Below are 72,089 nucleotides of genomic sequence, written 5' to 3' on the forward strand. Positions count from 1 at the left end.
AAGATCGACAGCACGCAGAGGGGGACCCGACCAATCCCCGGCTTGCGCATCCCGCCCCTCTGGCCGGCTGAGCACCCTCACACTCGTTTCGTGGGTTGACTTAAGCATACGGAGTTCATTCCCAATCTAAGCATATGGAGCTTATTCCCAGTCTAAGATCGGACTGGACCAAGGGTTGTGACAGCACATGCTGGGCTCGGGCATGTGCTGCTGCCACATTTTTCTTCGCTGGGGCACCATTGCCAGAGCATCGCCAGAGAACCTGACCGACGGCATTAGGGTTCCGGCGATCGGAGGGGCCGGGGGGTGTGCACACATGATGTGCGATGGGTGCTGGTACTTGGCCCTTATATTGTCCCCCTATCCCTCATCAAACCTCGAGAACTCACACCCCCTTAAAGAGCATTTGGGATTTTACAGGTTTGCTGCGAGTAGCCATTAAAGTGTCTGAATTAGGGACACTTTTTTCAAATGGTCACAAAATCTTGTACACTTTGAGTTTTTAGCTGAATTTTTTTGTGCATGCCAACAAAAATACAAGGATCACGTCTACAAAGTTTTGGGCCAAAACTCCTTCTGAAAAAATTTAAAAAAATCTTGAACCGAAAAAAGTTTCTAAAACCATGAAAAATAGAAAACGAGTCGTCTTGCCATGAAACTTCACGGGAAGGCTTAAGGGACCATTGTATGAATTTACAAGCCATAAAAATGGCATTGGCATGCAGAAATATGAAGATGTGCCTAAACCCACTTACCACCCTATCAATCCACAACTTGCGCATCCCGTCTCTCTGGCCGGCGTAGTGCCTGCCCGCTCGTTTCGTCGGTTGGCTAAGGCATATGGAGTTCATTCCCAGTCTAAGACCAGACTGGGCCGAGAGTTGTGGCAGCAGAATCGGCAGCACGCAGAGGGAGACCCGACCGATCCCCGGCTTGCGCATCCCGTCCCTCTGGCAGGCTGAGCGCCCGGACGCTCATTTCGTGGGTTGACTTAGGCATACGGAGTTCATTCCCAGTCTAAGATCAGACCGAACCGAGGGTTGTGGTAGTACATGCTGGGCTCGAGCATGTGTTGGTGCCGCATTTTTCTTCATCGGGGCACCATTGCAGAAGCATCGCCGGAGAACTTGACCGATGGCATTGGGGTTCCGACGATCGGGGGGGCCGGGGAGGTGTGCGCACATGATGCACGATGGGTTCTGGTACGTGGCCCTTATATTGGCTCCCTATCCCTCAGAAACCTCAAGAGCTCACACCCCCTTAAAGAGCATTTGAGATTTTACAGGTTTGCTGCCAGTAGCCATTAAAGTGTCTGAAATGGGGACATTTTTTTCAAATGGTCACAAAATCTTGTACCTTTCAAGTTTTTAGCTGAATTTTTTTGGGCATGCCAGCAAAAATACAGGGATCACGTCTACCAAGTTTGGGGCCAAAACCCCTTTCGAAAAAATCTTAAAAAATCTTGAACCGCAAAAAGTTTTGAAAATCATGAAAAATAGAAAACGAGTCGTCTTGCCATGAAACTTCACGTGAAGGCTTAAGGGACCATTGTATGAATTTACAAGCCATAAAAATGGCATTGGCATGCATAAATTTGAAGATGTGCCTAAACCCACCTACCACCCTATCGATCCACGGCTTGCACATCCCGTCTCTCTGGCCGGCGTAGTGCCCGCCCGCTCATTTCATCGGTTGGCTTAGGTATACGGAGTTCATTCCAAGTTTAAGATCAGACTAAACCGAGAGTTACGGTAGCAAGATCGGTAGCACGCAGAGGGGGACCCGATCGATCCTCAGCTTGCGCATCCCGCCCCTCTGGTCGACTGAGCACCCGTACACTCGTTTCGTGGGTTGACCTAGGCGTACGGAGTTCATTCCCAGTCTAAGATCGGACCAGACAGAGGGTTGCGGCAGCACATGCTGGGCTCGGGCATGTGCTGGTGCCGCATTTTTCTTCGTCGGGGCACCATCGTTGGAGCATCGCCGGAGAACCTGACTGGCAGCATTGGGTTCCGACGATCGGGGGGGCTGGGGGGGTGTGCACGCATGATGTGCGATGGGTGCTGGTTCTTGGCCCTTATATTGGCCCCCTATCCCTCATCAAACCTCGAGAACTCACACCCTCTTAAAGAGCATTTGCGATTTTACAGGTTTGCTGCCAGTAGCCATTAAAGTGTCTAAAATGGGGACACTTTTTTCAAATGGTCACAAAATGTTGTACACTTCGAGTTTTGAGCTGAATTTTTTTGTGCATGCCAAGAAAAATACAAGGATCATGTCTACCAATTTTGGGGCCAAAAAGCCTTCCTAAAAAATTTTAAAAAATCCCGAACCGTAAAAGGTTTTCAAAAATCATGAAAAATAGAAAATGAGTCGTCTTGCCATGAAACTTCACGTGAAGGCTTAAGGGACCATTGTATGAATTTACAAGCCATAAAAATGGCATTGGCAGGTAGAAATATGAAGATGTACCTAAACCCACCTAGCACCCTATCGATCCACGGCTTGCGCATCTTGTCTCTCTAGCCGACGTAGTGCCCGCCCACTTGTTTCGTCGGTTGGCTTAGGCATACAGAGTTCATTCCCAGTCTAAGATTGGACAAAACTGAGGGTTGCGGTAGTAGGATCGGCAGCACGTAGAGGGGGACCCGATCGATCCCCAGCTTACGCTTTCTGCCCCTCTGGTCGACTGAGTGCCTGCACGCTCGTTTCGTGGCTTGACTTAGGCATACGGAGTTCATTCCCGATCTAAGATCGGACCGGACCGAGGGTTGCAGTAGCACATGCTAAGCTTGGGCATGTGTTGGTGCCGCATTTTTCTTCGTCGGGGCACCATCGCCGGAGCATCGTCGGAGAACTTGACCGGCGGCATTGGGGTTCCAGCGATCAGGGGGGCCGAATGGGGGTGTGCGCACATGATGTGCGATGGGTGCTAGTACTTGGCCCTTATATTGGCCCCCTATCCCTCATCAAACCTCGAGAACTCACACCCCCTTAAAGAGCATTTGAGATTTTACAGGTTTGCTGCCAGTAGCTATTAAAGTGTCTGAAATAGGGACAGTTTTCTTAAATGGTCACAAAATCTTGTACACTTCGAGTTTTTAGCTGAATTTTTTTATGCATGCCAAAAAAAATACAAGGATCACTTCTACCAGGTTTGTGGCCAAAACTCCTTCTGAAAAAATTTTAAAAAATCCCGAACCGTAAAAAGTTTCAAAAATCATGAAAAATAAAAAACGAGTCGTCTTGCCATGAAACTTCACATGAAGGCTTAAGGGACCATTGTATGAATTTTCCAGCCATGAAAATGGCATTGGCACACAAAAATATGAAGATGTGCCTAAACCCACCTACCACCCTATCGATCCACGGCTTGTGCATCCCCTCTCTCTAGCCGGCGTAATGCCCGCGCACCCGCCCAGCCACTCGTTTCGTCGGTTGGCTTAGGCATACAGAGTTCATTCCCAGTCTAAGATCAGATCGGACTGAAGTTTGTGGTAGTAGGATTGGCAGCACTCAGAGGGGGACCCGACCGATCCTCGGCTTGTGCATCCCGCCCCTCTGGGAGGCTGAGCGCCCCCATGCTCGTTCCGTGGGTTGACTTAGGCATACTGAGTTCAGTCCCAGTCTAAGCATACGGAGCTGGTGCTGTATTTTTCTTCGTCGGGGCACCATCAACGGAGCATCGCCGGAGAACCTGACTGACGGCATTGGGGTTTCGATGATCGGGGGGGTCAGGGGGGTGTGTGCACACGATGTGCGATGGGTGATGGTACTTGGCCCTTATACTGGCCCCCTATCCCTCATCAAACCTCAAAAACTCACACCCCCTTAAAGAGCATTTAAGATTTTACAGGTTTGCTACCAGTAGCCATTAAAGTGCCTGAAATAGGGACACTTTTTTCAAATGGTCACAAAATCTTGTACACTTGGAGTTTTTAGCTGAATTTTTTTGTGCATGCCAACAAAAATACAAGGATCAGGTCTACCAAGTTTGGGGCCAAAACTCCTTCCGAAAAAATTTTAAAAAATCTCGAATCGAAAAAAGTTTCGAAAATCATGAAAAATAGAAAACGAGTCGTCTTGCCATGAAACTTCACCTGAAGGCTTAAGGGACCATTGTATGAATTTAGAAGCCATAAAAATGGCATTGGCACAGAGAAATATGAAGATGTGCTTAGACGCACGTACAACCCTATTGATCCACGGCTTGCGCATCCCGTCTCTCTGATCGGCATAGTGCCCGCCCGCCTGCCCGTCCGCTCATTTTGTCGATTAGCTTAGGCATACGGAGTTCATTCCCAATCTAAGATCGGATCGGACTGAGGGTTACGATAGCAGGATCGGCAGCACGCAGAGGGGGACTCGATCGATCCCCAGCTTGCGCATCCCGCCCCTCCGGCCGACTGAGCACCCGCACGCTCGTTTCGTGGGTTGTCTAAGCATATGGAGTTCATTCCCTGTCTAATATCAGATCGGACCAAGGGTTGTGACAGCACATGCTAGGCTCAGGCATGTGCTGGTGCCGTATTTTTCTTCACCGGGGCACCATCGTCGGAGCATCGTCGGAGAACCTGACCGGCGGCATTGGGGTTTTGGTGATCAGGGGGGCCGGGGGGTGTGCGCACATGATGTGTGATGGGTGCTGGTACTTGGCCCTTATATTGGCCCCCTGTCCCTCATCAAACCTCAAGAACTCACACCCCCTTAAAGAGCATTTGAGATTTTACAGGTTTGCTACCAGTAGCCATTAAAGTGCCTGAAATAGGGACACTTTTTTCAAATGGTCACAAAATCTTGTACACTTGGAGTTTTTAGCTGAATTGTTTTGTGCATGCCAACAAAAATACAAGGATCAGGTCTACCAAGTTTTGGGCCAAAACTCCTTCCGAAAAAATTTTAAAAAATCTCGAATCGAAAAAAGTTTCGAAAATCATGAAAAATAGAAAACGAGTCGTCTTGCCATGAAACTTCACCTGAAGGCTTAAGGGACCATTGTATGAATTTAGAAGCCATAAAAATGGCATTGGCACAGAGAAATATGAAGATGTGCTTAGACGCACGTACAACCCTATTGATCCACGGCTTGCGCATCCCGTCTCTCTGATCGGCATAGTGCCCGCCCGCCCGCCCGTCCGCTCATTTTGTCGGTTAGCTTAGGCATACGGAGTTCATTCCCAATCTAAGATCGGATCGGACTGAGGGTTACGATAGCAGGATCGGCAGCACGCAGAGGGGGACTCGATCGATCCCCAGCTTGCGCATCCCGCCCCTCTGGCCGACTGAGCACCCGCACGCTCGTTTCGTGGGTTGTCTAAGCATATGGAGTTCATTCCCTGTCTAATATCAGATCGGACCAAGGGTTGTGACAGCACATGCTGGGCTCAGGCATGTGCTGGTGCCGTATTTTTCTTCACCGGGGCACCATCGTCGGAGCATCGTCGGAGAACCTGACCGGCGGCATTGGGGTTTTGGTGATCAGGGGGGCCGGGGGGTATGCGCACATGATGTGTGATGGGTGCTGGTACTTGGCCCTTATATTGGCCCCCTATCCCTCATCAAACCTCAAGAACTCACACCCCCTTAAAGAGCATTTGAGATTTTACAGGTTTGCTACCAGTAGCCATTAAAGTGCCTGAAATAGGGACACTTTTTTCAAATGGTCACAAAATCTTGTACACTTGGAGTTTTTAGCTGAATTGTTTTGTGCATGCCAACAAAAATACAAGGATCAGGTCTACCAAGTTTGGGGCCAAAACTCCTTCCGAAAAAATTTTAAAAAATCTCGAATCGAAAAAAGTTTCGAAAATCATGAAAAATAGAAAACGAGTCGTCTTGCCATGAAACTTCACCTGAAGGCTTAAGGGACCATTGTATGAATTTGGAAGCCATAAAAATGGCATTGGCACAGAGAAATATGAAGATGTGCTTAAACGCACGTACAACCCTATTGATCCACGGCTTGCGCATCCCGTCTCTCTGACCGGCATAGTGCCTGCCCGCCCGCCCGTCCGCTCATTTCGTCAGTTAGCTTAGGCATACGGAGTTCATTCCCAGTCTAAGATCAGATCGGATGGAGGGTTACGATAGCAGGATCGGCAGCACGTAGAAGGGGACTCGATCGATCCCCAGCTTGCGTATCCCGCCCCACTGGCCGACTGAGCGCCCGTACGCTTGTTTCGTGGGTTGTCTAAGCATACGGAGTTCATTCCCAGTCTAATATCGGACCGGACCAAGGGTTGCCACAGCACATGCTGGGCTCAGGCATGTGCTGGTGACGCATTTTTCTTCACCGGGGCACCATCGTCGGAGCATCACCGGAGAACCTGACCGGCGGCATTGGGGTTTTGGTGATCAGCGGGGCCGGGGGGTGTGCGCACATGATGTGCGATGGGTGCTGGTACTTGGCCCTTATATTGGCCCCCTGTCCCTCATCAAACCTCAAGAACTCACACCCCCTTAAAGGGCATTTGAGATTTTACAGGTTTGCTACCAGTAGCCATTACAGTGTCTGAAATGGGGACACTTTTTTCAAATGGTCACAAAATCTTGTACACTTCAAGTTTTTAGCTAAATTCTTTTGTGCATGCCAATAAAAATAGAAGGATCATGTCTACCAAGTTTGGGGCCAAAACGCCTTACGAAAAAATTTTAAAAAATCTCGAACCGTAAAAAATTTTGAAAATCATGAAAAATAGAAAACGAGTCGTCTTGCCATGAAACTTCATGTGAAGGCTTAAGGGACCATTGTATGAATTTACAAGCCATAAAAATGGCATTGGCATGTAGAAATATGAAGATGTGCCTAAACCCACCTACCACACTATTGATCCACGGCTTGCGTACCCGTCTCTCTGGCCGACGTAGTGCCCGCCCGCCTGTCCGTTCGTTTCGTCGGTTGGCTTAGGCATACGGAGTTCATTCGCAGTCTAAGATTGAACTGGACCGAGGGTTGCAACAGCAAGATCGGTAGCATGCAGAGGGGGACCCGATCGATCCCCAGCTTACGCATCCTGCCCCTTTGGCCGGCTAAGTGCCCGCACGTCATTTCATGGGTTGACTTAGGCATACGGACTTCATTCCTAGTCTAAGCATACGGAGCTCATTCCTAGTCTAAGATCGGACCGGACCGTGGTTTGCGGCAGCACATGCTGGGCTTGGGCATGTGCTGGTGCCGTATTTTTCTTCGCTGGGGCACCATCATCGGAGCAACGTCGGAGAACCTGACCGGCGGCATTGGGGTTCCAGCGATCAGGGGGCCGGGGGGGTGTGCGCACATGATGTGCGATGGGTGCTGGTATTTGGCCCTTATATTGTCCCCCTATCCCTCATCAAACCTCGAGAACTCACACCCTCTTAAAAAGCATTTGAGATTTTACAGGTTTGCTGCCAGTAGCCATTAAAGTGTCTGAAATGGGGACTCTTTTTTCAAATGGTCAGAAAATCTTTTTTCAAACGGAGTTCATTCCCAGTCTAAGATCAAATCAGACCGAGGATTGCGGCAGTAGGATTGACAGCATGCAGAGTGGGACCCGACCAATCCCCGGCCTGTGCATCCCGCCCCTCTGGTCGGTTGAGCACCCGCACGCTCATTTCGTGGGTTGACTTAGGCATACGGAGTTCATTCCCAGTCTAAGATCGGACCAGAACGAGGGTTGCGGTAGCACATTCTTGGCTCGGGCATGTGCTGGTGCCGCATTTTTCTCCGTCGGGGCACCATCATCAGAGAACCTGACTGGTGGCATTGGGGTTTCGGCGATCGGGGGGGCCGAGGGGGGTGTGCACGCATGATGTGCGATGGGTGCTAGTACTTGGCCCTTATATTGGCTCCCTATCCCTCATCAACCCTTGAGAACTCACACCCCCTTAAAGAGCATTTGAGATTTTACAGGTTTGCTGCCAGTAGCCATTAAAGTGTTTAAAATGGGGACACTTTTTTCAAATGGTCACAAAATCTTGTACACTTGGAGTTTTTAGCTGAATTTTTTTTTGCATGCCAACAAAAATACAATGATCTCGTCTACCATGTTTGGGCCCAAAACTCTTTCAAAAAAATTTTAAGAAATCCTGAAACGCAAAAAGTTTAAAAAATCGTGAAAAATAAAAAACGACTCGTCTTGCCATGAAACTTCACGTGAAGGCTTAAAAGACCATTGTATGAATTTACAAGCCATAAAAATGGCATTGGCATGCAGAAATATGAAGATGTGCCTAAACCCACCTACCACCCTATCGATCCACGGCTTGCGCATCCCGTCTCTCTAGCCGGCGTAGTGAACGCCTGCCCGCCCGCCCGTCCACTCGTTTCGTCGGTTGGCTTAGGCATACGAAGGTCATTCCCAGTCTAAGATGAGACCGAACCAAGGGTCACAGAAGCAGGATCGACAGCACATAGAGGGGGACCCGACCGATCCCCGGCTTGCGCATCCTTCTGGCCGGTTGAGTGGCCGTATGCTCGTTTCGTGGGTTGACTTAGGCATACGGAGTTCATTCCTAGTCTAAGATCGAACCAGACCGAGGGTTTTGGCAGCACATGCTGGGCTCGGGCATGTGCTGGTGCCACCTTTTTCTTCACCGAGGCACCATCATCGGAGCATCGTCGGAGAACCTGACCGGCGGTATTGGGGTTTCGGCGATCGGGGGGGCCGGGGGGTGTGCGCAAATGATGTGCGATGGGTGCTGGTACTTGGCCCTTATATTGGCCCCCTATCCCTCATCAAACCTCGAGAACTCACACCCCCTTAAAGAGCATTTGAGATTTTACAGGTTTGCTGCCAATAGCCACTAAAGTGTCTGAAATGGGGACACTTTTTTCAAATGGTCACAAAATCTTGTACACTTCGAGTTTTTAGCTGAAATTTTTTGTGCATGCCAACAAAAATAAAAGGATCATGCCTACCAAGTTTGGGGTCAAAACTCCTTTCGAAAAAATTTAAAAAAATCCCGAAATGTAAAAAGTTTTAAAAATTATGAAAAATAGAAAACGAGTCCTCTTGCCATTAAAACTTCACGTGAAGGCTTAAGGGACCATTGTATGAATTTACAAGCCATAAAAATGGCATTGGCATGCAGAAATATGAAGATGTGCGTAAACCCACCGACCACCCTATCGATCCACGGCTTGCGCATCCCGTCTCTCTGGCCGGCGTAGTGCATGCCCACCCGCCCGCTCGCTTGCCTGCTCGTTCCGTCGGTTGCCTTAGGCATACAGAGTTCATTCCCAGTCTAAGATCGGACTGGATAGAGGGTTACGGCAGTAAGATCGGTAGCACACAGAGGTGGACCCGGTCGATCCCCGGCTTCCGCATCCCGCCCCTCTGGCCGGCTGAGCGCCCGCACGCTCGTTTCATGGGTTGACTTAGGCATATGGAGTTCATTCCCAGTCTAAGCATACGGAGTTCATTCCCAATCTAAGATCGGATCGGGCCAAGGGTTGCTGCAGCACATGCTGGGCTCGGGCATGTGCTGGTGCTGCATTTTTCTCTGCCGGGGCACCATCGTTAGAGCATCACCGGAGAACCTGATTGGCGGCATTCGGGTTCGACGATCGGGGGGGGCCGGGGGGTGTGCGCACATGATGTGCGATGGGTGCTTGTACTTGGCCCTTATATTGGCCTGCTATCCCTCATCAAACCTCGAGAACTCACACCCCCTTAAAGAGCAATTGAGATTTTACAGGTTTGCTGCCAGTAGCCATTAAAGTGTCTGAAATGGGGACACATTTTTCAAATGGTCACAAAATCTTGTACACTTCGAGTTTTTAGCTGATTTTTTTGTGCGTGCCAAGAAAAATACAAGGATCACGTTCCCCAAGTTTGGGCCCAAAACTCCTTTCGAAGAAATTTTAAAAAATCTAGAACCACAAAAAATTTTGAAAATCCTGAAAAATAGAAAACGAGTCGTCTTGCCATGAAACTTCACGTGTAGGCTTAAGGGACCATTGTATGAATTTACAAGACATAAAAATGTATTTGGCATGCAGAAATATGAAAATGTGCCTAAACCCACCTACAACCCTATCGATCGACGACTTGCGCATCCCGTCTCTCTGGCCGACGTAGTGCCCGCCTGTGCGCCCGCCCGCCCGCCCGCTTGTTCCGTCAGTTGGCTTAGGCATACGGAGTTCATTCCTAGTCTAAGATCAGATCGGACTGAGGTTTATGGTAGTAGGATCGACAGCATGCAGAGGGGGACCCGACCGATCCCTGGCTTGTGCATCCTGCCCCTCTGGACAGCTGAGCGCCCGCACGCTCGTTTCGTGGGTTGACTTAGGCATACGGAGTTCATTCATAGTCTAAGCATACGGAGTTCGTTCCCAGTCTATGATCAGATCGAAACGAAGGTTGCGGCAGCACATGCTCAGCTCCAGCAGGTGCTGGTGCTACATTTTTCTCCGCTGGGGCACCATCGTCAGAGCATCGTCGGAGAACCTGATCGGTGGCATTGGGGTTCCGACGATCGGGGGGGCCGGGGGGGTGTCCGCACATGATGTGCGATGGGTGCTTGTACTTGGCCCTTATATTGGCCCCCTATCCCTCATCAAACCTCAAGAACTCACACCCCCTTAAAGAGCATTTTAGATTTTACAGGTTTGCTGCCAGAAGCCATTAAAGTGTCTAAAATGGGGACACTTTTTTCAAATGGTCACAAAATCTTGTACACTTTGAGTTTTTTGCTAAATTTTTTTATGCATGCCAACAAAAATACAAGGATCACGTTCACCAAGTTTGGGCCCAAAACTCTTTCAAAAAATTTTTTAAAAATCCCGAACTACAAAAAGTTTCAAAAATCATGAAAAATAGAAAATGAGTTGTCTTGCCATGAAACTTCACGTGAAGGCTTAAGGGACCATTGTATGAATTTACAGGCCATAAAAATGGCATTGGCATGCAGAAATATGAAGATGTGCCAAACCCACCAACCACCCTATCGATCCACGGCTTGCACGTCCCGTCTCTCTGGCCGACGTAGTGCCCTCCCGCCCACCCGCCCGCTCGTTTCGTCGGTTGGCTTAGGCATACGGAGTTCATTCCCACTCTAAGATCAGACCAAACCAAGGGTTGAGAAAGCAAGATCGGCAGCACACAGAGGGGGACCTGGGCGATCCCTGACTTGCGCATCCTGCCCCTCTAGCCAGCTGAGCGCCTGCACGCTCGTTTCGTGGGTTGACTTAGACATACGGAGTTCATTCCCAGTCTAAGCATACGGAGTTCATTCCCAGTCTAAGATCGAACTAGACTGAGGGTTACGGTAGCACATGCTGGGCTCGGGCATGTGCTGGTGCTGCATTTTTCTTCGTCGAGGCACTATCACCGGAGCATCGTCGGAGAACCTGACCGACGGCCTTGGGGTTCCGACGATCGAGGGGCCTGGGGGGGTGTGCACACATGATGTGCGATGGGTGTTGGTACTTGGCCCTTATGTTGGACCCCTATCCCTCATCAAACCTTGAGAACTCACACCCCCTTAAAGAGCATTTGAGATTTTACAGGTTTGCTGCCAGTAACCATTAAAGTGTCTAGAATGGGGACATTTTTTTCAAATGGTCACAAAATCTTGTACACTTCAAGTTTTTAGCTGAATTTTTTTGTGCATGCCAGAAAAAATACAGGGATCACATCTACCATGTTTTGGGCCAAAAATCCTTCCGAAAAAATTTTAAAAAATCCCGAATCGTAAAAAGTTTCAAAAATCGTGAAAAATAGAAAACGAGTCATCTTGCCTTGAAACTTCACATGAAGGCTTCAGGGACCATTGTATGAATTTACAAGCCATAAAAATGGCATTGGAATGCAGAAATATGAAGATGTGCCTAAACCCACCTACCACCCTATCGATCCACGGCTTACGCATCCCGTCTCTCTGGCCGACGTAGTGCCCGCCCGCCCGTCCGCCTGCTCCTTTCATCGGTTGGCTTAGGCATACGAAATTCATTCCCAGTCTAAGATTAGATCGGACTGAGGGTTGTGGCAGCAAGATCGGCAGCACGCAGAGGGGGACCCGGTCGATCCTCGGCTTACGCATCCTGCCCCTCTGGCCGGCTGAGCGCCCGCACGCTCATTTTGTGGGTTGACTGAGGCATACTGAGTTCATTCCCAGTCTAAGCATACGGAGTCCATTCCCAGTCTAAGATCAGACCGGACAAAGGTTTACGACAGTATAAGCTAGGCTTGGGCATGTGCTGGTGCCGTATTTTTCTTCGTTGGGCACCATCGCCGGAGCATCGCCCGAGCATCGTCGGAAAACTTGACCGGCGACATTGGGGTTCCGACAATCGGGGGGGTCGGGGGGGTGTGCACACATGATGTGCGATGGGAGCTGGCACTTGGCCCTTATATTGGCCCCCTATCCCTCATCAAACCTCGAGAACTCACACCCCCTTAAAAAGCATTTGAGATTTTACAGGTTTGCTGCCAGTAGCCATTAAAGTGTCTGAAATAGGGACACTTATTTCAAATCGTCACAAAATCTTGTACACTTCGAGTTTTTAGCTGAATTTTTTTTCCATGAAAAAAAAAATACAAGGATCACGTCTACCAAGTTTGGGGCCAAAACTTCTCCCGAAAAAATTTAAAAAAATCTCTAACCGCAAAAGGTTTTGAAAATCGTGAAAAATAGAAAACGAGTCGTCTTGCCATGAAACTTCACGTGAAGGCTTAAGGGTCCATTGTGTGAATTTACAAGCCATAAAAATGGCATTGGCAGGTAGAAATATGAAGATGTGCCTAAACCCACCTACCACCCCATCGATCCACGGGCATGCGCATCCCGTCTCTCTGGCCGGCGTGGTGCCCGCCCGTCCGCCCACCCGCTCATTTCGTTGGTTGGCTTAGGTATACGGAGTTCATTCCCGGTCTAAGATTGGACTGGACCGAGGGTTGCGGCAGCAGGATCAGCAGCACACAGAGGGTGACCCGACCGATCCCTGGCTTGCGCATCCCTCCCCTCTGGCCGGCTGAGCGCCCGCACGCTCGTTTCGTGGGTTGACTTAGGCATACGGAGTTCTCTCCCAGTCTAAGATTGGACTGGACTGAGGGTTGTGGCAGCACATGCTGGGCTCGGGCATGTGCTGGTGCCGTATTTTTCTTCGTCGGGGCACCATCGACGGAGCATCACCGGAGAACCTGATCGACAGCATTGGTGTTCCGGCGATCGGGGGGGCCAGCGGGGGGTGTGCGCACATGATGTGCGATGGGTGCTTGTACTTGGCCCTTATATTGGCCCTCTATCCCTCATCAGACCTCGAGAACTCACACCCCCTTAAAGAGCATTTGAGATTTTACAGGTTTGCTGCTAGTAGCCATTAAAGTGTCTCAAATGGGGACAGTTTTTTCAAATGGTCACAAAATCTTGTACACTTCGAGTTTTTAGCTGAATGTTTTTGTGCATGCCAACAAAAATACAAGGATCAGATCTACCAAGTTTGGGGCCAAAATTCCTTCTGAAAAAATTTTAAAAAATCCCTAACCGTAAAAAGTTTCAAAAATCATGAAAAATAGAAAACGAGTCGTCTTGCCATGAAACTTCACATGAAGGCTTAAGGGACCATTGTATGAATTTACAAGCCATAAAAATGGCATTCGTACGTAGAAATAAGAAGATGTGCCTAAACCCACCTACCACCCTATCGATCCACGACTTGCGTATCCCATCTCTATGGCCGACGTAGTGGCCGCCCGCCCGTTCGCCCGCCTACTCGTTTCGTCGGTTGGCTTAGGCATACGGAGTTCATTCCCAGTCTAAGATCAGATCGGACCGAGGGTTGCGGTAGAAGAATCAGCAGCACATAGAGGGGCACCCGGTCGATCCCTGGCTTGCGCATCCTGCCCCTCTAGCCGGCTGAGCGCCCGCACGCTCGTTTCGTGGGTTGACTTAGGCATACGGAGTTCATTCCCAGTCTAAGCATACGGAGTTCATTCCTAGTCTAAGATCAGACCAGACCGAGGGTTGCGACAGCAGATACTGGGCTCGGGCATGTGCTGGTGCCACATTTTTCTTCGTCGGAGCACCATCGCCGGAGCATCATTGAAGAACCTGACCGACGGCATTGGGGTTTTGACGATCGGGGGGGTCGGAGGGGTGTGCGCACATGATGTGAGATGGGTTTTGGTAATTGGCCCTTATAATGGCCCCCTATCAGTCATAAAACCTGGAGAACTGACACCCCCTTAAAGAGCATCTGAGATTTTACAGGTTTGCTGCCAGTAGCCATTAAAGTGTCTGAAATGGGGACTCTTTTTTCAAATGGTCACAAAATCTTGTGCACTCTGAGTTTTTAGCTGAATTTTTTTGTGCATGCCAAAAAAAATACAAGGATCATGTCTACCAAGTTTTGGGCCAAAACTCCTTCTGAAAAAATTTTAAAAAATCTTGAACCGCAAAAAGTTTCAAAAATCGTGAAAAATAGAAAACAAGTCGTCTTGCCATGAAACTTCACGTGAAGGCTTAAGGGACCGTTGTATTAATTTACAAGCCATAAAAATGGCATTGGCATGCAGAATATGAAGATGTGCCTAAACCCACCTACCACCCTATTGATCCACGGCTTGCGCATCCCGTCTCTCTGGCCGACGTTTTGTCTGCCCGTCCGCCTGCCCACTCGTTTCGTCGGTTGGCTTAGGCATACAGAGTTCATTCCCAGTCTAAGATCAGACCAGACCAAGGGTTGCAGTAGTAGGATCGGCAACACGTAGAGGGGGACCCGACCGATCCCCGGCTTGCGCATCCCACCACTCTGGCCGACTGAGCGACCGCACGCTAGTTTCATGGGTTGACTTAGGCATACGGAGTTCATTCCCAGTCTAAGCATACAGAGTTCATTCCCAGTCAAAGAACGAACCGGATCAAGGGTTGCAGCAGCACATGCTGGGCTCGGGCATGTGCTGCTGCTACATTTTTCTTCACCGGGGCACCTCACCGGAGCATCGTCGGAGAACCTGACCGACGGCATTGGAGTTCCGGCGATCGGAGGGGTTGGGGGGGTGTCCAAACATGATGTGCGATGGGTGCTGGTACTTGGCCCTTATATTGGCCCACTATCCCTCATCAAACCTCAAGAACTCACACCCCCTTAAAGAGCAATTGAGATTTTATAGGTTTGCTGCTAGTAGCAATTAAAGTGTCAAATGGTCACAAAATCTTGTACACTTTTTTCAAATGGTCACAAAATCTTGTACACTTCGAGTTTTTAGTTGAATTTTTTTGTGCGTGCCAAAAAAAATACAAGGATCACATCTACCAAGATTGGGGCCAAAACTCATTTCAAAAAAATTTTAAAAAATCCTGAATCGTAAAAAGTTTCAAAAATCATGAAAGACAGAAAACGAGTCATCTTGCCATGAAACTTCACGTGAAGGCTTAAGGGACCATTGTATGAATTTACAAGCCATAAAATATCATTGGCACGTAGAAATATGAAGATGTACCTAAACCCACCTACCACCCTATCGATCCACGGCTTGCGCATCTCATCTCTCTGGCCGATGTAGTGCCCGCCCGCCCGTTCATTTTGTCAGTTGGCTTAGGCATACGGAGTTCATTCCTAGTCTAAGATTAGACCAAACTGAGGGTTGCGGCAGCAGGATCAGCAGCACGCAGAAGGGGACCCGGTCGATCCCCGACTTGCGTATCCCACCCCTCTGGCCAGCTGAGTGCCCGCACGCTCGTTTCGTGGGTTGACTTAGGCATATGGAGTTCATTCCCAGTCTAAGCATATGGAGTTCATTCCCAGTCTAAGATCGGACAGGATCGAGGGTTGCGGCAGCACATGCTGGGCTCGGGCATGTGCTTGTGCCGTATTTTTCTTCGTCGGGGCACCATCGTCGGAGCATCATCGGAGAACCTGACCGGCGGCGTTGGGGTTCCGGCGATCGGGGGTGCCGGGGGGTGTGCTCACATGATGTGCGATGGGTGCTGGTTCTTGGCTCTTATATTGGCCCCCTATCCCTCATCAAACCTCGAGAACTCACACCCCCTTAAAGAGCATTTGAGATTTTACAGGTTTACTGTCAGTAGCCATTAAAGTGTCTGAAATGGGGACACTTTTTTCAAATGGTCACAAAATCTTGTACACTTCAGTTTTTAGCTGAATTTTTTTGTGCATGCCAACAAAAATACAAGGATCACGTCTACCAAGTTTAGGGACAAAACGCCTTCTGAAAAAATTTTGAAAAATCCTGAACCATAAAAAGTTTAAAAAATCATGAAAAATAGAAAACAAGTCGTCTTGCCATGAAACTTCACGTGAAGGTTTAAGGGACCATTGTATGAATTTACAAGCCATAAAAATGGCATTCGCACGTAGAAATATGAAGATGTGCCTAAACCCACTTACCATCCAATCGATCCACGGCTTGCACATCCCGTCTCTCTGGCCAGCGTAGTGCCCGCCTGCCTGCCCACCCGCTCGTTTAGTCAGCTGGCTTAGGTACATGGAGTTCATTCCCAGTCTAAGATCAAACCTGATCGAGGGTTGCGACGGCAGGATCGACAGCACGCAGAGGGGGACTCGCCCCTCTGGCCAGTTGAGCACCCTCACGCTTGTTTCGTGGGTTAACTTAGGCATACGGAGTTCATTCCCAGTCTAAGATCGGACCGGCCCGAGGGTTGCGGTAGCACATGCTGGGCTCGGGCATGTGCTTGTGCCACATTTCTCTTCGCCGGGGCACCATCGCCGGAGAACTTGACCGGCGGCATTGGGGTTCCGACGATCGGGGGGGCCAGGGGGGGTGTGCGCACATGATGTGCGATGGGTGCTGGTACTTGGCCCTTATATTGGCCCCCTATCCCTCATCAAACCTCGAGAACTCACACCCCCTTAAAGAGCATGTGAGATTTTACAGGTTTGCTGCCAGTAGCTATTAAACTGTCTAAAATGGGGACACTTTTTTCAAATGGTCACAAAATCTTGTACACTTCGAGTTTTTAGCTGAATTTTTTTTTGCACGCCAACAATAATACAAGGATCATGTCTACCAAGCTTGGGGTAAAAAATCCTTCCAAAAAAATTTTAAAAAATCCCAAACTAGAAAAAGTTTCAAAAATCATGAAAAATAGAAAACGAGTCGTCTTGCTATGAAACTTCACGTGAAGGCTTAAGGGACCATTGTATGAATTTACAAGCCATAAAAATGGCATTGGAATGCAGAAATATGAAGATGTGCCTAAACCCACCTACCACCTTATCGATCCACGGCTTCCGCATCCAGTCTCTCTGGCCGGCGTAGTGCCCGCCTGCCCATCCGCTCGTTTCGTCGGTTGGCTTAGGCATATGGAGTTCATTCCCAATCTAAGCATATGGAGTTCATTCCCAGTCTAAGATCAGATCGGACCGAGGCTTGAGACAGCACATGCTGGGCTCGGGCATGTGCTGGTGCCGCATTTTTCATCGTCGGGGCACCATCGTCGGAGAACCTGATCGGTGGCATTGGGGTTCCGACGATCGGGGGGCCGAGGGGGTGTGCGCACATGATGTGCGATGGGTGCTGGTACTTGGCCCTTTTATTGGCCCCGTATCTCTCGTCAAACCTCAAGAACTCACACCCCCTTAAAGAGCATTTGAGATTTTACGGTTTGCTGCCAGTAGCCTTTAAAGTGTTTGAAATGGGGGCACTTTATTGAAATGGTCACAAAATCTTGTACACTTCGAGTTTTTAGCTGAATTTTTTTGTGCATGCAAAAAAAAATACAAGGATCACGTCTACCAAGTTTGGGGCCAAAACTCCTTCCAAAAAATTTTTAAAAAATCCCGAACCGCAAAAAGTTTCAAAAATCGTGAAAAATAGAAAATGAGTCGTCTTGCTATGAAACTTCACGTGAAGGCTTAAGGGACCATTGTATGAATTTACAAGCCATAAAAATGGCATTGGCATGCAGAAATATGAAGATGTGCCTGAACCAATCTACCACCCTATCGATCCACGGCTTGCACATCTTGTCTCTCTGGCCGGCGTAGTGCCCGCCCGCCTGCCCGCCTGCTCATTTCGTTGATTGGCTTAGGCATACAGAGTTCATTCCTAGTATAAGATCAGATTGGATCGAGGGTTGCGACAGCAGGATCGGCAGCACGTAGAGGGGGACTCGATCGATCCCCGGCTTGCGCATCCCGCCCCTCTGGCCGGTTGAGGCATACAGAGTTCATTCCCAGTCTAAGCATACGAAGTTCATTCCCAGTCTAAGATCGGATGGGACCGAGCATTGTGACAGCACATGCTAGGCTCGGGAATGTGCTGGTGCCCCATTTTTCTTCATCGGGGCACCATCGTCGGAGCATTGCCGGAGAACCTGACCAGCTGTTTTGGGGTTCCGACGATCGGGGGGGCCAGGGGGTGTGCGCACATGATGTGCGATGGGTGCTGGTACCTAGCCCTTATATTGGCCCCCTATCCCTCATCAAACCTCGAGAACTCACACCCCTTAAAGAGCATTTGAGATTTTACAGGTTTGCTGCCAGTAGCCATTAAAGTGTCTAAAATGGGGACACTTTTTTCAAATGGCCATAAAATCTTATACACTTCTAGTTTTTAGCTGAATTTTTTTCTGCATGCCAACAAAAATACAAGGATCACGTGTACCAAGTTTTGGGCCAAAACTCCTTCGGAAAAAATTTTAAAAAATCCGAAACAGCAAAAAATTTCAAAAATCGTGAAAAATAAAAAACGAGTCGTCTTGCCATGAAACTTCACGTGAAGGCTTAAGGGACCATTGTATGAATTTACAAGCCATAAAAATGGTGGCACGTAGAAATATGAAGATGTACCTAAACCCACCTATCACCCTATCGATCCACGGCTTGCGCATCCCGTCTCTCTGGCCGGCGTAGTGCCCGCCTGCCCGTCCGCCCGCTCGTTTGATCGGTTGGCTTAAGCATACAGAGTTCATTCATAGTCTAAGATCAGACCGGACTGAGGGTTGCAGTAGCAGGATCGACAGCACGCAGATAGGGACCCGATCGATCCTCGGTTTGCGCATCCCGCCCCTCTGGCAGACTGAGCACCCGCACACTCGTTCCGTGGGTTGACTTAGGCATACAGAGTTCATTCCAAATGTAAGCATACGGAGTTCATTCCCAATCTAAGATCAAACCGGACCGAGGGTTGCGGTAGCACATGCTGGGCTCGAGCATGTGCTGGTGCCGCATTTTTCTTCGCCGGGGCACCATCGTCGAAGCATCGCCAGAGAACCTGATCGGCGGCATTGGGGTTCTGACGATCGGGGGGCCAGGAGGTGTGCGCACATGATGTGTGATGGGTGCTGGTACTTGGCCCTTATATTGGCCCCGTATCCCTCATCAAACCTCGAGAACTCACACCCCCTTAAAGAGCATTTGGGATTTTACAGGTTTGCTACCAGTAGCCCTTAAAGTGTCTAAAATGGGGACACTTTTTTCAAATGGTCACAAAATCTTGTACACTTCGCGTTTTTGGCTGAATTGTTTTGTGCATGCCAACAAAAATACAAGGATCACGTCTACCAAGTTTGGTGCCAAAACTCTTTCCGAAAGAATTTTTTAAAAAATCCCAAATCGTAAAAAGTTTCAAAAATCGTGAAAAATAGAAAATGAGTCGTCTTGCCATGAAACTTCACGTGAAGGCTTAAGGGACCATTGTATGAATTTACAAGCCATAAAAATGGCATTGGCATGCAAAAATATGAAGATGTGCCTAAACCCACCTACCACCCTAAGAATCCACGGCTTGCGCATCCCGTCTCTCTGGCCGGCATAGTGCTCGCCCGCCCGCCCGCTCGTTTCATCGGTTGGCTTTGGCATACAGAGTTCATTCCCAGTCCAAGGTTAGACTGGACCGAGGGTTGTGGCAGCAGGATTGACAGCACGCAGAAGCGGACCTGACCGATGCCCGACTTGCGCATCCCACCCCTCTGGCCGACAGAGCGCCCGCACGCTCGTTCCGTGGGTTGACTTAGACATACGGAGTTGATTCCCAGTCTAAGCATACGGAGTTCATTCCCAATCTAAGATCAGATCAGATCGAGGGTTGCGACAGCACATGCTGGGCTCGGGCAAGTGCTGGTGCTGCATTTTTCTTTGTCGGGGTACCATCACCAGAGCATCACCGGAGAACCTAACTGGCGGCATTGGGGTTCCGGTGATCGAGGGGGCCGGGGGGTGTGCGCACATGATGTGTGATGGGTGCTGGTACTTGGCCCTTATATTTGCCCCCTATCCCTCATCAAACCTCCAGAACTCACACCCCCTTAAAGAGCATTTGAGATTTTACAGGTTTGCTGCCTGTAGCCTTTAAAGTGTTTGAAATGGGGACACTTTATTCAAATGGTCACAAAATCTTGTACACTTCGAGTTTTTAGCTGAATTTTTTTATGCATGAAAAAAAAATACAAGGATCACGTCTACCAAGTTTGGGGCCAAAACTCCTTCCGAAAAAAATTTTAAAAAATCCTGAACCGCAAAAAGTTTCAAAAATCATGAAAAATAGAAAACGAGTCGTCCTGCTATGAAACTTCACGTGAAGGCTTAAGGGACCATTGTATGAATTCACAAGCCATAAAAATGGCATTGGCATGCAGAAATATGAAGATGTGCCTGAACCAACCTACCACCCTATCGATCCACAGCTTGCGCATCCCGTCTCTCTGGCCGGCATAGTGCCTGCCCGCCTGCTCATTTCGTCGATTGGCTTAGGCATACGGAGTTCATTCCCAGTCTAAGATCAGATCAAACTGAAGGTTGCGGCAGCAGGATCGGTAGCATGTAGAGGGGGACCCGATCGATCCCTGGCTTGTGCATCCCGCCCCTCTGGCCGGCTAAGCGCCCGCACACTTGTTTCATGGGTTGACTTAGGCATACGGAGTTCATTCCCAATCTAAGCATACAAAGTTCATTCCCAGTCTAAGATCAGACGGGACCGAGGGTTACGACAGCACGTGCTAGGCTCGGGAATGTGCTGGTTTCGTATTTTTCTTCGTCGGGGCACCATCATCGGAGCATCGCCGGAGAACCTGACCAGTGGCATTAGGGTTCCGACGATCGGGGGGCCAGGGGGGGTGTGCGCACATGATGTGCGATGGGTGCTGGTACTTGGCCCTTATATTGACCCCCTATCCCTTGTGAAACCTCGAGAACTCACAGCCCCTTAAAGAGCATTTGAGATTTTACAGGTTTGCTGCTAGTAGCTTCTAAAGTGTCTGAAATGGGGACACTTTATTCAAATGGTCACAAAATCTTGTACACTTCGAGTTTTTAGCTGAATTCTTTTGTGCATGCAAAAAAAAATACAAGGATCACGTCTACCAAGTTTGGGGCCGAAACTCTTTGCAAAAAAATTTTAAACAATCCCGAACCGTAAAAAGTTTGAAAAATAGAAAAGGAGTTGTCTTCCCATGAAACTTCACGTGAAGGCTTAAGGGACCATTGTATGAATTTACAAGCCATAAAAATGGCATTGGCACGTAAAAATATGAAGATGTGCCTAAACCCACCTACCACCGTATCGATCCACGGCTTGCGCATCCCGTCTCTCTGGCTGATGGAATGTCCGCCCGCCCATCCGCTCATTTCATCGGTTGTCTTAGGCATGCAGAGTTCATTCCCAATCTAAGATTGGACCGGACCGAGGGTTGTGGTAGCAGGATCGACAGCACGCAGAGGGTGACCCGATCGATCTCCGGCTTACGCATCCTGTCCCTCTGGCCGGCTGAGTACCCGTACGCTCGTTTCATGGGTTGACTTAGGCATACGGAGTTCATTCCCAGTCTAAGCATACGGAGTTAATTCCCAATCTAAGATCAGATCAGACCAAGGGTTACGGTAGCACATGCTGGGCTTGGGAATGTGCTGGTGTCGCATTTCTCTTCGCTGGGGCACCATCGTCGAAGCATCCCCGGAGAACCTGACCAGCGGCATTGGGGTTCCGGTGATCGGGGGGGCCAGGGGGGCTGTGCACACATGATGTGCGATGGGTGCTGGTACCTGGCCCTTATATTGGACCCCGATCCCTCATCAAACCTCAAGAACTCACACCCCATTAAAGAGCATTTGAGATTTTACAGGTTTGCTGCCAGTAGCCATTAAAGTGTCTAAAATGGGGCCACTTTTTTCAAATGGTCACAAAATCTTGTACACTTCGAGTTTTTAGGTGAATTTTTTTTTGCATGCCAAAAAAAAATACAAGGATCACATCTACCAAGTTTAGGGCCAAAACTTCTTCTGAAAAAATTTTAAAAAATCCGAAACCGTAAAAAGTTTTAAAAATCATGAAAAATAAAAAACGAGTCGTCTTGCTGTGAAACTTCACGTGAAGGCTTAAGGGACCATTGTATGAGTTTACAAGCCGTAAAAATAGTATTGGCACATAGAAATATGAAGATGTGCCTAAACCCACCTACCACCCTATCGATCCACGGCTTACGCATCCCGTCTCTCTGGCCGACGTAGTGCCCACCCGTCCGCCCGCCCTCTCGTTTCGTCGATTGGCTTAGGCATAAAGAGTTCATTCCCAGTCTAAGATCAGATCGGACCAAGGGTTGCGGTAGCAGGATCGGTAGCACGTAGAGTGGGACCCGGTCGATCCCCGGCTTGCGCATCCTGCCCCTCTGGCCGGCTGAGTGCCCGCACACTCGTTTCATGGGTTAACTTAGGCATACGGAGTTCATTCCCAATCTAAGCATACGAAGTTCATTCCCAGTCTAAGATCAGATGGGATCGAGGGTTGCGACAGCACATGCTAGGCTCGAGAATGTGCTGGTGCCGCATTTTTCTTCATCTGGGCACCATCGTCGGAGCATCACCGGAGAACCTGACCAGCGGCATTGGGGTTCCGGCGATCGGGGGGGCCAGGGGGTGTGCGCACATGATGTGCGATGGGTGCTGGTACTTGGCCCTTATATTGGCCCCCTATCCCTAATCAAACCTTGAGAACTCACACCCCCTTAAAGAGCATGTGAGATTTTACAGGTTTGCTGCCAGCAGCCATTAAAGTGTCTAAAATGGGGACACTTTTTTCAAATGGTCACAAAATCTTGTACACTTCGAGTTTTTATCTGAATTTTTTTTGAATGCCAACAAAAATACAAGGATCACGTCTACCAAGTTTGGGGCCAAAACTCCTTCCAAAAAAAGTTTAAAAAAACTCGGACCGCAAAAAGTTTTGAAAATTGTGAAAAATAGAAAACGAGTCGTCTTGCCATGAAACTTCACGTGAAGTCTTAACGGACCATTGTATGAATTTACAAGCCATAAAAATGGCATTAGCACACAGAAATATGAAGTTGTTCCTAAACCCACCTACCACCCTATCGATCCATGGCTTGCGCATCTCGTCTCTCTGGCCGGCATAGTGCCCGCCCGCCCGCCCGCACGCTCGTTTCGTCAGTTGGCTTAGGCATACGAAGTTCATTCCTAGTCTAAGATTGAACCGGATCGAGGGTTGCAGCAATTGGATCAACGGCACGTAGAGGGGGACACAACCGATCCCTGGCTTGCGCATCCCGCCCCTCTGGCCGGTTGAGCACCCGCACGCTTGTTTCGTGGGTTGACTTAGGCATGCGAAGTTCATTCCCAGTCTAAGCATACGGAGTTCATTCCCAGTCTAAGATCGAATCAAACTGAGGGTTACGACAGCACATGCTGGGCTCGAGCATGTGCTGGTGCCATATTTCTCTTGACCGGGGTGCCATCACCGGGGTATCGCCGTAGAAGCTAACCGACGGCATTGGGGTTCCGACGATCGGGGGGGCCAGGGGGTGTGTGCGTGCATGATGTGCGATGGGTGCTCATACATGGCCCTTATATTGGCCCCCTATCCCTCATCAAACCTCGAGAACTCACACCCCCTTAAAGAGCATTTGAGATTTTATAGGTTTGCTGCCAGTAGCCATTAAAGAGTCTAAAATGGGGACACCTTTTTCAAATGGTCACAAAATCTTGTACACTTCAAGTTTTTAGCTGAATTTTTTTGTGCATGCCAACAAAAATACAAGGATCATGTCTACCAAGTTTGGGGCCAAGACTCCTTCCAAAATAATTTTAAAAAATCTCGAACTGTAAAAAGTTTTAAAAATCATAAAAAATATAAAACGAGTTGTCTTGCCATGAAACTTCACGTGAAGGCTTAAGGGACCATTGTATGAATTTACAAGCCATCAAAATGGCATTGGCATGCAGAAATATGAAGATGTGCCTAAACGCAGCTACCAACCTATGATCCACGGCTTGCGCATCTCGTCTCTCTGGCCGATGTAGTGCCCTCCCGCCCGCCCGCTTGGTTTGTCAATTGGCTTAGGCATACGGAGTTCATTCCAAGTCTAAGATCAGACCAGACCAAGGGTTACGGTAGTAGGATCAGTAGCACGCAGAGGGACACCCGACCGATCCCCGACTTGTGCATCCCGCCCCTCTGGCCGATTGAGCGCCCACATGCTCGTTTCGTGGGTTGACTTAGGCATATGGAGTTCATTCCCAGTCTAAGATCAGATCGGACCGAGGGTTACGGCAGCACTTGCTGGGCTCGGGCATGTGCCGGTGCCGTATTTTTCTTCGTCGGGGCACCATCGCCGGAGAACCTGACAGGCGACATTGGGGTTCTGGCGATCAGGGGGCCGGGGGGTGTGCGCACATGATGTGCGATGGGTGCTGGTGGTTAGTCTATATAATATCCCCCTATATCTCATCAAACCTCAAGAACTCACACCCCCTTAAAGAGCAATTGAGATGTTACAGGTTTGCTGCCAGTAGCCATTAAAGTGTCTAAAATGGAGACAAATTTTTCAAATGGTCAGAAAATCTTGTACACTTTGAGTTTTTAGCTGAATTTTTTTGTGCATGCCAACAAAAATACAGGGATCATGTCTACCAAGTTTGGGGCCAAAACTCCTTTCGAAAAAATTTTAAAATATCCCGAACCATAAAAAGTTTCAAAAATCATGAAAAATAGAAAACGAGTCATCCTGCCATGAAACTTCTCGTGAAGGCTTAAGGGACCATTGTATGAATTTACAAGCCATAAAAATGTCATTGGCATGCAGAAATATGAAGATGTGCCTAAACCCACCTACCACCCTATCGATCCACAGCTTACGCATCCCGTCTCTCTGGCCGACGTAGTGCCCACCCGCCCACCCGCCCGATCGTTTCATTGGTTGGCTTAGGCGTACGGAGTTCATTCCCAATCTAAGATCAGACCGAACCGAGGGTTGCGGTAGTAGGATTCGATGAACGTAGAGGGGGACCCGGCTGATCCCCGGCTTACGCATCCCACCCCTCTGGCCGAATGCGCGCCCATACGCTCATTTTGTGGGTTGACTTAGGGATACAGAGTTCATTCCCAGTCTAAGCATACGGAGTTCTTTCCCAGTCTAAAATCAGACCGGACCGAGGGTTGCTGCGACACATGCATGGCTCGGGCATGTGCTGGTGCCGCATTTTTCTTCGTCGGGGCACCATCGCCGGAGCATCGCCAGAGAACCTGACAGGCATCATTGGGGTTTCGACGATCGGGGGGGCCGGGGGGTGTGCGCACATGATTTGCGATGGGTGCTGGTACTGGGCCCTTATATTGGCCCCCTATCCCTCATCAAACCTTGAGAACTCACACCCCCTTAAAGAGCATTTGAGATTTTACAGGTTTACTGCCAGTAGCAATTAAAGTGTCTAAAATGGGGACACTTTTTTCAAATGGTCACAAAATCTTGCACACTTCGAGTTTTTAGCTGAATTTTTTTGTGCATGCCAACAAAAATAAAAGGATCATGTCTACCATGTTTGGGGCCAAAACTCCTTCTGAAAAAATTTTAAAAAATCACGAACCGTAAAAAGTTTCAAAAATCGTGAAAAATAGAAAATGAGTCGTCTTGCCATGAAACTTCACGTGAAGGCTTAAGGGAGCATTGTATGAATTTACAAGCCATAAAAATGGTGGCATGCAAAAATATGAAGATGTGCCTAAACCCACCTACCACCCTATCGATCCACGGCTTACGCATGCTATCTCTCTGGTCGACGTAGTGCCCGCCCGCCCTCTCGCTCGTTTCGTCAGTTGGCTTAGGCATATGGAGTTTATTCCCTGTCTAAGATCGGACCAGACCGAGGGTGGTGGCAACAGGATCGGCAGCACGTAAAGGGGGATCCGGTCAATCCCCAACTTGTGCATCCCGCCCCTCTGGCCGGCTGAGCGCCCGCACGCTCGTTTCGTGGGTTGACTTAGGCATACGGAGTTCATTCCCAGTCTAAGCATACGGAGTTCATTCCCAGTCTAAGATCAGACCAGACTGAGGGTTGCGGCAGCACATGCTGGGCTCGGGCATGTGCTGGTGCCGTATTTTTCGTCGTTGCGACACCATCGCCGTAGCATCGCCAGAGAACCTGACCGGCGGCATTGGGGTTCCGTCGATCGGGGCGGCCCGGCAGGTGTGCACACATGATGTGCGATTGGTGCTGGTACTTGGCCCTTATATTGGCCACCTATCCCTCATCAAACCTCAAGAACTCACACCCCTTTAAAGAGCATTTGAGATTTTACAGGTTTGCTGCCGTAGCTATTAAAGTGTCTAAAATGAGGACATTTTTTTCAAATGGTCACAAAATCTTGTACACTTCAATTTTTTAGCAGAATTTTTTTATGCATGCCAACAAAAATACAAGGATCATGTCTACCAAGTTTGGGGCCAAGACTCCATCCAAAAAAATTTTAAAAAATCCTGAACCGTAAAAAGTTTCAAAAATCATGAAAAATATAAAACGAGTCGTCTTGCCATGAAACTTCACGTGAAGGCTTAAGCGACCATTGTATGAATTTACAAGCCATCAAAATGGCATTGGCATGTAGAAATATGAAGATGTGCCTAAACGCAGCTACCAGCCTTGATCCACGGCTTGCGCATCCCGTCTCTCTTGCCGACGTAGTGCCCGCCCGCCCTCCCGCTCGGTTCATCAGTTGGCTTAGGCATACAGAGTTCATTCCAAGTCTAAGATCGGACCGGACGGAGGGTTACAGCAACAGGATCGGCAGCATGCAGAGGGGGACCCGGTCGATCCCCGGCTTGAGCATCCAGCCTCTCAGGCCTGCTGAGCGCCTGTACGCTCGTTTCGTGGTTTGACTTAGGCAGACGGAGTTCATTCCCAGTCTAAGCATGCGGAGTTCATTCCCAGTCTAAGATCGGATTGGATCGAGGGTTGCGGCAGCACTTGTTGGGCTCGGGCATGTGCTGGTGCCACATTTTTCTTTATCGGGGCACCATCGTCGGAGCATTGCCGGAGAACCTGACAGGCGGCATTGGGGTTCCGGCGATCAAGGGGCCGGGGGGTGTGCGCAAATGATGTGCGATGGGTGCTGGTGCTTAGCCCATATAATATCCCCGTATCCCTCATCAAACCTCGAGAACTCACACCTCCTTAAAGAGCATTTGAGATTTTACAGGTTTGCTACCAGTAGCCATTAGAGTGTCTAAAATGGAGACAATTTTTTCAAATGGTCACAAAATCTTGTACACTTGGAGTTTTTAGCTGAATTTTTTTGTGCATGCCAAAAAAAATAAAAGGATCACATCTACCAAGTTTGGGGCCAAAACTCCTTCCAAAAAGATTTTAAAAAATCCCCAACCGCAAAAAGTTTTAAAAATCGTGAAAAATAAAAAATGAGTCGTCCTGCCATGAAACTTCACGTGAAGGCTTAAGGGACCATTGTATGAATTTGCAAGCCATAAAAATGGCATTGGCATGCAAAAATATGACGATGTGCCTAAACCCACCTACCACCCTATCGATCCACGACTTGCGCGTCCCGTCTCTCTGGCCAGCATAGTGCCCGCCCGCCCACCCGCCCGCTCATTTCATCGATTGGCTTAGGCATACGGAGTTCATTCCCAGTCTAGGATTAGACCAGATCGAGGGTTACGGCAGCAAGATCGAGAGCACGCAGAGAGGGACCCGATCGATCCCCGGCTTGCGCATCCCGCCCCTCTGGCCGGCTGAGTGCCCGTACACTCGTTTTGTGGGTTGACTTAGGCATACGGAGTTCATTCCCAGTCTAAGCGTACGGAGTTCATTCCCAGTCTAAGATCGAACCTGATCGAGGGTTACGATAGCACATGTTGGGCTCGGGCATGTGCTGGTGTCGCATTTTTCTTCGTCGGGGCACCATCATCAGAGAACCCGACCGACGGTATTGGGGTTCTGACGATCGGAAGGGTCGAAGGGGTGTGCGCACATGATGTGCGATGGCTGCTCGTACCTGGCCCTTATATTTTCCTGCTATCCCTCATCAAACCTCAAGAACTCACACCCCTTTAAAGAGCATTTGAGATTTTACAGGTTTGCTGGCAGTAGCCATTAAAGTGTCTGAAATGGGGACACTTTTTTCAAATGGTCACAAAATCTCGTATACTTCGAGTTTTTAGCTGAATTTTTTTGTGCATGCCAACAAAAATGCAAGGATCACATCTACCAAGTTTGGGGCCAAAAATCCTTTTGAAAAAATTTTAAAAAATCACGAACCGCAAAAAGTTTCAAAAATCGTGAAAAATAGAAAACGAGTCGTCTTGCCATGAGACTTCACGTGAAGGCTTAAGGGACCATTGTATGAATTTACAAGCCATAAAAATGGTGGAACATAGAAATATGAAGAGTGCCTAAACCCACCTACCACTCTATCGATCCATGGCTTGCGCATCCCGTTACTCTGGCCGGCGTTGTGCCGGCCCGTCCGCCCGCTCGTTTCATCGGTTAGCTTAGGCAAACGGAGTTCATTCCCAGTCTAAGATCGGACCGGATCGAGGGTTATGGCAGTAGGATCAGCAGCACGCAAAAAAGGGACCGGTCGATCCCTGGCTTGCGCATCCTGCTCCTCTGGCTGGTTGAGCGCCCGCACGCTCGTTTCGTGGGTTGACTTAGGCATACGGAGTTCATTCCCAGTCTAAGATCGGATCGGACCGAGGGTTGCAGCAGCAAATGCTGGGCTCGGGCATGTGCTAGTGCCGCATTTTTCTTCACCGGGGTACCATCGTCGGAGCATCGCCGGAGAACCTGACCGGCAGCATTAGGGTTTCGACGATCGGGGGGGCCGGCGGGGGTGTGCGCACATGATGTGTGATGGGTGCTGGTACTTGGCCCTTATATTGGCCCCCTATCCCTCATCAAACCTCGAGAACTCACACCCCCTTAAAGAGCATTTGAGATTTTACAGGTTTGCTGCCAGTAGCCATTAAAGTGTTTGAAATGGGGACATTTTTTTCAAATGGTCACAAAATCTTGTACACTTCGAGCTTTTAGCTGAATTTTTTTGTGCATGCGAACAAAAATACAAGGATCACATCTACCAAGTTTGGGGCAAAAAATACTTCTCAAAAAATTTAAAAAAATCCCGAACCGTAAAAACTTTCAAAAATCGTGAAAAATAAAAAACGAGTCGTCTTGCCATGAAGCTTCACGTGAAGGCTTAAGGGACCATTGTATGAATTTACAAGGCATAAAAATGGCATTGGTATGCAGAAATATGATGATACACCTAAACCCACATACCACCCTATCGATCCATGGCTTGCGCATCCCGTCTCTCTGGCCGGCGTACTGCCCGCCCGCCCGCCTGCCCGCTCGTTTCGTCGGTTGGCTTAGGCATACGAAGTTCATTCCTAGTCTAAGACCGGACCGGACCGAGGCCTGCAGCAGTCGGATCGACAGCACATAGAGGAGGACCCGGTCGATCCTCGGCTTGCGCATCCCGCCCCTCTAGCCGGCTGAACGCCCGCCCGCTCGATTTGTGGGTTGACTTAGGCGTATGGAGTTCATTCCCAGTCTAAGCATACGGAGTTCATTGCCAGTCTAATATCAGACAGGACCGAGGGTTAGGCAGCACATGCTGGGCTCGGGCATGTGCTGGTGCTGCATTTTTCTTCGCCAGGGCACCATCGCCAGAGCATCGCCGGAGAACCTGACCGACGACATTGGGGTTCCGACGATCGGGGGGGCCGGGGGGTGTGCGCACATGATGTGCGGTGGGTGCTGGTACTTGGCCCTTATATTGGCCCCCTATCTCTCATCAAACCTCGAGAACTCACACCCCCTTAATGAGCATTTGAGATTTTACACGTTTGCTGCCAGTAGCCAATAAAGTATCTGAAATGGGGACACTTTTTTCAAATGGTCACAAAATCTTGTACACTTCAAGTTTTTAGCTGAATTTTTTTTTGCATGCCAACAAAAATACAAGGATCACATCGACCAAGTTTATGGCCGAAACCCTTTCGAAAAAATTTTAAAAAATCTCGAACCGTAAAAAGTTTCAAAAATCGTGAAAAATAGAAAATGAGTCGTCTTGCCATGAAACTTCACGTAAAGGCTTAAGGGACCAGTGCATGAATTTACAAGCCATAAAAATGGCATTGGCACGTAGAAATATGAAGATGTGCCTAAACCCACCTACCACCCTATCGATCCACGGCTTGCGCATCCCGCCTCTCTGGCTGACGTAGTGCCCGCCTGCCCGACCGCTCATTTCATCGGTTGGCTTAGGCATACGGAGTTCATTCCAGTCTAAGATCAGACCGGACCGATGGTTACGGTAGCAAGATTGGTAGCACGTAGAGTGGGACCCGACCGATCCCCGGCTTGTGCATCCTACCCCTCTGGCCAGTTGAGCGCCCGCACGCTCATTTCGTGAACCATAAAAAGTTTCAAAAATCGTGAAAAATACAAAACGAGTCGTCTTGCCATGAAACATCACGTGAAGGCTTAAAGGACCATTGTATGAATTTACAAGCCATAAAAATGGCATTGGCATGCAGAAATATGAAGATGTGCCTACACCCACCTACCACCCTATCGATCCACGGCTTGCATATCCCATCTCTCTGGCCGATGTAGTGCCCACCCGCCCGCCCGCTCGTTTAATCGGTTGGCTTAGGCATACGGAGTTCATTCCCAGTCTAAGATCGGACCAGACCGAGGGTTGCGGTAGCAGGATCGGCAGCACACAAAGGGGGACCCAGCCGAGCCCAAGCTTGCACATCCCGCCCCTCTGGCCGGCTGAGCGCCCACACGTTCATTTCGTGGGTTGACTTAGGCATATGGAGTTCATTCCAGTCTAAGCATACAGAGTTCATTCCCAGTCTAAGATTTAGCTGGACCAAGGGTTACGGCAGCACATGCTGGGCTTGAGCATGTGCTGGTGCCACATTTTTCTTTACCGGGGCACCATCGCCGGAGCATCGCCAAAAAACCTGACCGGCGGCATTGGGGTTCTGTCGATCGGGGGGGCCGGGAGGGGTGTGCGCACATGATGTGCGATGGGTGCTGGTACTTGGCTCTTATATTGGCCCCTTATCCCTCATCAATCCTCGAGAACTCACGCCCCCCTGCCCACTCGTTTCATCGGTTGGCTGAGGTTTACGGAGTTCATTCCCAGTCTAAGATCAGACCAGACCGAGGGTTGCGACAGCAGGATTGGCAGCATGCAGAGGGGCACCCAGTTGATCCTCGACTTGCGCATCCCGCCCCTCTGGCCGGCTGAGCGCCCGTACGCTCGTTTCATGGGTTGACTTAGGCATACGAAGTTCATTCCCAGTCTAAGCATACAGAGTTCATTCCCAGTCTAAGATCCGACTGGACCGAGGCTTGCGACAGCACATGTTAGGCTCGGGCATGTGCTGGTGCCGAATTTTTCTTCGTCAGGGCACAATCGTCGGAGAACCTGACCGACGGCATTGGGGTTCCGACGATTGGGGGAGCCGGGGGGGTGTACGCACATGATGTGTGATGGGTGCTGGTACTTGGCCCTTATGTTGGCCCCCTATCCCTCATCAAACCTCGAGAACTCACACCCCCTTAAAGAGCATTTGAGATTTTACAGGTTTGCTGCCAGTAGCCAGTGGACACTTTTTTCAAATGGCCATAAAATCTTGTACACTTTAAGTTTTTAGCTGAATTTTTTTGTGCGTGCCAAAAAAAATATAAGGATCATGTCTACCAAGTTTGGGGCCAAAAATCTTGCAAAAAAAATTTTAAAAAATCTCGAACCACAAAAAGTTTCAAAAATCGTGAAAAATACAAAACGAGTTGTCTTGCCATTAAACTTCACGTGAAGGCTTAAGGGATCATTGTATGAATTTACAAGCCATAAAAATGGTAGTGTCATGCAGAAATATGAAGATGTGCCCAAACCCACCTACCACCCTATCGATACACGGCTTGCGCATCCCGTCTCTCTGGCCAGCGTAATGCCCGCCCGCCTATTCGTTTCGTCGGTTGGCTTAGGCATACGGAGTTCATTCCCAGTCTAAGATCGGACCAAACTGAGGGTTACGGTAGCAGGATCGACAGCACGCAGAGGGGGACCCGGTCGATCCCCGGCTTCCGTATCCCGACCCTCTGGCCGGCTGAGCACCCGTACGCTCGTTTCATGGGTTGACTTAGGCATACGGAGTTCATTCCCAGTCTAAGCATACGGAGTTCATTCCCAGTCTAAGATCGGATCGGACCGATGGTTGTAGCAGCACATGCTGGGCTCGAGCATGTGCTGGTGCCGTATTTTTCTTCGCCTGGGCACCATCGTCGAAGCATCATCGGAGAACCTGATCGGCGGCATTGGGGTTCCGACGATCGGGGGGGCTAGGGGGGGTGAGCGCACATGATGTACGATGGGTGCTGGTACTTGGCCCTTATATTGGCCCCCTATCCCTCATCGAACCTCGAGAACTCACACCCCCTTAAAGAGCATTTGAGATTTTACAGGTTTACTGCTAGTAGCCATTAAAGTGTCTGACATGGGGACACTTTTTTCAAATGGTCAAAAAATCTTGTACACTTCAAGTTTTTAGCTGAATTTTTTTATGCATGCCAACAAAAATACAAGGATCACGTCTACCATGTTTGGGGCCAAAACTCCTTTCAAAAAAATTTTAAAAAATCTCGAACCGCAAAAAGTTTTGAAAATCGTGAAAAATAGAAAACGAGTCGTCTTGCCATTAAACTTAACGTGAAGGCTTAAGGGACCATTGTATGAATTTACAAGCCATAAAAATGGCATTGGCACGTAGAAATATGAAGATGTGCCTAAACCCACCTACCACCCTATCGATACACGGCTTGCGCATCCCGTCTCTCTGGCCAGCGTAGTTCCCGCCCGTTAACTCGTTTCGTCGGTTGGCTTAGGCATACGGAGTTCATTCCCAGTTTAAGATCAGACCAGATTGAAGGTTGCGGCAGCAGGATTGGCAGCACGCAGAGGGGGACCCGATCGATCCCCGGCTTGCGCATCCTGCCCCTCTGGTCGGTTGAGTGCCCGCACACTCGTTTCGTTGGTTGACTTAGGCATACGGAGTTCATTCCCAGTGTAAGCATACGATTCATTACCAGTATAAGATCGGACCGGACCAAGGGTTACGGCAGCACATGCTAGGCTTGGGCATGTGCTGGTGCCATATTTTTCTTTGTCGGAGCATCGCCGGAGAACCTGACCGGCGGCATTGGGGTTTCGGAGATCGGGGGGGCCGGGGGGGTGTGCGCTCATGATGTGCGATGGGTGCTGGTACTTGGCCCTTATATTGGCCCCCTATCCCTCATCAAATCTCTAAAACTCACACCCCCTTAAAGAGCCTTTGAGATTTTACAAGTTTGCTGCCAGTAGCCATTAAAGTGTCTAAAATGGGGACACTTTTTTCAAATGGTCACAAAATCTTGTACACTTTGAGGTTTTAGCTGAATTTTTTTGCGCACGCGAACAAAAATACAAGGATCACGTCTACCAAGTTTGGGGCCAAAACACCTTCCAAAAAAATTTTAAAAAATTCTGAACCGCAAAAAGTTTCAAAAATCATGAAAAATAAAAAACGAGTCGTCTTGCCATGAAACTTCACGTGAAGGCTTAGGGGACCATTGTATGAATTTACAAGCCATGAAGATGGCATTGGCATGCAAAAATATGAAGATGTGCCTAAACCCACATGTCGCTCTATCGATCCATGGCTTGCGCATCCCGTCTCTCTGGTCGTCGTAGTGCTCGCACGCCCACCCGCCCGCTCGTTTCGTCGGTCGGCTTAGGCATACGGAGTTCATTCCCAAACCAAGATCAGACCGGACCGAGGGCTGCTGTAGCAGGATCGGCAGCATGTAGAGGAGGGCCTGACCGATCCTCAGCTTGCGCATCCCGTCCCTCTGGCTGGCTGAGCACCCGCACGCTCGTTTCGTGGGTTGAGTTAAGCATACGGAGTTCATTCCCAGTCTAAGCATACAGAGTTCATTCCCAGTCTAAGATCGGATCGGACCGAGGGTTACGGCAGCACATGCTGGGCTCGGGCATGTGCTAGTGCCGCATATTTCTTCGCCAGGGCACCATCGCCGGAGCATCATCGAAAAACCTGGCCGACGGCATTGGGGTTCCGGCGATCGGGGGGGCCAGGGGGTGTGCGCACATGATGTGCGATGGGTGCTGGTACTTGGCCCTTATATTGGCCCCCTATCCCTCATCAAACCTCGAGAATTCACACCCACTTAAAGAGCATTTGAGATTTTACAGGTTTGCTGCCAGTAGCCATTAAAGTGTCTGAAATGGGGACACTTTTTTCAAATGGACAAAAAATCTTGTACACTTCGAGTTTTTAGCTGAATTTTTTTGTGCATAACAAAAATAAAAGGATCACGTCTACCAAGTTTGGGGCCAAAACTCCTTCATAAAAAAATTTGAAAAATCCAGAACCGCAAAAAGTTTCAAAAATCATGAAAAATAAAAAACGACTCATCTTGCCATGAAACTTCACGTGAAGGCTTAAGGGACCATTGTATGAATTTACAAGCCATAAAAATGGCATTGGCATGCAGAAATATGAAGATGTGCCTAAACCCACCTACCACCCTATCGATCCACGGCTTGCGCATCCCGTCTCTCTGGCCGGCGTAGTGCCCGCCCGCCTGCTTGCCCGCTCGTTTTGTCGGTTGGCTTAGGCATACGGAGTTCATTCCCAGTCTAAGATCAGACCGAAACAAGGGTTACGGCAGCAGGATCGGTAGCACGCAGAGGGGGACCCGATCGATCCCTGTCTTGCGTATCCCGCCCCTCTGGCCGGCTGAGCGCCCGCACGTTCGTTTCGTGGGTTGACTTAGGCATAGGGAGTTCATTCCCAGTCTAAGCATACGAAGTTCATTCCCAGTCTAAGATCGGATCGAACTGAGTGTTACGGTAGCACATGCTGGGCTCGGGCATGTGCTGGTGCCATATTTTTCTTCGCCGAGGCACCATCCCCGGAGCATCGCCGGAGAACGTGACCGGCGGCATTGGGGTTCCGATGATCGAGGGGCCCGGGATTAGTGTGCGCACATGATGTGCGACGGGTGCTGGTACTTGGCCCTAATATTGGCCCCCTATCCCTTATCAAACCTCGAGAACTTACACCCGCTTAAAGAGCATTTGAGATTTTATAGGTTTGCTGCCAGTAGCAATTAAAGTGTCTAAAATGGGGACACTTTTTCCAAATGGTCACAAAATCTTGTACACTTCGAGTTTATAGCTGAATTTTTTTGTGCATGCCAACAAAAATTCAAGGATCACGTCTACCAAGTTTAGGGCCAAAACTCCTTCTGAAAAAATTTAAAAAATCCTGAACCGCAAAAAGTTTCAAAAATCATGAAAAAGAGAAAACGAGTCGTCTTGCCATCAAACTTCACGTGAAGGCTTAAGGGACCATTGTTTGAATTTACAAGACATAAAAATGGCATTGGCACACAGAAATATGAAGATGAGCCTAAACCCACCTACCACCCTATCGATCCACGGCTTGCGCATCCCGGCTCTCTGGCCAGCGTAGTGCTCGCCCACCCGCCCACCCGCTCATTTCGTCGGTTGGCTTAGTCATACGGAGGTCATTCCCAGTCTAAGATCGGACCGGACCGACGGTTACGGTAGCAGGATCGGTAGCATGTAGAGGGGGACCCGATCGATCCCCGTCTTAAGCATCCCGCCCCTCTGGTCGGCTGAGCGCCCGCACGCTCATTTCGTGGGTTGACTTAGGCATACGGAGTTCATTCCCAGTCTAAGCATACAGAGTTCATTCCTAGTCTAAGATCGGATCAGACCGAGGGTTACGGCAGCACATGTTGGGCTCGGGCACGTGCTGGTGCCGCATTTTTCTTCACCGGGGCACCATCGCCGGGGAACCTGACCGGTGGCACAAGGGTTCCGACGATCGGGGGGGCCAGGGGGTGTGCGCACATGATGTGTGATGGGTGCTGGTACTTGGCCCTTATATTGGCCCCCTATCCCTTATCAAACCTCGAGAACTCACACCCCCTTAAAGAGCATTTGAGATTTTACAGGTTTGCTGCCAGTAGCCATTAAAGTGTCTGGAATGGGGACACTCTTTTCAAATGGTAACAAAATCCTGTACACTTCGAGTTTTTAGCTGAATTTTTTTTTGCATGCCAACAAAAATAAAAGGATCACGTCTACCAAGTTTGGGGAGAAAACTTCTTCTGAAAAAATTTTAACAAATCCTGAACCGTAAAAAGTTTCAAAAATCGTGAAAAATAAAAAACGAGTCGTCTTCCCATGAAACTTCACGTGAAGGCTTAAGGGACCATTGTATGAATTTATAAGCCATAAAAATGGCATTGGCATGCAGAAATATGAAGAAGTGCCTAAACCCACCTACCACCCTATCGATCCACAACTTGCGCATCTCGTTTCTCTGGCCGACGTAGTGCCCGCCCGCCCGCCCGCTCGCTCGTTCCGTCGGTTGGCTTACGTATACGGACTTCATTCCCGGTCTAAGATCGGACCGGACTAAGGGTTGTGGCAATAGCATTGCCAGCACGCAGAGTGGGACCTGATCGATCCCCGACTTGCGCATCCCACCCGTCTGGCCGGCTGAGCACCCGCACGCTTGTTTCATGGGTTGACTTAAGCATACGGAGTTCATTCCAAGTCTAAGATCGGATCAGACCGAGGGTTACAACAGCACATGCTGGGCTCGGGCATGTGCTGGTGCCATATTTTTCTTCATCGGGGCACCATCATCGGAGCATCGTCAAAGAACCTGACCGATGGTATTTGGGTTCCGACGATCGGTGGGGCCGGTGGGGTGCACACATGATGTGCGATGGGTGCTGGTACTTGGCCCTTATATTGGCCCCCTATCCCTCATCAAACCTCAAGAACTCACACCCCCTTAAAGAGCATTTGAGATTTTACAGGTTTGCTACCAGTAGCCGTTAAAGTGTGTGAAATGAGGACACTTTTTTCAAATGGTCACAAAATCTTGTACACTTCGAGGTTTTAGCTGAAATTTTTTTGTGCATGCCAACAAAAATACAAGGATCAGGTCTAATCAGTTTGGGGCCAAAACGCCTTCCGAAATAATTTTAAAAAATTCAGAACCAAATGGTCACAAAATCTTGTACACTTCGAGTTTATAGCTGAATTTTTTTGTGCATGCCAACAAAAATTCAAGGATCACGTCTACCAAGTTTAAGGCCAAAACTCCTTCTGAAAAAATTTAAAAAATCCTGAACCGCAAAAAGTTTCAAAAATCATGAAAAAGAGAAAACGAGTCGTCTTGCCATGAAACTTCACGTGAAGGCTTAAAGGACCATTGTATGAATTTACAAGCCATAAAAATGGCATTGGCATGTAGAAATATGAAGATGCACCTAAACCCACCTACCACCCGATCGATCCACGGCTTGCGTATCCCGTCTCTCTGGTCGGCGTAGTGCCCGCCCACCTGTCCGCCCGCTCGTTTCATCGGTTGGCTTAGGCATACGGAGTTCATTCCCAGTATAAGATCAAACCGGACCGAGGGTTGTAGCAGCAGGATTGGCAGCACGCGGAGGGGGAACCGACTGCTCCCCGGCTTACGCATCCCGCCCCTCTGGCCGACTGAGCGCCCGCACGCTCGATTCGTAGGTTGACTTAGGCGTATGGAGTTCATTCCCAGTCTAAGCATACGGAGTTCATTCGTAGTCTAAGATCAGCTTGGACCGAGGGTTGCGACAGCAGATGCTGGGCTCGAGCATGTGCTGGTGCCGCATTTTTCTTCATCGGGGCACCATCGTCGGAGCATCGTCGGAGAACCTGATCGGCGGCATTGAGGTTCCGGCGATCGGGGAGGCCGGGGGGGGTGTACGCACATGATGTGTGATGGGTGCTGGTACTTGGCCCTTATATTGGCCCCCTATCCCTCATCAAACCTCGAGAACTCACACCCCCATAAAGAGCTTTTGAGATTTTGCAAGTTTGCTGCCAATAACCATTAAAGTGTCTAAAACGGGGACAACTTTTTCAAATGGTCACAAAATCTTGTACACTTCCAGTTTTTAGCTGAATTTTCTTGTACATGCCAAAAAAAATACAGGGACCATGTCTACCAACTTTGGGGCCAAAACTCCTTCCGAAAAAATTTTAAAAAATCCCGAATCGCAAAAAATTTCAAAAATCATGAAAAATAGAAAACCAGTCGTCTTGCCATGAAACTTCACGTGAAGGCTTAAGGGATGATTGTGTCAATTTACAAGCCATAAAAATGGCATTGGCACATAGAAATATGAAGATGTGCCTAAACCCACCTACCACCCTATCGATCCACGGCTTTCGCATCCCGTCTCTCTCGCCGACGTAGTGCCCGCCCGCCTGCCCGCCCGCTCATTTCATTGATTGGCTTAGGTACACGGAGTTCATTCCCAGTCTAAGATTGAACCGGACTGAGGGTTGTGGCAGCAGGATCGGTAGCACGCAAAGGGGGACTCGATCGATCCCCGGCTTGCGTATCCCGCCCTTCGGGCCGGCTGACCACCCGCACGCTCGTTTTGTAGGTTGACTTAGGCATACGGAGTTCATTCCCAGTCTAAGATCGGCCCGGACCGAGGGTTGCGACAGCACATGCTGGGCTCGAGCATGTGCTGGTGCCGTATTTTTCTTCGTCGGGGCACCATCGTTGGAGCATCGTCGGAGAACCTTACCGGCGGCATTGCGATTTCGACGATCGGGGGGGTCGGGGGGTGTGCGCACATGATGTGCAATGCATGCTGGTACTTGGCCCTTATATTGGCCCCCTATCCCTCATCAAACCTCGAGAACTCACACCCCCTTAAAGCGCATTTGAGATTTTACAGGTTTGCTACCAGTAGCAATGAAAGTGTCTGAAAAGGGGACACTTTTTTCAAATGGTCACAAAATCTTGTACAATTCGAGTTTTTAGATGAATTTTTTTGTGCATGCTAAAAAAAATACAAGGATCATGTCTACTATGTTTGGGGCCAAAACTCCTTCCGAAAAAATTTTAAAAAATCTCGAACCGTAAAAAGTTTTAAAAATCATGAAAAATAGAAAACGAGTCGTCTTGCCATGAAACTTCACGTGAAGGCTTAAAGGACCATTGTATGAATTTACAAGCCATAAAAATGGCATTGGCACACAGAAATATAAAGATGTGCCTAGACCAACCTACCACCCCATCGATCCACGGCTTGCGCATCCGTCTCTCTGGCCGACATAGTGCCCACCCACCCGTTCGTTTCGTCGGTTGGCTTAGGCATACGGAGTTCATTCCCAGTCTAAGATCAGACCGGATCGAGGGCTATGGTAGTAGGATCGGCAGCACGCAAAGGGGGACCCGATCGATCCCCGGCTTGCGCATCCCACCCCTCTGGCCGGCTGAGCGCCCGCACGCTTGTTCCATGGGTTGACTTAGGCATACGGAGTTCATTCCCAATCTAAGATCGGATCAGACCGAGGGTTGTGGTAGTAGGATCGACAGCACACAGAGGGGGACCCAATTGATCCCCGGCTTGCGCATCCCGCCCCTCTGGCAAGCTGAGCGCCCGCACGCTCGTTTCGTGGGTTGACTTAGGCATACGGAGTTCATTCCCAGTCTAAGCATATGGAGTTCATTTCCAGTCTAAGATCGGATCGGACCGAGGGTTGCAGCTGCACATGCTACGCTCAGGCATGTGTTGGTGCCAAATTTTTCTTCGTCGGGGCACCATCGCCGGAGCATCATCGGAGAACCTGACCGGTAGCATTGGGGTTTCGGAGATTGGGGGGCCGGGGGGGTGTGCGCACATGATGTGCGATGGGTGCTGGTACTTGGCCCTTATATTGGCCCCCTATCCCTCATCAAACCTCGAGAACCCACACCCCCTTAAAGAGCATTTGAGATTTTACAGGTTTGTTGCCAGTAGCAATTAAAATGTCTGAAATGGGGACACTTTTTTCAAATGGTCACAAAATCTTGTACACTTCGAGTTTTTAGCTGAATTTTTTTGTGCATGCCAACAAAAATACAAGGATCATGTCTACCAAGTTTGGGGCCAAAACTCCTTCCAAAAAAATTCAAAAAATCCCGAACCGTAAAAAGTTTCAAAAATCGTGAACAATAGAAAACGAGTCGTCTTGCCATGAAACTTCACGCGAAGGCTTAAGGGACCATTCTATGAATTTACAAGGCATAAAAATGGAATTGGCACGCAGAAATATGAATATGTGCCAAAACCCACCGACCACCCTATCGATCCATGACTTGCGTATCCCGTCTCTCTAGCCGACGTAGTGCCCGCCTGCCCGTCCGTTCGTTTCGTCAGTTGGCTTAGGATTACGGAGTTCATTCCCAGTCTAAGATCAGACCGGATCAAGGGTTGCAGCAGCAGGATAGGCAACACGCAGAGGGGGACCCGGTCGATCCCCGGCTTGTGCATCCCGCCCCTTTGGCCGGCTGAGCGCCCGCACGCTCATTTCAGGGGTTGACTTAGGCATACGGAGTTCATTCCCAGTCTAAGCATACAGAGTTCATTCCCAGTCTAAGATCGGACCAGACCGAGGGTTGCGGCAGCACATGGTGGGCTTGGGCATGTGCTGGTTCCGCATTTTTCTTTACTGGGGCACCATCGCCGAAGCATCGCCGAAGAACCTGACCGACGGTATTGGGGTTCCGATGATCGAGGGGGCCGGGAGGGGGGTGTGCGCACATGATGTGCGATGGGTGCTGGTACTTTGCCCTTATATTAGCCCCTATCCCTCATCAAACCTTGAGAACTCACACCCCCTTAAAGAGCAGTTGAGATTTTACAGGTTTGCTGCTAGTTGCCATTAAAGTGTCTGAAATGGGGACACTTTTTTCAAATGGTCACAAAATCTTGTACACTTCGAGTTTTTAGCTGAATTTTTTTGTGCATGCCAACAAAAATACAAGGATCACGTGTACCAAGTTTGGGGCCAAAACTCCTTCCGAAATATTTTCAAAAATCTCGAACCGTAAAAAGTTTCAAAAATCGTGAACAATAGAAAACGAGTCGTCTTGCCATGAAACTTCACGTGAAGGCTTAAGGGACCATTGTATGAATTCACAAGCCATAAAAATGGCGTTGGCACACAGAAATATGAAGATGTGTCTAAACCCACCTACCACCCTATCGATCCACGGCTTATGCATCCCGTCTCTCTGACCGACGTAGTGCCTGCCCGCCCGCCTGCCCGCTCCTTTCGTCGATTGGCTTAGGCACACGGAGTTCATTCCTAGTCTAAGATCAGAGCGAACTGAGGGTTGCGGTAGTAAGATCGGTAGCACGCAGAGTGGGACCTAGCCGATCCCCGGCTTGCGCATCCCCCCCCTCTGGCCGGCTGAACACCGGCACCCTCGTTTCATGGGTTGGCTTAGACATATGGAGTTCATTCCCAGTCTAAGATCGGACCAGACCGAGGGTTGCGACAGCACATGCTGGGCTCGGGCATGTGCTAGTGCCGTATTTTTCTTCGTCGGGGCACCATCGCCGGAGCATCGTCAGAGAACCTGACCGGCGGCATTGGGGTTCCGACGATCGGGGGGGCCGGGGGGGCGTGCCCACAATATGTGCAATGGGTGGTGGTACTTGGCCCTTATATTGGCCCATATCCCTCATCAAACCTTGAGAACTCACATCCCCTTAAAGAGCATTTGAGATTTTACAGGTTTGCTGCCAGTAGCAATTAAAGTTTCGAAAATGCGATCATTTTTTTCAAATGGTCACAAAATCTTGTACACTTCGAGTTTTTAGCTGAATTTTTTTATGCATGCCAACAAAAATACAAGGATCATGTCTACCAAGTTTGGGGTCAAAAAAGGATTTCTAAAAAAATTTTCACAAATCAAGAACCGTAAAAAGATTCAAAAATCGTGAAAAATAGAAAACGAGTCGTCTTGCCATGAAACTTCACGTGAAGGCTTAAGGGACAATTGTTTGAATTTACAAGCCATAAAAATGGCATTGGCATGAAGAAATATGAAGATGTGCCTAAACCCACCTACCACCCTATTGGTCCACGGCTTGCGCATCTCGTCTCTCTGGCCGACGTAGTGCCCGCCCGCCCGTCCGTTCAATTCGTCGGTTGGCTTAGGCATACGGAGTTCATTCCCAGTCTAAGATTAGACCAGACCAAGGGTTACGATAGCAGGATCGGTAGCACACAGAGGGGGACATGGTCGATCATTGGCTTGTGCGTCTCGCCCCTCTGGCCGGTTGAGCGCCCGTACGCTCGTTTCGTGGGTTGACTTAGGCATACAGAGTTCATTCCAAGTCTAAGCATACGGAGTTCATTCCCAGTCTAAGATCGGATCAGACCAAGGGTTGTGGTAGCATATGCTGTGCTTGGGCATGTGCTGGTGCCACATTTTTCTTCATCGGGGCACCATCGCCAGAGCATCGCCAGAGAACCTGACCGCCAGCATTGGGGTTCCGATGATCGAGGGGGCCGGGGGGTGTGCGCACATGATGTGCGATGGGTGCTGGTACTTGGCCCTTATATTGGCCAACTATCCCGTATCAAACCTCGAGAAATCACACCCCCTTAAAGAGCATTTGAGATTTTACAGGTTTGCTGCCAGTAGCCATTAAAGTGTTCGAAATGAGGATGCTTTTTTCAAATTGTCAAAAAATCTTATACACTTTGAGTTTTTAGCTGACTTTTTTTATGCATGCCAACAAAAATAAAAGGATCACGTCTACCAAGTTTGGGGCCAAAACTCCTTCCGAAAAATTTTCAAAAATCCTAAACCGTAAAAAGTTTTGAAAATCGTGAACAATAGAAAACGAGTCGTCTTGCCATGAAACTTCATGTGAAGGCTTAAGGGACCATTGTATGAATTTACAAGCCATAAAAATGGCATCGGCACATAGAAATATGATGATGTGCCTAAACCCACCTACCACCCTATCGATCCACGGATTGCGCATCCCGTCTCTTTGACCGACGTAGTGCCTGTCCGCCCGCCTACCCGCTCCTTTCGTCGATTGGCTTAGGCACACGGAGTTCATTCCTAGTCTAAGATCAGAGCGAATCGAGGGTTGCGGCACTAAGATTGGCAGCACGTAGAGGGGGACCTGGCCGATCCCCGGCTTGCGCATCCCGTCCCTCTGGCCGGCTGAACACCCGCACGCTTGTTTCGTGGGTTGGCTTAGACATACGGAGTTCATTCCCAGTCTAAGATCGGACCAGATCGAGGGTTACGGCAGCACATGCTAGGCTCGGGCATGTGCTGGTACCGCATTTTTCTTCGTCGGGGCACCATCGTCGGAGCATCGCCAGAGAACCTGACCGACGGCATTAGGGTTCCGGCGATCAGGGGGGCCGGGGGGTGTGCGCACATGATGTGCGATGGGTGCTGGTACTTGGCCCTTATATTGGCCCCCTATCCCTCATCAAACCTCAAGAACTCACACCCCCTTAAAGAGCATTTGAGATTTTATAGGTTTGCTACCAGTAGCCATTAAAGTGTCTAAAATGGGGACACTTTTTTCAAATGGTAACAAAATCTTGTACACTTCGAATTTTTAGCTGAATTTTTTTGTGCATGCCAACAAAAATACAAGGATCACGTCTACCAAGTTTGGCACCAAAATTCCTTCCGAAAAATTTTTAAAAAATCCCAAACCGTAAAAAGTTTTAAAAATCATGAAAAATAGAAAACGAGTCGTCTTGCCATGAAACTTCACATGAAGGCTTAAGGGACCATTGTATTAATTTACAAGCCATAAAAATGGCATTGGCATGCAGAAATATGAAGATGTGGCTAAACCCACCTACCACCCTATCGATCCACGGCTTGCGCATCCCGTCTCTCAGGCCGGTGTAGTGCCCGCCCGCCTGCCTGCCTGCTCATTTTGTTGGATGGCTTAGGCATACAGAGTTCATTCCCTGTCTAAGATTGAATCAAACCGAGGGTTGCGACAGCAGGATCGGTAGCACACAGAGGGGGACACGATCGATCCTCGGCTTGCGCATCCCGCCCCTCTGACCGGCTGAGGGCCTGCACGCTCGTTTCGTGGGTTGACTCAGGCATATGGAGTTCATTCCAAGTCTAAGCATACAGAGTTCATTCACAGTCTAAGAATGGACTGGACCGAGGGTTACGGTAGCACATACTGGGCTCGGGCATGTGCTGGTGCCACATTTTTCTTCACCGGGGCACCATCTCCGGATTATCGTTAGAGAACCTGACCGGCGGCATTGGGGTTCCTGAGATCGGGGGGGTCGGGGGGGTGTGCGCACATGATGTGCGATGGGTGCTGGTACTTGGCCCTTATATTGGCCCCCTATCCCGCATCAAACCTCAAGAACTCACACCCCATTAATGAGCATTTGATATTTTACAGGTTTGCTGCCAGTAGCCGTTAAAGTGTCTGAAATGGGGACACTTTTTTTGTGCATGCCAATAAAAATACAAGGATCACGTCTACCAAGTTTGGGGCCAAAACTCCTTCCGAAAAAATTTTAAAAAATCTCGAACCGTAAAAAGTTTTGAAAATCATGAAAAATAGAAAATGATTCGTCTTGCCATGAAACTTCATGTGAAGGCTTAAGGGACCATTGTATGAATTTATGAGCCATAAAAATGGCATTGGCATGCAGAAATATGAAGATGTGCCTAAACCCACCTACCACCCTATCGATCCACGGCTTGCGCATCCCGTCTCTCTGGCCGGCGTAATGCCCGCCCACCCGCATGCCCGCTCATTTCGTCAATTGGCTTAGGCATATGGAGTTCATTCCCAGTCTAAGATCAGAACAGACCGAGGGTTGCGGCAGCAAGATCGACAGCAGGCAGAGGGGGACCCGATCGATCCTCGACTTGCGTATCCTGCCTATCTGGCCGGCTGAGCACCCGCATGCAAGTTTCATGGGTTGACTTAGGCATACGGAGTTCATTCCCAGTCTAAGCAGACGGAGTTCATTGCCAGTCTAAGATCAAATCAGACCGAGGGTTGCTGCAGCACATGCTGGGCTCGGGCATGTGCTGGTGCCGCATTTTTCTTCGCTGGAGCATCGCCGAAGAACCTGACCGGCGGCATTGGGGTTCCGACGACCGGGGGGGCTGGAGGGTGTGTGCACATGATGTGTGATGGGTGCTGGTACTTGGCCCTTATATTGGCCCCCTATCCCTTATCAAACCTCGAGAACTCACACCCCCTTAAAGTGCATTTGAGATTTTACAGGTTTCCTGCCAATAGCCATTAAAGTGCTGGAATGGGGAAACCTTTTTCAAATTGTCACAAAATCTTGTACACTTCGAGTTTTTAGCTGAATTTTTTTTTGCATGTCAACATAAATAAAAGGATCATGTCTACCAAGTTTGGGGCCGAAACACCTTCCAAAAAAATTTTAAAAAATCCCAAACCACAAAAAATTTTGAAAATCGTGAAAAATAGAAAACGAGTCGTCTTGCCATGAAACTTCACGTGAAGGCTTAAAGGAGCATTGTATGAATTTACAAGCCACAAAAATATCATTGGCATGTAGAAATATGAAGATGTGCCTAAACCCACCTACCACCCTATCGATCCACGGCTTGTGCATCCTGTCTCTCTAGTCGGCGTAGTGCCCGCCCGACCACTTGTTTCATCGATTGGCTTAGGCATACGGAGTTCATTCTGAGTCTAAGATCAAATTGGACTGAGGGTTGCGGCAGCACATGCTGGGCTTTGGCATGTGCTGGTGCCGCATTTTTCTTCGTCGGGGCACCATCGTTGGAGCATCATCGGAGAACCAGATCGACGGCATTGGGGTTCTGATGATCGGGGGGGCCGGGGGGTGTGCGCACATGATGTGCGATGGGTGCTGGTACTTGACCCTTATATTGGCCCCCTATCCCTCATCAAACCTCGAGAACTCACACCCCCTTAAAGAGCATTTGAGATTTTACAGGTTTGCTGTCAGTAGTAATTAAAGTGTCTAAAATGGGGACACTTTTTTCAAATGGTCACAAAATGTTGTACAGTTCGAGTTTTTAGCTGAATATTTTTGTGCATGCCCAAAAAAATACAAGGATGATGTCTACCAAGTTTGGGGCCAAAACTCCTTCCAAAAAAATTTTAAAAAATCTCAAACCGCAAAAAGTTTCAAAAATCCTGAAAAAAAGAAAACGAGTCGTCTTGCCATGAAACTTCACGTGAAGGCTTAAGGGGCCATTGTATGAATTTACAAGCCACAAAAATGGCATTGGCATGCAGAAATATGAAGATATGCCTAAACCCACCTACCACCCAATCGATCCACGGCTTGCGCATCCCGTCTCTCTGGCCGATGTAGTGCCCACCTGCCAGCTCGCCCTCTCGTTTCGTCAGTTGGCTTAGGCATACGGAGTTCATTCCAGTCTAAGATTAGATCGGACCGAGGGTTATGGCAGTAGGATCGGCAGCACGTAGAGGGGTACAAGGTCGATCCCCTGCTTGTGCATCCCGCCCCTCTGGCCGGTTGAGCGCCCGCACGCTCGTTTCATGGGTTGACTTAGGCATACGGAGTTCATTCCTGTCTAAGATCAGACTGGACTGAGGGTTGTGGAAGCAGGATTGGCACCATGCAGAGGGGGACCTGGTCAATCGCTGGCTTGCGCATCTCGCCCCTCTAGCCGGCTGAGCGCCCGCACACTCGTTTCGTTGGGTTAACTTAGGCATACGGAGTTCATTCCCAGTCTAAGCATACAGAGTTCATTCCCAGTCTAAGCATACAGAGTTCATTCCCAGTCTAAGATCAGACCAGACCGAGGTTTGCGACAGCACATGCTGGGCTCGAGCATGTACTGGTGCCGTATTTTTCTTCACCGGGGCACCATCGTCGGAGCATCACCGAAGAACCTAACCGGCGGCATTGGGGTTCCGACGATCAGGGGGCGGGGGGGTGTGCGCACATGATGTGCGATGGGTGCTGGTACTTGGCCCTTATATTGGCCAACTATCCCTTATCAAACCTCGAGAACTCACACCCCCTTAAAGAGCATTTGACATTTTACAGGTTTGCTGCCAGTAGCCATTAAAGTGTCTGAAATGGGGACACTTTTTTCAAATTGTCACAAAATCTTGTACACTTCGATTTTTTAGCTAAATTTGTTTGTGCATGCCAACAAAAATACAAGGATCACGTCTACCAAGTTTGGGGCCAAATCTCCTTTCGAAAAAATTTTAAAAAATCCGGAACCATAAAAAGTTTCAAAAATCCTGAAAAATAGAAAACGAGTCATCTTGCCATGAAACATCACGTGAAGGCTTAAGGGACCATTGTATGAATTCACAAGCCATAGAAATGGCATTCGCATATAGAAATATGAAGATGTGCCTAAACCCACCTACCACCCTATCGATCCAAGGCTTGCGCATCTTGTCTCTCTGGCCGGCATAGTACCCGCTCGCCCGCCTGCTCGTTTCGTCAGTTGGCTTAGGCATACGGAGTTCATTCCCAGTCTAAGATCAGACCGGACCAAGGGTTACGACAGCAGGATCAAAAGCATGTAGAGGGGGACCCGATCGATCCCTGACTTGCGTATCCTGCCCTTTGGCCGGCTGAGCGCCCGCACGCTCGTTTAGTGGGGTTGACTTAGGCATACAGAGTTCATTCCCAGTCTAAGCATACGGAGTTCATTCCTAGTCTAAGATCAGACTAGACCCAGGGTTGTGGCAGCACATGCTGAGCTCGGGCATGTGCTGGTGCCGCATTTTTCTTCGTCGGGGCACCATCGTCGGAGCATCACCGGAGAACCTGACCGATGGCATTAGGGTTCCGATGATCGGGGGGGCCGGGGGGTGTGGGCACATGATGTGCGATGGGTGCTGGTATTTGGCCCTTATATTGGCCCCCTATCCCTCATCCAACCACGAGAACTCACACCCCCTTAAAGAGAATTTGAGATTTTACAGGTTTGCTGCCAGTAGCCATTAAAGTGTCTGAAATGGGGACACTTTTTTCAAATGGTCACAAAATCTTGTACACTTCGAGTTTTTAGCTAAATTTGTTTATGCATGCCAAAAATAATACAAGGATCATGCCCAGCAAGTTTGGATCCAAAAATCCTTTCGAAAAAATTTAAAAAAATCCCAAATTGTAAAAAGTTTCAAAAATCGTGAAAAATAGAAAACGAGTCGTCTTGCCATGAAACTTCACGTGAAGGCTTAGGGGACCATTGTATGAATTTACAAGCCATAAAAATGGCATTGGCATGTAGAAATATGGAGATGTGCCTAAACCCACCTACCACCCGATCGATCCATGGCTTGCGCATCCCGTCTCTCTGGCCGACGTGGTGCCTGCCCGCCCGCTCATTTCGTCGATTGGCTTAGGCATATGGAGTTCATTCCCAGTCTAAGATCAGACCAGACCGAGGGTTGCAGCAGCAGGATCGGTAGCACGCAGAGGGGGACCCGATCGATCCCCAGCTTACGCATCCCGCCCCTCTGGCCGACTGAGCGCCCGTATGCTCGTTTCATGGGTTGACTTAGGCATACGGAGTTCATTCTCAGTCTAAGCATACGGAGTTCATTCCCAGTCTAAGATCGGACTGGACCGAGGGTTACGACAGCATATGATGGGCCTGGGCATGTGCTGGTGCCACATTTTTCTTCTTCGGCACCATCGCCGAAGCATCGTCGGAGAACCTGACCAGCGGCATTGGGGTTCCGACGATCGGGGGGTTCGGGGGGTGTGCGCACATGATGTGTGATGGGTGCTGGTACTTGGCCCTTATATTGGCCCCCTATCCCTCATCAAACCTCGAGAACTCACACCCCCTTAAAGAGCATCTGAGATTTTACAGGTTTGCTACCAGTAGCCATTAAAGTGTTCGAAATAGGGATGCTTTTTTCAAATGGTCACAAAATCTTGTACACTTTGAGTTTTTAGCTGACTTTTTTTTTGCATGCCAACAAAAATACAAGGGTCATGTCTACCAAGTTTGGGGCTGAAACTCCTGCCGAAAAAATTTAAAAAAATCCTGAATCGCAGAAAGCTTTGAAAATCATGAAAAATATAAAACGAGTCATCTCACCATTAAACTTCACGTGAAGGCTTAAGGGACCATTGTATGAATTTACGAGCCATAAAAATGGCATTTGCATGCAGAAATATGAAGATGTGCCTAAACCCACCTAGCACCCTATCGATCCACGGCTTGCGCATCCCGTCTCTCTGGCCGACGTAGTGCCCGCCCGTCCACCCTCCTGCTCGTTTCGTCAGTTGGCTTAGGCATACAGAGTTCATTCCCAGTCTAAGATCAGAACAGCCGAGGGTTGCGGCAGCATGTATAGGGGGACCCGGCCGATCCCCGGCTTGTGTATCCCGCCCTTCTGGCCGGTTGAGCGACCGTACGCTCATTTTGTGGGTTGACTTAGGCATACGAAGTTCATTCCCAGTCTAAGCATACGGAGTTTATTCCCAGTCTAAGATTGGACTGGATCGAGGGTTGCGGCAGCACATGCTGGGCTTGGGCATGTGCTGGTGCCGCATTTTTCTTCATCGAGCACCATCGTCGGAGCATCGTCGGAGAACCTGACTGGCGGCATTGGGGTTCCAACGATCGGGGGGGCCGAGCGCAGGGTGTCCGCACATGATGTGCGATGGGTGCTGGTACTTGGCCCTTATATTGGCCCCCTATCCCTCATCAAACCTCGAGAACTCACACCCCCTTAAAGAGCATTTGAGATGTTACAGGTTTGCTGCCAGTAGCCATTAAGTTGTCTGAAATGGGGACACTTTTTTCAAATGGTCACAAAATGTTGTACAGTTTGAGTTTTTAGCTGAATATTTTTGTGCATGCCAACAAAAATACAAGGATGACGTCGACCAAGTTTGGGGCCAAAACTCCTTCCGAAAAAATTTTAAAAAATCTCAAACCGTAAGAAGTTTCAAAAATCCTGAAAAAAAGAAAACGAGTCGTCTTGCCATGAAACTTCACGTGAAGGCTTAAGGGACCATTGTATGAATTTACAAGCCATAAAAATGGCATTGGCATGCAGAAATATGAAGATATGCCTAAACCCACCTACCACCCTATCGATCCATGGCTTGCGCATCCCGTCTCTCTGGCCGACGTAGTGCCCGCCTGCCAGCTCGCCCTCTCGTTTCGTCGGTTGGCTTTGGCATACGGAGTTCATTCCAGTCTAAGATCAGACCGGACCGAGGGTTATGGCAGTAGGATCGGCAGCATGTAGAGGGGTACAAGGTCGATCCCCGGCTTGTGCATCCCGCCCCTCTAGCTGGCTGAGCGCCCGCACGCTCGTTTCATGGGTTGGCTTTGGCATACGGAGTTCATTCCTAGTACAAGCATACGGAGTTCATTCCCAGTCTAAGATCAGACCAGACCGAGGGTTGCGGCAGCACATGCTGGGCTCGAGCATGTACTGGTGCCGTATTTTTCTTCGTCGGGGCACCATCGTCGGAGCATCACCGGAGAACCTAACTGGCGGCATTGGGGTTCTGACGATCGAGGGGGCGGGGGGGTGTGCGCACATGATGTGCGATGGGTGCTGGTACTTGGCCCTTATATTGGCCAACTATCCCTTATCAAACCCCGAGAACTCACACCCCCTTAAAGAGCATTTGAGATTTTACAGGTTTGCTGCCAGTAGCCATTAAAGTGTCTGAAATGGGGACACTTTTTTCAAATGGTCACAAAATCTTGTACACTTTGAGTTTTTAGCTAAATTTGTTTGTGCATGCCAACAAAAATACAAGGATCACGTCTACCAAGTTTGGGGCCAAATCTCCTTCTGAAAAAATTTTAAAAAATCCGAAACCATAAAAAGTTTCAAAAATCCTAAAAGATAGAAAACGAGTCATCTTGCCATGAAACTTCACGTGAAGCCTTAAAGGACCATTGTATGAATTCACAAGCCATAGAAATGGCATTCGCACATAGAAATATGAAGATGTGCCTAAACCCACCTACCACCCTATCGATCCAAGGCTTGCGCATCCCGTCTCTCTGGCCGACGTAGTGCCCGCCCGCCCGCCTGCTCGTTTCGTCGGTTGACGTAGGCATACGGAGTTCATTCCCAGTCTAAGATCAGACCAGACCAAGGGTTGTGACAGCAGGATCGAAAGCATACAGAGGGGGACCCAACCGATCACCGACTTGCGCATCCCTCCCTTTGGCCGGCTGAGCGCCCGCACGCTCGTTTCGTGGGGTTGACTTAGGCATACGGAGTTCATTCCCAGTCTAAGCATACGGAGTTCATTCCCAGTCTAGAATCAGAACAGACCCAAGGTTGTGGCAGCACATGCTGGTCTCGGGCATGTGCTGGTGTCGCATTTTTTTTCTTCGGGGCACCATCGTCGGAGCATCACCGGAGAACCTGACCAATGGCATTAGGGTTTCGATGATCGGGGGGGCCGGGGGGTGTGCGCACATGATGTGCGATGGGTGCTGGTAGTTGGCCCTTATATTGGCCCCCTATCCCTCATCAAACCTCGAGAACTCACACCCCCTTAAAGAGAATTTGAGATTTTACAGGTTTGCTGCTAGTAGCCATTAAAGTGTCTGAAATGGGGACACTTTTTTCAAATGGTCACAAAATCTTGTACACTTCGAGTTTTTAGCTAAATTTTTTTGTGCATGCCAAAAAAATTCAAGGATCATGTCCAGAAGTTTGGGGCCAAAACTCCTTCCAAAAATATTTCAAAAAATCCCAAACTATAAAAAGTTTCAAAAATCGTGAAAAATAGAAAACGAGTCGTCTTGCCATGAAACTTCACGTGAAGGCTTAAGGGACCATTGTATGAATCTACAGGCCATAAAAATGGCATTGGCATGTAGAAATATGGAGATGTGCCTAAACCAACCTACCACCCTATTGATCCATGGCTTGCGCATCTCGTCTCTCTGGCCGACGTAGTCCCCGCCCGCCCGCCCGCCCGCCCGCTCATTTCGTCGATCGGCTTAGGCATATGGAGTTCATTCCCAATTTAAGATCAGACCAGACCGAGGGTTGTAGTAGCAGGATCGGTAGCACGCAGAGGGGGACCCGACCGATCCCCAGCTTGTGCATCCCGCCCCTCTGGCCGACTGAGCGCCCGTATTCTCGTTTCATGGGTTGACTTAGGCATACAGAGTTCATTCTCAGTCTAAGCATACGAAGTTCATTCCCAGTCTAAGATCGGACTAGACCGAGGGTTACGGCAGCACATGCTGGGCCCGGGCATGTGCTGGTGCCACATTTTTCTTCTTCGGCACCATCGCCGAAGCATCGTCACAGAACCTGATCAGCGGCATTGGGGTTCCGACGATCGGGGGGGTCGGGGGGTGTGCGCACATGATGTGTGATGGGTGCTGGTACTTGGCCCTTATATTGACCCTTATATTGGCCCCCTATCCCTCATCAAACCTCGAGAACTCACACCCCCTTAAAGGGCATTTGAGATTTTACAGGTTTGCTGCCAGTAGCCATTAAAGTGTCTGAAATGGGGACACTTTTTGCAAATGGTCACAAAATCTTGTACACTTTGAGTTTTAGCTGACTTTTTTTTTGCATGCCAAAAAAAATACAAGGATCAAGTCTACCAAGTTTGGGGCCGAAACTCCTGTCGAAAAAATTTTAAAAAATCCTGAATCGCAAAAAGCTTTGAAAATCATGAAAAATAGAAAATGAGTCATCTCACCATTAAACTTCACGTGAAGGCTTAAGGGACCATTGTATGAATTTACGAGCCATAAAAATGGCATTTGCATGCAGAAATATGAAGATGTGCCTAAACCCACCTACCACCCTATCGATCTACGGCTTGCGCATCCCGTCTCTCTGGCCGACGTAGTGCCCGCCCGTCCACCCTCCCGCCCGCTAGTTTCATCAGTTGGCTTAGGCATACGGAGTTAATTCCCAGTCTAAGATCAGATCAGACCGAGGGTAGCGGCAGCAGGATTGGCAGCACATAGAGGGGGACCCGACCGATCCTCGGTTTGTGCATCCCGCCCTTCTGGCCGACTGAGCGCCTGCACACTCATTTTGTGGGTTGACTTAGGCATACGGAGTTCATTCCCAGTCTAAGATCGGATGAGACTGAGGGTTGCGGTAGCACATGCTGGGCTTGGGCACGTGCTGGTGCCATATTTTTCTTCGTCGGGGCACCTCGCCGGAGCATCACCGGAGAACCTGACCGGCGGCATTGGGGTTCCGGTGATCAGGGGGCCGAGGGGTGTGTGCACATGATGTGCGATGGGTGTTAGTACTTGGCCCTTACATTGGCCCCCTATCCCTCATCAAACCTCGAGAACTCACACCCCCTTAAAGAGCGTTTGAGATTTTACAAGTTTGCTGCCAGTAGCCATTAAAGTGTCTGAAATGGGGACACTTTTTTCAAATGGTCACAAAATCTTATACACTTCGAGTTTTTAGCTAAATTTTTTTATGCATGCCAACAAAAATACAAGGATCACATCTACCAGGTTTGGGCCAGAACTCCTTTCAAAAAAATTTTAAAAAATCATGAACCATAAAAAGTTTCAAAAATCGTGAAAAATAGAAAACAGGACATCTTGCGATGAAACTTCACGTGAAGGCTTAAGGGACCATTGTATGAATTTACAAGCTAGAAAAATGGCATTGGCATGCGGAAATATGAAGATGTGCCTAAACCCACCTACAACCCTATCGATCCACGGCTTGCGCATCCCATCTCTCTGGCCGGCGTAGTGCCCGCCCGCCTGCCCGCATGCTAGTTTCGTCAGTTGGCTTAGTCATACGGAGTTCATTCCCAGTCTAAGATCGAATTGGACTGAGGGTTGCTGTAGCAAGATTGGCAGCATGCAGAGGGGGACCCATTCGATCCCCGACTTGCGAAATCCCACCCCTCTAGCCGGCTGAGCACCCGCACGCTTGTTTCGTGGGTTGACTTAGGCATACGGAGTTCATTCCTAATCTAAGCATACGGAGTTGATTCTCAGTCTAAGATTGGATAGGACCGAGTGTTGCGGCAACACATGCTGGGCTCAGGTATGTGCTGGTGCCGCATTTTTCTTCGTCGGGGCACCATCATTAGAGCATCGCCGTTGAACCTGACCGGCGACATTGGGGTTCCGGCGATCGAGGGGGCCGGGGGGTGTGCGGACATGATGTGCGATGGGTGCTAGTACTTTTCCCTTATATTGGCCCCCTATCCCTCATCAAACCTTGAGAACTCACACCCCCTTAAAGAGCATTTGAGATTTTACAGGTTTGCTGCCAGTAGCCATTAAAGTGTCTGAAATGGGGACACTTTTTTCAATACAAAATCTTGTACACTTCGAGTTTTTAGCTTAATTTTTTTGTGCATGCCAATAAAAATACAAGGATCACGTCTACCAAGTTTGGAGCCAAAACTCCTTCCGAAAAAATTTTAAAAAATCTTGAACCGTAAAATGTTTCAAAAATCATTAAAAATAAAAAATGAGTCATCTTACCGTGAAACTTCACGTGAAGGCTTAAGGGACCATTGTATGAATTTACAAGCCATAAAAATGGCATTGGCACATAGAAATATGAAGATGTGCCTAAACCAACCTACCACCCTATCTATCCACGGCTTGCGCGTCCTGTCTCTCTGGCCAGCGTAGTGCCCGCCCGTCAGCTCATTTCATCGGTTGGCTTAGGCATACGGAGTTCATTCCCTGTCTAAGATCAGACCAAACTGAGGGTTGTGGCAGCAGGATCGACATCCGCAACAGGGGACCCGGCTGTTCCCCGGCTTGCGCATCCCTCCCCTCTAGCCGGCTGAGCGCCCGCACGCTTATTTCATTGGTTGACTTAGGCATACAGAGTTCATTCCCAATCTAAGCATATGGAGTTCATTTCTGGTCTAAGATCGGATCAGACCAAGGGTTACGGTAGCACATGTTGGGCTCGGGCATATGCTGTAGCCACATTTTTCTTTGCTGGGGCACCATCACCGGAGCATCACCGGAGAACCTGACCGACGGCATTAGGGTTCCGGCGATCAGTGGGCCGGGGGGTGTACGCACATGATGTGCGATTAGTGCTGGTACTTGGCCCTTATATTGGCCCCCTATCCCTCATCAAACCTCGAGAACTCACACCTCCTTAAAGAGCATTCGAGATTTTACAGGTTTGCTACCAGTAGCCATTAAAGTGTCTGGAATGGGGACACTTTTTTCAAATGGTCACAAAATCTGGTACACTTCAAGTTTTTAGCTGAATTTTTTTGTGCATGCCAATAGAAATACAAAGATCACGTTTACCATGTTTGGGGCCAAAACTCATTCCGAAAAAAGTTTAAAATCATGAAAAATAGAAAACGAGTCATCTTGCCATGAAACTTCACGTGAAGGCTTAAGGGACCATTGTATGAATTTACAAGCCATAAAAATGGCATTGGCACATAGAAATATGAAGATATGCCTAAACCCACCTACCACCCTATCGATCCACGACTTGCGCATCCCGTCTCTTTGGCCGGCGTAGTGCCTGCCTGTCCGTCGGCCCGCTCGTTTGGTCGGTTGGCTTAGGTACACGGAGTTCATTCCCAGTCTAAGATTAGACCGAATCGAGGGTTACGGCAGCAGGATTGGCAGCATGTAGAGGCGGACCCAGCTGATCCTCGGCTTGTACATCCCACCCCTTTGGCCGGCTGAGCGCCTGCACGCTCGTTTCGTGGGTTGACTTAGGCATATGGAGTTCGTTCCCAGTCTAAAATCGGATTGGACCGAGGGTTGCAGTAGCACATGCTGGGCTTGGGCATGTACTTGGCCGTTATATTGGCCCCCTATCCCTCATCAAACCTTGGGAACTCACACCCCCTTAAAGAGCATTTGAGATTTTATAGGTTTGCTGCCAGTAGCCATTAAAGTGTTTAAAATGGGGATACTTTTCTCAAATGGTCACAAAATCTTGTACAGTTTGAGTTTCTAGCTGAAGTTTTTTGTGCATGCCAACAAAAATACAAGGATCACTTCTACCAAGTTTGGGGCTAAAACTCCTTCCGAAAAAATTTTAAAAAATCCTGAACCACAAAAAGTTTCAAAAATCATGAAAAATAGAAAACGAGCCGTCTTGCCATGAACCTTCACGTGAAGGCTTAAGGGACCATTGTATGAATTTACAAGCCATAAAAATGGAATATGCACATAGAAATATGAAGATGTGCCTAAACTCACCTACCACCCTATCGATCCACGGCTTGCGCATCCCGTCTCTCTGGCTGGCGTAGTGCCCGCCCACTCGTTTTGTCAGTTGGCTTAGGCATATGGAGTTCATTCCCAGTCTAAGATCAGACCGGACTGAGGGTTGCGGCAGCAAGATCGATAGCACGTAAAGAGGGACTCGGCCGATCCCCGACTTACGCATCTCGCCCCTCTGGCGGCTGAGCGCCCGCATGCTCGTTTCGTGGGTTGACTTAGGCATACGGAGTTCATTCCCAGTCTAAGCATACAGAGTTCATTCCCAAGTTTGGGGCCAAAACTCCTTCCCAAAAAATTTTAAAAAATCCTGAACCGTAAAAAGTTTCAAAAATCATGAAAAATAGAAAACGAGTCGTTTTGCCATGAAACTTCACGTGAATGCTTAGGGGACCATTGTATGAATTTACAAGCCATAAAAATGGCATTGGCACACAGAAATATGAAGATGTCCCCAAACCCACAAAAATATGAATTTTTTTGTGCACACCCACAAAAATACAAGGATCACGTCTACCAAGTTTGGGGCCAAAACTCCTTACGAACAAATTTTAAAAAATCTTGAACCGTAAAAAATTTTAAAAATTGTGAAAAATAAAAAATGAGTCGTCTTGCCATGAAACTTGATGTGAAGGCTTAAGGGACCATTGTATGAATTTACTAGCCATGAAAATGGCATTGGCACAAAGAAATATGAAGATGTGGTTAAACCCACCTACCACCCTATCGATCCGTGGCTTGCGCATCCCGTCTCTCTAGCCGACGTAGTGCCCGCCCGCCCGCCCGCCTGCCTGCCCGCTCATTTCGTCGGTTGGCTTAGGTATATGGAGTTCATACCTAGTCTAAGATTAGACCGGACTGAGGGTTGCGGCAGCAGGATCAGCAGCACGTAGAGGGGGACCGGACCGATCCCCAACTTGTGGATCCTGCCCCTCTGGCCGACTGAATGCCTACACACTCGTTTCGTGCGTTGACTTAGGCATCGGAGTTCATTCCCAGTCTAAGATCGAACCAAACCGAGGGTTACGGTAGCACATGCTAGGCTCGGGCATGTGCTGGTGCCTCATTTTTCTTCGTCGGTGCACCATCATTGGAGCATCGCCCGAGAACCTGACTGGCGGCATTGGGGTTCCGATGATCGAGGGGGCCGGGGGTGTGTGCGCACATGATGTGCGATGGGTGCTGGTACTTGGCCCTTATATTGCCCCCTATCCCTCATCAAACCTCGAGAACTCACACCCCCTTAAAGAGCATTTGAGATTTTACAGGTTTGCTGCCAGTAGCCATTAAAGTGTTTGAAATGAGGACACTTTTTTCAAATGGTCACAAAATCTTGTACACTTCGAGTTTTTAGTTGAATTTTTTTTTGCATCCCAAAAAAACTACAAGGATCACGTCTACGAAGTTTGGGGCCAAAACTGCTTCCGAAAAAATTTTAAAAAATCTTGAACCGCAAAAAGTTTCAAAAATCGTGAAGAATAAAAAAGGAGTCGTCTTGCCATGAAACTTCACGTGAAGGCTTAAGGGACCATTGTATGAATTTACAAGGCATAAAAATGGCATTGGCATGCAGAAATATGAAGATATGCCTAAACCCACCTACCACCCTATCGATCCACAGCTTGTGCATCCCGTCTCTCTGGCCGGCGTAGTGCCCGCACGTCAGCCCGCTTGTTTCATCTGTTGGCTTAGGCATACGGAGTTCATTCCCAGTCTAAGATCTGACCGAATTGAGGGTTACAGCGGCAGCATCGGCAGCCCGCAGAGTAGGACTCGACCGATCACCGGCTTGCGCATCCCGCCCTTCTGGCCGACTGAGCGCCCGCACGCTCGTTTCGTGGGTTGACTTAGGCATACGGAGTTCATTCGCAGTCTAAGCATACGGAGTTCATTCCCAGATTGCATCGGACCGAGGGTTGCGGCAGCACATGCTGGGCTCGGGCATTTGCTGGTGCCACATTTTTCTTCACCGGGGTACCATCGTCGGAGCATCGCCGAAGCATCGCTGGAGAACCTGACCGACGGCATTGGGGTTTCGGCGATCGGGGCGGTTGGGGGGGTGTGCGCAAATGATGTGCGATGGTGCTGGTACTTAGCCCTTATATTGGCCCCCTAACCGTCATCAATTCTCAAGAACTCACACCCCCTTAAAGAGCATTTGAGATTTTACAGGTTTGCTACCAATAGCCATTAAAGTGTCTGAAATGGGGACACTTTTTTTAAATGGTCACAAAATCTTGTACACTTCGAGTTTTTAGCTGAATGTTTTTGTGCATGCCAACAAAAATACTAGGATCATGTCTACCAAGTTTGGGGCCAAAACTCCTTTCGAAAAAATTTTAAAAAATCCTGAACCGTAAAAAGTTTCAAAAATCGTGAAAGATAAAAAGGGAGTCGTCTTGCCATGAAACTTCACGTGAAGGCTTAAGGGACCATTGTATGAATTTACAAGCCATAAAAATGGCATTGGCATGCAGAAATATGAAGATGTGCCTAAACCCACCAACCACCCTATCGATCCACGGCTTGTGCATCCCGTCTTTCTGGCCGGTGTAGTGCCCGCACGCCCGCCCGCTCATTTCGTCGGTTGGCTTAGGCATACGGAGTTCATTCCCAGTCTAAGATCTGACCGGACTGAGGGTTACGGCAGCAGGATTGGCTGCACATAGAGTGGGTCCCGACCAATCGCCGGCTTGCGCATCCTGTCCTTCTGACCGGTTGAGCGCCCGCACGCTCTTCTCATGGGTTGACTTAGGCAGACAGAGTTCATTCCTAGTCTAAGCATACGGAGTTCATTCCCAGTCTAAGATCGGACCGGATCGACGGTTGCGTCAGCACATGCTGGGTTCGGGCTTGTGCTGGTGCCACATTTTTCTTCGTCGGGGCACCATCGCCGGAGAACCTGACCGGCGGCATTGAGGTTCCGTCGGTCGGGGGGCCGGGCGGGGTGGTGTGCACACATGATGTGCGATGGGTGCTGGTACTTGGCCCTTATATTGGCCCCCTATCCCTTATCAAACCTCGAGAACTCACACCCCCTTAAAGAGCATTTGAGATTTTACAGGTTTGCTGCCAGTAGCCATTAAAATGTCTGAAATGGGGACACTTTTTTCAAATGGTCACAAAATTTTGTACACTTCGAGTTTTTAGCTGAATATTTTTGTGCATGTCAACAAAAATACAAGTATCACATCTACCAACTTTAGGGCTAAAATTCCTTCCAAAAAAATTTTAAAAAATCCCGAACCGTAAAAAGATTCAAAAATCATGAAAAATAGAAAACGAGTCGTCTTGCCATGAAACTTCACGTGAATGCTTAAGGGACCATTGTATGAATTTACAAGCCATAAAAATGGCATTGGCATGCAAAAATATGAAGATGTACCTAAACCCACCTACCACCCTATCGATCCACGGCTTACGCATCCCGTCTCTCTGGCCAGCATAGTGCCCATCCGCCCGCCCTCTCATTTTGTCGGTTGGCTTAGGCATACGGAGTTCATTCCCAGTCTAAGATTGGACCGGACCAAGTGTTTCAGCAACAAGATCGACAGTACGCAGAGCGGGACCCGACCGATCCCCGGCTTGCGCATTCCGCCCCTCTGGCCAATTGAGCTCCCGCTCGCTTGTTTTGTTGGTTGACTTAGGCATACGGAGTTCATTCCCAGTCTAAGCATACGAAGTTCATTCCCAGTCTAAGATCAGACCGGACCACAGGTTGCGGTAGCACATGCTGGGCTCGGGCAAGTGCTGGTGCCACATTTTTCTTCGTCGGGGCACCATCGCCAGAGCATCGCCGGAGAACCTAAAAGGCGGCATTGGGGTTCCGACGATCGGAGGGGCCGGGGGGTGTGTGCAAATGATGTGCGATGGGTGCTGGTACTTGGCCCTTATATTGGCCCCCTATCCCTCATCAAACCTCGAGAACTCACACCCCCTTAAAGGGCATTTGATATTTTATAGGTTTGCCGCCAATAGCCATTAAAGTGTCTGAAATGGGGATATTTTTTTCAAATGGCCACAAAATCTTGTACACTTCGACTTTTTCACTGAATTTTTTTATGCATGCTGAAAAAAATACAAGGATCACGTCTACCAAGTTTGGGGCCAAAACTCCTTCCAAAAAAATTTTAAAAAATCCTGAACCCCAAAAAGCTTTGAAAATCGTGAAAAATAGAAAACGAGTCGTCTTGCCATGAAACTTCACGTGAAGTCTTAAGGGACCATTGTATGAATTTACAAGCCATAAAAATGGCATTGGCATGCTGAAATATTAAGATATGCCTAAACCCACCTACCACCCTATCGATCCATGGCTTGCGCATCCTGTCTCTCTGGCCGGTGTAGTGCCCGCCCGCCCGCCTGCCCGCTCGTTTCGTTGGTTGGCTTAGGCATACAGAGTTCATTCCCAATCTAAGATCAGATCGGACCGAGTGTTGTACTAGCAGGATCGGCAGCATGCAGAGGGGGACCCGGTCGATCCTCAGCTTGTGATCCCACCCCTCTGGCCGACTGAGCGCCCGCACGCTCGTTTCGTGGGTTGACTTAGGCATACAGACTTCATTCCCATTCTAAGCATACGGACTTCACTCCCATTCTAAGATCGGACCGGACCGCAGGTTGCAACAGCACATGCTGGGCTCGGGCATGTGCTGGTGTCGCATTTTTCTTCACCGGGCCACCATCGTTGGACAATCGACGAAGAACCTGACCGACGGCATTGGGGTTTCGGCGATCGGGGGGGCTGGGGGGTGTGCGTACATGATGTGCGATGGGTGCTGGTACTTAACCCTTATATTGGCCCCCTATCCCTCATCAAACCTCGAGAACTCACACCCCCATAAAGAGCATTTGAGATTTTACAGGTTTGCTGCCAGTAGCCATTAAAGTCTCTGAAATGGGGACACTTTTTTCAAATGGTCAGAAAATCTTGTGCACTTCAAGTTTTCAGCTGAATTTTTTTGTGCATGCCAACAAAAATACAAGGATCACGTCTACCATATTTGGGGCCAACACTCATTCTGAAAAAATTTTAAAAAATCCCAAACCGTAAAAAGTTTGAAAAATCATGAAAAATAGAAAACGAGTCGTCTTGCCATGAAACTTCACGTGATGGCTTAAGGGACCATTGTATGAATTTACAAGCCATAAAAATGGCATTGGCACGTAGAAATATGAAGATGTGCCTAAACCCACCTACCACCTATCGATCCACGGTTTGTGCATCCCGTCTCTCTACTGGCATAGTGCCCGCCCGCCTGCCCGCTCGTTTCGTCGGTTGACTTAGGTGTAAGCTGTTCATTCCCAGTCTAAGCATACAGAGTTCATTCCCAGTCTAAGATCAGACCGGACCAAGGTTTGCGACAGTAGATGCTGGGCTCGGGCATGTGCTGGTGCCGCATTTTTCTTCGTCAGGGCACCATCACCGGAGCATCGTCGGAGAACCTGACTGGCGGCATTGGGGTTCCGGTGATCGGGGGGCCCGGGGGGTGTGCACACATGATGTGCGATGGGTGCTGGTACTTGGCCCTTATATTGGCCCCCTATCCCTCATCAAACCAAGAGAACTCACACCCTCTTAAAGAGCATTTGAGATTTTACAGGTTTACTGCCAGTAGCCATTAAAGTGTATAAAATGGGAACACTTTTTTTGAAATTGTCACAAAATCTTGTACACTTCGAGTTTTTAGCTGAATTTTTTTGTGCATGCCAAAAAAAATACAAGGATCACATCCACCAAGTTTGGGGCTAAAACTCCTTCCAAAAAAATTTTAAAAAATCCCGAACCTTAAAAAGTTTCAAAAATCATGAAAATTAGAAAATGAGTCGTCTTGCCATGAAACTTCATGTGAAGGCTTAAGGGACCATTGTATGAATTTAGAAGCCATAAAAATGGCATTGGCATGCAGAAATATGAAGATGTGCCTAAACCCACCTACCACCCTATCGATCCACGACTTGCGCATCCCGTCTCTCTGGCCGACGTAGTGCCCGCCCGCCCACTCGCCCGCTCATTTCTTCGATTGACTTAGGTGTACAGAGTTCATTCCCAGTCTAAGATCAGACCGAACCGAAGCTTACGGTAGCAGGATCGGCAGCACGCAGAGGAGGACCTGACCGAACCCCAGCTTGCGCGTCCCGCCCCTCTGATCGGCTGAGAGCCCGCACGTTCGTTTCATGGGTTGACTTAGGCATACAGAGTTCATTCCCAGTCTAAGCATATGGAGTTCATTCCCAGTCTAAGATCAGATAGGACCGAGGGTTACGGCTGCACATGCTGGGCTCGAGCATGTGCTTGTGTCATATTTTTCTTCACCGGGGCACTATCGTCGGAGAACCTGACCGGCGGCATTAGGGTTCCGACGATCGGGGGGCCGGGGGGTGTGCGCCCATGATGTGCGATGGGTGCTGGTACTTGGCCCTTATATTGGCCCCCTATCCCTCATCGAACCTCAATAACTCACACCCCCTTAAAGAGCATTTGAGATTTTACAAGTTTGCTGCCAGTAGCCATTAAAGTGTCTGAAATGGGGACACTTTTTTCAAATGGTCACAAAATCTTGTACACTTCGAGTTTTTAGCTAAATTTTTTTGTGCATGCCAACAAAACTACAAGGATCACTTCTACCAAGTTTGGGGCCAAAAGTCCTTCCGAAAAAATTTTAAAAAATCCCGAACCATAAAAAGTTTCAAAAATCATGAAAAATAGAAAACGAGTCGTCTTGCGATGAAACTTCACGTGATGGCTTAAGGGACCATTGTATGAATTTACAAGCCATAAAAATGGCTTTGGCATGCAGAAATATGAAGATGTGCCTAAACCCACCTACCACCCTATCGATCCACGGCTTGCGCATCCCGTCTCTCTGGCCGGCGTAGTGCCTGCCCGCCCATTCGTTTCGTCGGTTGGCTTAGGCATACGGAGTTCATTCCCAGTCTAAGATCAGATCCGATCAAGGATTGTGGCAGCAAGATTGGCAGCACGCAGAGGGAGACCCGGTCGATCCCTGACTTGCATTTCCCGCCCCTCTGGCCGGCTGAGCGCCCGCACACAGGTTTCGTGGGTTGACTTAGGCATACGAAGTTCATTCCCAGTCTAAGCATACGGAGTTCCTTCCCATTCAAGATCAGACCGGACCGAGGGTTGCGACAGCACATGCTGGGCTCGAGCATGTGCTGGTGCCACATTTTTCTTCGTCGGGGCACCATCGTCGAAAAATCACCGGAGAACCTGACCGACGGCATTGGGGTGTCGGCGATCGGGGGGCCGGCGGGAGTGGTCACATGATGTGCGATGGGTGCTGGTATTTGGCCCCTATGTTGGCCCCCTATCCCTCATCAAACCTTGAGAACTCACACCCCCTTAAAGAGCATTTGTGATTTTACAGGTTTGCTGCTAGTAGCCATGAAAGTGTCTGAAATGGGGACACTTTTTTCAAATGGTCACAAAATCTTGTACACTTCGAGTTTTTAGCTGAATTTTTTTGTGCATGCCAACAAAAATACAAGGATCATGTCCACCAAGTTTGGGGTGAAAACTCATTCTGAAAAAATTTTAAAAAATCCCAAACCACAAAATGTTACAAAAATCATGAAAAATAGAAAACGAGTCGTCTTGCCATGAAACTTCATGTGAAGGCTTAAGGGACCATTCTATGAATTTACAAGTCGTAAAAATGGCATTGGCACATAGAAATATGAAGATGTGCCTAAACCCACCTACCACCCTATCGATCCACGGCTTGCGTATCCCGTCTCTCTAGCCGGCATAGTGACCGCCCGCCCACCCGCCCGCTTGTTTCATCGGTTGGGTTAGGCATACGGAGTTCATTCCCATTCTAAAATCAGACCAGATCGAGGGTTACGGCAACAAGATCGGTAGCAAGCAGAGGGGGACCCGATCGATCCCCGGCTTACGCATCCCGCCCCTCTGGCCAGCTGAGCGCCCGCACGCTCGTTTCATGGGTTGACTTAGGCATACGGAGCTCATTCCCAGTCTAAGCCTACAGAGTTCATTCCCAGTCTAAGATCGGACTAGACCGAGGGTTGTGGTAGCAAATGCTAGGCTCGGGCATGTGCTGGTGCCGCATTTATCTTCGTCGGGGCACCATCGTCAGAGCATCGTCGGAGAACCTGACCGACGGCATTGGGGTTCCTGAGATCGGGGGGGCCGGGGGGGTGTGCGCACATGATGTGCGATGGGTGCTGGTACTTGGCCCTTATATTGGCCTCCTATCTCTCATCAAACCTCAAGAACTCACACCCCCTTAAAGAGCATTTGAGATTTTACAAGTTTGCTGCCAGTAGCCATTAAAGTGTCTGAAATGGGGACACTTTTTTCAAATGGTCACAAAATCTTGTGCACTTCGAGTTTTTAGCTGAATTGTTTTGTGCATGCCAACAAAATACATGGATCTCATCTACCAAGTTTGGGGCCAAAACTCCTTCCGAAAAAATTTAAAAAAATCCCGAACTGCAAAAAGTTTTGAAAATCATGAAAAATAGAAAAATGAGTCATCTTGCCATGAAACTTCACATGATGGCTTAAGGGACCATTGTATGAATTTACAAGCCATAAAAATGGCATTGGCATGGAGAAATATGAAGATGTACCTAAACCCACCTACAACCTTATCGATCCGTGGCTTGCGCATCCCGTCTCTATGGCCAACGTAGTGCCCGCCCGCCCACCAGCTCGTTTCATCGGTTGGTTTAGGCATACAGAGTTCCTTCCCAGTCTAAGATCGGATTGGATTGAGGGATGCGACAGCAAGATCAGTAGCACGGACAGGGGGACCCAGTCGATCCCTGGCTTGCTCATCCCGCCCCTCTGGCCGGCTGAGCGTATGCACGCTCGTTTCGTGGGTTGACTTAGGCATATAGAGTTCATTCCAGTCTAAGCATACAGTGTTCATTCCCAGTCTAAGATCGGACCGGACTGAGGGTTGCAGTAGCACATGCTGGGCTCGAGCATGTGCTCGTGCCATTTTTTTCTTCATCAAGGCACCATCGTCGGAGCATCGTAGGAGAACCTGACCGGCGGCATTGGGGTTCCGGCGATCGGGGGGCCAGGGGGGATGTGCGCACATGATGTGCGATGGGTGCTGGTACTTGGCCCTTATATTGGCCCTTATATTGGCCCCTTGTCCCTCATCAAACCTCGAGAACTCACACCTCCTTAAAGAGCTTTTGAGATTTTACAGGTTTGCTGCCAGTAGCCATTAAAGTGTCCGAAATGGGGACACTTTTTTCAAATGGTCACAAAATCTTGTACACTTCGAGTTTTTAGCTAAATGTTTTTGTGCATGCCAACAAAAATACAAGGATCATGTTTACCAAGTTTGGGGCTAAAACTCCTTTCGAAAAAATTTTAAAAAATCTCGACCCTTAAAAAGTTTCGAAAATCATGAAAAATAAAAAACGAGTCGTCTTGCCACGAAACTTCACGTGAAGGCTTAAGGGACCATTGTATGAATTGACAAGCCATAAAAATGGCATTGGCACACTGAAAAATGAAGATGTGCCTAAGCCCACCTACCACCCTATCGATCCACGGCTTGTGCATCCCGTCTCTTTAGCCGGTGTAATGCCCGCCCGCCCGCTCATTTCGTCGGTTGGCTTAGGCATATGGAGTTCATTCCAGTCTAAGATCAGACCAGACTGAGGGTTGTGATAGCAGGATCGACAGCATGCAGAGGGGGACCCGATCGATCCCTGGCTTGCGTATCTCGCCCCTCTGGCCGGCTGAGCGCCCGCACGCTCATTCCGTGGGTTGATTTAGGCATACAGAGTTCATTCCCAGTCTGAGATCGGATCGGATCCACGGTTACGGTAGCACATGCTGGGCTCGAGCAAGTGCTGGTGCTGTATTTTTCTTCACCGGGGCACCATCGTCGGAGCATTGTCGGAGAACCTGACCGGCGGCATTGGGGATCAGGCGATCGGAGGGGCCGGGGGGGTGCACACATGATGTGCGATGGGTGCTGGTACTTGGCCCTTATATTGGCCACCTATCCCTCATCAAACCTCAAGAACTCACACCCCCTTAAAGAGCATTTGGGATTTTACACGTTTGCTGCCAGTAGCCATTAAAGTCTTCGAAATGGGGACACTTTTTTCAAATGGTCACAAAATCTTGTACACTTCGAGTTTTTAGCTGAATGTTTTTGTGCATGCCAACAAAAATACAAGGATCACGTCTACCAAGTTTGGGGCTAAAACTCTTTTCAAAAAAATTTTAAAAAATCTCGACCCGTAAAAAGTTTCGAAAATCATGAAAAATAGAAAACGAGTCGTCTTGCCATGAAACTTCACGTGAAGGCTTAAGGGACCATTGTATGAATTGACAAGCCATAAAAATGGCATTGGCAGATAGAAATATGAAGATGTGCCTAAACCCACCTACCACCCTATCGATCCATGACTTGCGCATCCCATCTCTCTAGCCGGCGTAGTGCCCGCCCACCCGCCCCCCCGCTCATTTCGTCGGTTGGCTAAGGCATATGGAGTTCATTCCAGTCTAAGATCAGATCGGACTGAGGGTTGCGGCAACAAGATCGACAGCACGCAGAGGGGGACCCGATCGATCCCCGGCTTGCGCATCTCGCCCCTCTGACCGATTGAGCGCCCGTAAGCTCGTTCCGTGGGTTGACTTAGGCATACGGAGTTCATTCCCAGTCTGAGATCGGATCGGATCCACGGTTGCGGCAGCACATGCTGGGCTTGGGCAAGTGCTGGTGCTGCATTTTTCTTCACCGGGGCACCACCGTCGGAGCATCGTCAGAGAACCTAACTGACGGCATTGGAGATCCGACGATCGGGGGGGCCGGGGGGGGTTCACATGTTGTGCGATGGGTGCTGGTACTTGGCCCTTATATTGGCCGCCTATCCCTCATCGAACCTCGAGAACTCACACCCCCTTAAAGAGCATTTGAGATTTTACACGTTTGCTGCCAGTAGCCATTAAAGTGTCTGAAATGGGGACACTTTTTTCAAATGGTCGCAAAATCTTGTACACTTAGAGTTTTTAGCTGAATTGTTTTTGCGTGGCAACAAAAATACAAGGATCACGTTTACCAAGTTTGGGGCCAAAAGTCCTTCCGAAAAAATTTTAAAAAATCCCGAACCGCAAAAAGTTTTGAAAATTGGGAAAAATAGAAAACGAGCCGTCTTGCCATGAAACTTCACGTGAAGGCTTACGGGACCATTGTATTAATTTAGAAGCCGTAAAAATGGCATTGGCATGTAGAAATATGAAGACGTGCCTAAAACCACCTACCACCCTATCGATCCACGGTTTGCGCATCCCGTCTCTCGGGCCGACGTAGTGCCCGCCCGCCCACCCGCTTGCCCGCTTGTTTTGTTGGTTGGCTTAGGCATACGGAGTTCATTCCTAGTCTAAGATCGGACCGAACCGAGGGTTGTGGTAGAAGGCTCTAGAGCACGTAGAGGGGGACCCAACCGATCCCCGGCTTGCGCATCCCGCCCCTCTGGCCGGCTGAGTGGCCGCATGCTCGTTTCGTGGGTTGACTTTGGCATACAGAGTTCATTCCCAGTCTAAGCATACGGAGTTCATTCCCAGTTTAAGATCGAACTAGACCGAGGGTTTCGGTAGCACATGCTGGGTCGGGAATGTGCTGGTGGCGCATTTTTCTTCGTCGGGGCACCATCGTCGAAGCATCATCGGAGAACCTACCCGACGGAATTTGGGTTCCGACGATCGTGGGGTGCGGGGGGTGTGTGCGCACATGATGTGTGATGGGTGCTGGTACTTGGCCCTTATATTGGCCCCCTATCCCTCATCAAACCTCAAGAACTCACACCCCCTTAAACAACATTTGAGATTTTACAGGTTTGCTGCCAGTAGCCATTAAAGTGTCTGAAATGGGGACACTTTTTTCAAATGGTCACAAAATCTTGTACACTTCATGTTTTTAGCTCAAATTTTTTGTGCATGCCAACAAAAATACAAGGATCACATCTACCAAGTTTGGGGTGAAAACTCCCTCCGAAAAAATTTTAAAAAATCCCAAACCTTAAAAAGTTTTGAAAATCGTGAAAAATAGAAAACGAGATGTCTTGCCATTAAACTTCACGTGAAGGCTTAAGGGACCATTGTATGAATATACAAGCCATAAAAATGGCATTGGCACGCAGAAATATGAAGATGTGCCTAAACCCACCTACCACCCTACCGATCCACGGCTTGCGCATCCCGTCTCTCTGGCCGACGTAGTGCCCGTCCGCCCGCCCGCTCGCTCATTTCGTTGGTTGGCTTAGGCATATGGAGTTCATTCCCAGTCTAAGATTTGGCCAGACTGAGGGTTGCGGCAGCAGGATCGGTAGCACACAGAGGGGGACCTGGTCGATCCCTGGTTTGCTCATCCCGCCCCTCTGGCTGGCTGAGCGCCCGTACACTCATTTCGTGGGTTGACTTAGGCATACAGAGTTCATTCCCAGTCTAAGCATACGTAGTTCTTTCCTAGTCTAAAATCAGACTGAAGCGAGGGTTGCACCAGCACATGCTGGGCTCGAGCATGTACTGGTGCCACAGTTTTCTTCGTCGGGGCACCATCACCGGAGCATCACCGGAGAACCTGACCGGCGGCATTGGGGTTTCGACGATCGGGGGGGCCGGGGGGTGTGCGCACATGATGTGCGATGGGTGCCGGTACTTGGCCCTTATATTGGCCCCCTATCCCTCATCAAACCCCGAGAACTCACATCCCCTTAAAGAGCATTTGAGATTTTACAGGTTTGCTTCCAGTAGCCATTAAAGTGTCTGAAATGGGGACACTTTTTTCAAATGCTCACAAAATCTTGTACACTTCGAGTTTTTAGCTGAATCTTTTTGTGCATGCCAACAAAAATACAAGGATCACGTCTACCAAGTTTGGGGCCAAAATTCATTTCGAAAAAATTTTTAAAAATCTTGAACCGCAAAAAGTTTTGAAAATCGTGAAAAATAGAAAACGAGTCGTCTTGCCATGATACTTCACGTGAAGGCTTAAGGGACCATTGTATGAATTTACAAGCCATAAAAATGGCATTGGCACGTAGAAATATGATGATGTGCCTAAACCCACCTATCACCCTATCGATCCATGGCTTGCGCATCCCGTCTCTCTAGCCGACGTAGTGCCCGCCCTCCCACCCGCCTGCTCGTTTTGTTGGTTGGCTTAGGCATACGGAGTTCATTCCCAGTCTAAGATAAGGCCGAACTGAGGGTTGCGGTAGTAGGATTGACAACACGCAGAGGGGGACCTGGTCGATCCCCAGCTTGCGCATCCAGCCCCTCTGGCCGACTGAGCGCCCGCACGCTCATTTCGTGGGTTGACTTAGGGATACAGAGTTCATTCATAGTCTAAGCATACGTAGTTCATTCCCAGTCTAAGATCGGACTAGATCGAGGGTTACAGTAGCACCTGCTAGGCTCGAGCATGTGCTGGTGCCGCATTTTTCTTCGTCAAGGCACCATCGCCGGAGCATCGTCGGGGAACCTGACCGACGACATTGGGGTTTCGGTGATAGGGGGGCCAGAGGGGGGTGTGCGCACATGATGTGCGATGGGTGGTGGTACTTGGCCCTTATATTGGCCCCCTATCCCTCATCAAACCTCGAGAACTCACACCCCCTTAAAGAGAATTTGAGATTTTACAGGTTTGCTGGCAGTACCAATTAAAGTGTCTGAACTGGCGACACTTTTTTCAAAGGGTCACAAAATCTTGTACACTTCGAGTTTTTAGCTGAATATTTTTATGCATGCCAACAAAAATACAAGGATCACGACTACCAAGTTTGGGGCCAAAATTCCATCCGAAGAAATTTTAAAAAATCTTGAACCGTAAAAAGTTTTGAAAATCGTGAAAAATAGAAAATGAGTCGTCTTGCCATGAAACTTCAAGTGCAGGATTAAGGGACCATTGTATGAATTTACACGCCATAAAAATGGCATTGGCACATAAAAATATGAAGATGTGCCTAAACCCACCTGCCACCCCATCGATCCATAGCTTGCGCAACCCGTCTCTCGGTCGACGTAGTGCCCGCCCGTCCTCTCGTTTCGTCGGCTGGCTTTGCCATACAGAGTTCATTCCCAGTCTAAGATTAGACCAAACCGTAAGTTGCACCAGCAAGATCCGTAGCACGCAGAGGGGAACCCGATCGATCCCCGGCTTGTGCATCCCACCCCTCTGGCCAGCTGAGCGCCCGCACGACCGTTTCGTGGGTTGACTTAGGCATACGGAGTTCATTACCAGTCAAAGCATACGAAGTTCATTCCCAATCTAAGATTGAACCGGACTGAGGGTTGCGGCAGCACATGCTGGGCTCGGGCATGTGCTGGTGCCACATTTTTCTTCGTCAGGGCACCATCGTCAGAGAACCTAACCGGCGGCATTGGGGTTCCGGCGATCGGGGGGGTCGGGGGGGGTGTACGGACATGATGTACGATGGGTGCTGGTATTTGGCCCTTATATTGGCCCCCTATCCCTCATCAAACCTCAAAAACTCACACCCCCTTAAAGAGCATTTGAGATTTTACAATTTTGCTGCCAGTAGCCATTGAAGTGTCTGAAATGGGGACATTTTTTTGAAATGGTCACAAAATCTTGTACACTTCGAGTTTTTAGCTGAATTGTTTTGTGTATGCCAACAAAAATACAAGGATCACGTCTACCAAGTTTGGGTCCAAAACCCCTTCTGAAAAAATTTTAAAAAATCTTGAACCGTAAAAAGTTTTGAAAATCGTGAAAAATAGAAAATGATTCGTCTTCCCATGAAACTTCACGTGAAGGCTTAAGGGACCATTGTATGAATTGACAAGCCGTAAAAATGGCATTGGCAGACAGAAATATGAAGATGTGCCCGCCAGCCCGCCCGCCCGCTCATTTCGTTGTTTGGCTTAGGCATATGGAGTTCATTCCCAGTCTAAGATCAGACTGGAGTGAGGGTTGTGGCAGCAGGATCGGCAGCACGCAGAGGGGGACCCGACCGATCCCCGGCTTACGCATCCCACCCCTCTACCCGGCTGAGCGCCCGCACGCTCTTTTCGTGGGTTGACTTAGGCATACGGAGTTCATTCCCAGTATAAGATCAGACCGGATAGAGGGTTACGGCAGCACATGCTGGGCTCGGGCATGTGTTGGTGCCGTATTTTTCTTCATCAGGGCACCATCATCGGAGAACCTGACCAACGGCATTGGGGTTCCGGCGATCGTGGGGCCGGGGGTGGTGTGCACACATGATGTATGATGGGTGCTGGTACTTGGCCCTTATATTGGCCCCCTATCCCTCAACAAACCACGAGAACTCACACCCCCTTAAGGAGCATTTGAGATTTTACAGGTTTGCTGACAGTAGCAATTAAAGTTTCTGAAATGGTGATACTTTTTTCAAATAGTCACAAAATCGTGTACACTTCGCGTTTTTAGATGAAATTTTTTGTGCACGCCAACAAAAATACAAGGATCACGTCTACCAAGTTTGGGACCAAAACTCCTTTCGAAAAAAGTTTAAAAAATCCTGAACCATAAAAAGTTTCAAAAATCATGAAAAATAGAAAACAAGTCGTCTTGCCATGAAACTTAACGTGAAGGCTTAAGGGAGCATTGTATGAATTTACATGCCATAAAAATGGCATTGGCACGCAGAAATATGAAGATGTACCTAAACCCACCAACCACCCTATCGATCCATAGCTTGCACATCCCGTCTCTCTGGCCGGCGTAGTGCCCGCCGGT

Source organism: Durio zibethinus, chromosome 2 (assembly GCF_047325235.1).
Source record: "Durio zibethinus cultivar Kanyao isolate XHJ-2024 chromosome 2, ASM4732523v1, whole genome shotgun sequence".
Taxonomy (NCBI): domain Eukaryota; kingdom Viridiplantae; phylum Streptophyta; class Magnoliopsida; order Malvales; family Malvaceae; genus Durio; species Durio zibethinus.